This window comes from Pseudophryne corroboree, chromosome 12, assembly GCF_028390025.1.
Source record: "Pseudophryne corroboree isolate aPseCor3 chromosome 12, aPseCor3.hap2, whole genome shotgun sequence".
Lineage (NCBI taxonomy): Eukaryota > Metazoa > Chordata > Amphibia > Anura > Myobatrachidae > Pseudophryne > Pseudophryne corroboree.
Window position 1 is genome coordinate 167,687,940 of NC_086455.1, and position 72,089 is coordinate 167,760,028.

General features: G+C 46.7%; 1 pseudogene; it reads left to right on the top strand.

Moving 5' to 3' along the window:
- The first annotated feature begins 50,984 nt into the window (after window positions 1–50,984).
- Window positions 50,985–51,102, top strand: LOC134981802 (5S ribosomal RNA; annotated as a pseudogene).
- The last annotated feature ends 20,987 nt before the right edge of the window (window positions 51,103–72,089 follow it).

Here is a 72,089-nt window from a genome sequence, read left to right on the forward strand (position 1 = left end):
TACAGTCTTAGCCTCTACCACCTCTGATGGGAGGCTATTCCACTTATCCACTACCCTTTCTGTGAAGTAATTTTTCCTTAAATTTCCCCTGAACCTCCCCCCCTCCAGTCTCAGTCGTGTCCTATTGCTTCTCTTCCTTTGAAGAATGTTTCCCTCCTGAACTTTGTTAAGACCCTTGATATATTTGAAAGTTTCTATCATGTCCCCCCTTTCCCTTCTCTCCTCCAAACTATACTATACAAACTATATACACTTATTATACATATACTCAGATGGCACATATGGATTAATAGTACACATCAATTGATCCATTTGTCGATGGGCCGCATTTCCATCAAATGGGCATTTGTGAGCGGGCAACCATGCCAACACATGGAACTATTCTCACAGGACTGTTGTGGTGGACCATCCATCCGACGTCCATTTTCAATTGCGGCACGTGGGCGGAGAAGAGACGTCTGTTTCCACCGAAGGTTTTGCACCCAACCTGGGACTGGCGTAAGTCTCAGTACTAATGATAAAGGCTCGGCAATGGACGTAAGAACATTCCACATGTAGGCACACAGGATTTTTAATAACAAATTGGGACTCTCGCATTAGCCTAATGTAGAAAGCCAGAGGGTAAAATGGCCGTGTAAGGGTGCCCACTGTGAGGAGCACTACTACAGACAGTCATGTGACCAATGTACTATAGACCGACATGATCTCTGAGTGTGCCCCGTTACAGTCACTGTGAGGAGCACTACTACAGACAGTCATGTGACCAATGTACTATAGACCGACATGATCTCTGAGTGTGCCCGTTACAATCACTGTGAGGAGCACTACTACAGACAGTCATGTGACCAATGTACTATAGACCGACATGATCTCTGAGTGTGCCCCGTTACAGTCACTGTGAGGAGCACTACTACAGACAGTCATGTGACCAATGTACTATAGACCGACATGATCTCTGAGTGTGCCCCGTTACAGTCACTGTGAGGAGCACTACTACAGACAGTCATGTGACCAATGTACTATAGACCGACATGATCTCTGAGTGTGCCCGTTACAATCACTGTGAGGAGCACTGACACCCACGAGTAGAATGTAATGTAGGCAGACATAAATCCTGAGAACATCCCTCTTATAATCACTTGGAGGAGCACAGCCACACATTGAGAAAGCAACGTTCTACAGAGATATAAATACTTAGCATTTCTACCTTCTATAGTCACTGTGCGGGGCACTGCTGCAGTATGTAACAAGGAGGGAATCTCTCACACACACAGATAAGATCACCAAAATCTCATTTACGGTCACTGCGAGGTAAAGGGGATTGGAATACTCAGTGCAGTACAAGGGCGTAGCTACCATAGGTGCAGGGAGTGCATCTGCTATGGGGCCCAGAGCGGAGAGGAGCCACCTTCCGTCGCACAGTTACATGTGTTATATACAGGGTGTAGCTACCATAGGTGCAGGGAGTGCAGCTGCTATGGGGCCAGAGCTTAGAGGAGCCACCTTCCCTGTCACAGTTACATGTGTTATATACAAGGTGTAGCTACCATAGGTGCAGGGAGTACAGCTGCTATGGGGCCCAGAGCTGAGAGGGACCACCTTCCCTGTCACAGTTACATGTGTTATATACAAGGTGTAGCTACCATAGGTGCAGGGAGTGCATCTGCTATGGGGCCCAGAGCTGAGAGGAGCCACCTTCCCTGGCACAGTTACATGTGTTATATACAGGGTGTAGCTACCATAGGTGCAGGGAGTGCAGCTGCTATGGGGCCCAGAGCTGAGAGGGGCCACCTTTCCGTGTCACAGTTACATGTGTTATATACAGGGTGTAGCTACCATAGGTGCAGGGAGTGCAGCTGCTATGGGGCCCAGAGCTGAGAGGGGCCACCTTCCCTGGCACAGTTACATGTGTTATATACAGGGGCGTAGCTACCATAGGTGCAGGGAGTGCATCTGCTATGTGGCCCAGAGCTGAGAGGGGCCACCTTCCCTGGCACAGTTACATGTGTTATATACAGGGTGTAGCTACCATAGGTGCAGGGAGTGCAGCTGCTATGGGGCCCAGAGCTGAGAGGGGCCACCTTTCCGTGTCACAGTTACATGTGTTAAATACAGGGTGTAGCTACCATAGGTGCAGGGAGTGCAGCTGCTATGGGGCCCAGAGCTGAGAGGGGCCACCTTCCCTGGCACAGTTACATGTGTTATATATATAGTGATGTGCACCGGTAATTTTTCGGGTTTTGGTTTTGGATTTGGTTCCGCGGCCGTGTTTTGGATTCAGACGCGTTTTGGCAAAACCTCCCTGAATTTTTTTTGTCGGATTCGGGTGTGTTTTGGATTCGGGTGTTTTTTTACAAAAAACCCTCAAAAACAGCTTAAATCATAGAATTTGGGGGTCATTTTGATCCCATAGTATTATTAACCTCGAATAACCATAATTTCCACTCATTTTCAGTTTATTCTGAATACCTCACACATCACAATATTATTTTTAGTCCTAAAATTTGCACCGAGGTCGCTGGATGGTTAAGCTAAGTGACACAAGTGGCCGACACAAACACCTGGCCCATCTATGGGTGGCACTGCAGTGTCAGAAAGGATGGCACTTTAAAAAAATAGTCCCCAAACAGCACATGATGCAAAGAAAAAAAGAGGCGCACCAAGGTCGCTGTGTGACTAAGCTAAGCGACACAAGTGGCCGACACAAACACCTGGCCCATCTAGGAGTGGCACTGCAGTGTCAGACAGGATGGCACTTCAAAAAAATAGTCCCCAAACAGCACATGATGCAAAGAAAAAAAGAGGCGCAATGAGGTAGCTGTGTGACTAAGCTAAGCGACACAAGTGGCCGACACAAACACCTGGCCCATCTAGGAGTGGCACTGCAGTGTCAGACAGGATGGCACTTCAAAAAAATAGTCCCCAAACAGCACATGATGCAAAGAAAAAAAGAGGCGCACCAAGGTCGCTGTGTGACTAAGCTAAGCGACACAAGTGGCCGACACAAACACCTGGCCCATCTAGGAGTGGCACTGCAGTGTCAGACAGGATGGCTCTTCAAAAAAATAGTCCCCAAACAGCACATGATGCAAAGAAAAAAAGAGGCGCAATGAGGTAGCTGTGTGACTAAGCTAAGCGACACAAGTGGCCGACACAAACACCTGGCCCATCTAGGAGTGTCACTGCAGTGTCAGACAGGATGGCACTTCAAAAAAATAGTCCCCAAACAGCACATGATGCAAAGAAAAAAAAGAGGTGCACCAAGGTCGCTGTGTGACTAAGCTAAGCGACACAAGTGGCCGACACAAACACCTGGCCCATCTAGGAGTGGCACTGCAGTGTCAGGCAGGATGGCACTTCAAAAAAATTGTCCCCAAACAGCACATGATGCAAAGAAAAATGAAAGAAAAAAGAGGTGCAAGATGGAATTGTCCTTGGGCCCTCCCACCCACCCTTATGTTGTATAAACAGGACATGCACAATTTAACGTAACGAACCCATCATTTCAGCGACAGGGTCTGCCACACGACTGTGACTGAAATGACTGGTTGGTTTGGGCCCCCACTAAAAAAAAAGCAATCAATCTCTCCTTGCACAAACTGGCTCTACAGAGGCAAGATGTCCACCTCATCATCATCCTCCGATTCCTCACCCCTTTCACTGTGTACATCCCCCTCCTCACAGATTATTAATTCGTCCCCACTGGAATCCACCATCTCAGATCCCTGTGTACTTTCTGGAGGCAATTGCTGGTGAATGTCTCCACGGAGGAATTGATTATAATTCATTTTGATGAACATCATCTTCTCCACATTTTCTGGAAGTAACCTTGTACGCCGATTGCTGACAAGGTGAGCGGCTGCACTAAACACTCTTTCAGAGTACACACTGGAGGGAGGGCAACTTAGGTAGAATAAAGCCAGGTTGTGCAAGGACCTCCAAATTGCCTCTTTTTCCTGCCAGTATACGTAAGGACTGTCTGACGTGCCTACTTGGATGCGGTCACTCATATAATCCTCCACCATTCTTTCAATGGTGACAGAATCATATGTAGTGACAGTAGACGACATGTCAGTAATCGTTGCCAGGTCCTTCAGTCCGGACCAGATGTCAGCACTCGCTCCAGACTGCCCTGCATCACCGCCAGCGGGTGGGCTCGGAATTCTTAGCCTTTTCCTCGCACCCCCAGTTGCGGGAGAATGTGAAGGAGGAGCTGTGGACGGGTCACATTCCGCTTGACTTGACAATTTTCTCACCAGCAGGTCTTTCAACCTGAGGAAGCTGGATCATTTAAAACCAGTGAAACGCGTTGAGCTACTACCTTATCCTGATATTCATCAGTACCACTGGCTTTCCTGACACTCGGTATTACCACAACTGGGACAGTCTCTAGCAGCATCCACCATTCTGGACACATTCCTCCACGCTAAAGAGGACAACCTATCCAGCTAAATATAGGTGGACTCCATCTGCTCCAAGGATCACTGGTAACTACCTCACATCTGCAATTTTTTCGGTTTATGCACAAATAACCGATTAGTGATGGACATCTCCAGTGATCAAGGTCCCTATGAGTGTCAATAAACTGCCTAACGTGGACTTTCTAACAATAATTCAGGCACCTTGTGGCATTTTTTATGGAAAACTGATATACAATTTTATTCATATTTTTATTTTAATGGTTTTATTTTATTGTTTAATCATTCATTTACATGTGTAAAATAAATGTGATATTTTTTATATTTAAGCCCTTTGGTTATTGGATTGTGTTCATTATCTACATGATCAGCCAGCGCTGGTAATTTTTTCTTTCAACCTCTGCAGACTTGTGTCTGCCGGAAAGAGAGATACAACGTAGGTTTTAAATCTAGGATCGAGCACGGTGGCCAAAACGTAGTGCTCTGATTTCAACAGATTGACCACCCGTGAATCCTGGTTAAGCGAATTAAGGGCTCCATCCACAAATCCCACATGAGTAGCGGAATCGCTCTGTTTTAGCTCCTCCTTCAATGTCTCCAGCTTCTTCTGCAAAAGCCTGATGAGGGGAATGACCTGACTCAGGCTGGCAGTGTCTGAACTGACTTCACGTGTGGCAAGTTCAAAGGGTTGCAGAACCTTGCACAACGTTGAAATCATTCTCCACTGTGCATTCCCCCTCCTTTGCCTATATCGTGGGCAGATGTATAGGCTTGAATGGCCTTTTGCTGCTCCTCCATCCTCTGAAGCATATAGAGGGTTGAATTACACCTCGTTACCACCTCTTGCTTCAGATGATGGCAGGGCAGGTTCAGGACTGTTTGCTGGTGCTCCAGTCTTTGGCACGCGGTGGCTGAATGCCGAAAGTGGCCCGCAATTCTTCGGGCCACCGACAGCATCTCTTGAACGCCCCTGTCGTTTTTTAAATAATTCTGCACCACCAAATTCAATGTATGTGCAAAACAGGGGACGTGCTGGAATTTGCCCAGATGTAATGCACGCACAATATTGCTGGCGTTGTCCGATGTCACAAATCCCCAGGAGAGTCCAATTGGGGTAAGCCATTCTGCGATGATGTTCCTCAGTTTCCGTAAGAGGTTGTCAGCTGTGTGCTTCTTATGGAAAGCGGTGATACAAAGCGTAGCCTGCCTAGGAACGAGTTGGCGTTTGCGAGATGCTGCTACTGGTGCCGCCGCTGCTGTTCTTGCTGCGGGAGTCAATACATCTACCCAGTGGGCTGTCACAGTCATATAGTCCTGAGTCTGCCCTGCTCCACTTGTCCACATGTCCGTGGTTAAGTGGACATTGGGTACAACTGCATTTTTTAGGACACTGGTGACTCTTTTTCTGATGTCTGTGTACATTTTCGGTATTGCCTGCCTAGAGAAATGGAACCTAGATGGTATTTGGTACTGGGGACACAGTACCTCAAACAAGTCTCTAGTTGCCTGTGAATTAACGGTGGATACCGGAACCACGTTTCTCACCACCCAGGCTGACAAGACCTGAGTTATCCGCTTTGCAGCAGGATGACTGCTGTGGTATTTCATCTTCCTCGCAAAGGACTGTTGGACAGTCAATTGCTTACTGGAAGTAGTACAAGTGGTCTTCCGACTTCCCCTCTGGGATGACGATCGACTCCCAGCAGCAACAACAGCAGTGCCAGCAGCAGTAGGCGTTACACTCAAGGATGCATCGGAGGAATCCCAGGCAGGAGAGGACTCGTCAGACTTGCCAGTGACATGGCCTGCAGGACTATTGGCTTTCCTGTGTAAGGTGGAAATTGACACTGAGGGAGTTGGTTGTGTGATTTGCAGGAGCTTGGTTACAAGAGGAAGGGATTTAGTGGTCAGTGGACTGCTTACGCTGTCATCCAAAGTTTTTGAACTTGTCACTGACTTCTGATGAATGCGGACCAGGTGACGTATAAGGGAGGATGTTCCTAGGTGGTTAATGTCCTTACCCCTACTTATTACAGCTTGACAAAGGCAACACACGGCTTGACACCTGTTGTCCGCATTTGTGTTTAAATAATTCCACACCGAAGAGGTGATTTTTTTTGTATTTTGACCAGGCATGTCAATGGCCATATTCGTCCCACGGACAACAGGTGTTTCCCCGGGTGCCTGACTTAAACAAACCACCTCACCATCAGAATCCTCCTTGTCAATTTGCTCCCCAGAGCCAGCAACACCCATATCCTCATCCTGGTGTACTTCAACAGTGACATCTTCAATTTGACTATCAGGAACTGGACTGTGGGTGCTCCTTCCAGCACTTGCAGGGGGCGTGCAAATGGTGAAAGGCGCAAGCTCTTCCCGTCCAGTGTTGTGAAGGTCAGGCATCGCAACCGACACAATTGGACTCTCCTTGGGGATTTGTGATTTAGAAGAACGCACAGTTCTTTGCTGTGCTTTTGCCAGCTTAAGTCTTTTCATTTTTCTAGCGAGAGGAGTGCTTCCATCCTCATGTGAATCTGAACCACTAGCCATGAACATAGGCCAGGGCCTCAGCCGTTCCTTGCCACTCCGTGTCGTAAATGGCATGTTGGCAAGTTTACGCTTCTCATCAGACGCTTTCAATTTTGATTTTTGGGTCATTTTACTGAACTTTTGTTTTTTGGATTTTACATGCTCTCTACTATGACATTGGGCAACGGCCTTGGCAGACGACGTTGATGGCACTTCATCGTCTCGGCCATGACTAGTGGCAGCAGCTTCAGCACGAGGTGGAAGTGGATCTTGATCTTTCCCTATTTTAACCTCCACATGTTTGTTCTCCATTTTTTAATGTGTGGAATTATATGCCAGTATCAATAGCAATGGCCTACTACTATATATACTGCGCACAACTGAAATGCACCACAGGTATGGATGGATAGTATACTTGACGACACAGAGGTAGGTAGAGCAGTGGCCTTCCGTACCGTACTGCTATATATACTGGTGGTCACTGTCAGCAAACTGCAAAACTAAAATGCACTACATGTATAGAATCTAGATGGATAGTATACTTGACGACACAGAGGTAGGTAGAGCAGTGGCCTTCCGTACCGTACTGCTATATATATTGGTGGTCACTGTCAGCAAACTGCAAAACTAAAATGCACCACAGGTATAGAATCTAGATGGATAGTATACTTGACGACACAGAGGTAGGTAGAGCAGTGGCCTTCCGTACCGTACTGCTATATATACTGGTGGTCACTGTCAGCAAAGTGCAAAACTAAAATGCACCACAGGTATAGAATCTAGATGGATAGTATACTTGACGACACAGAGGTAGGTAGAGCAGTGGCCTTCCGTACCGTACTGCTATATATACTGGTGGTCACTGTCAGCAAACTGCAAAACTAAAATGCACCACAGGTATAGAATCTAGATGGATAGTATACTTGACGACACAGAGGTAGGTAGAGCAGTGGCCTTCCGTACCGTACTGCTATATATACAGGTGGTCACTGTCAGCAAACTGCAAAACTAAAATGCACCACAGGTATAGAATCTAGATGGATAGTATACTTGACGACACAGAGGTAGGTAGAGCAGTGGCCTTCCGTACTGTACTGCTATATATATACTGGTGGTCACTGTCAGCAAAACTCTGCACTGTACTCCTCCTATATAATACTGCTGGTCCCCAGTCCCCACAATAAAGCAGTGTGAGCACAGATATATGCAGCACACTGGGCACAGATATGGAGTGTTTTTCAGGCAGACAACGTATACTGGTGGTCACTGTCAGCAAAACTCTGCACTGTACTCCTCCTATATAATATACTAGTGGTCCCCAGTCCCCACAATAAAGCAGTGTGAGCACAGATATATGCAGCACACTGAGCACAGATATGAAGTGTTTTTCAGGCAGACAACGTATACTGGTGGTCACTGGTCAGCAAAACTCTGCACTGTACTCCTCCTATATAATACTGCTGGTCCCCAGTCCCCACAATAAAGCAGTGTGAGCACAGATATATGCAGCACACTGAGCACAGATATGGAGTGTTTTTCAGGCAGACAACGTATACTGGTGGTCACTGTCAGCAAAACTCTGCACTGTACTCCTCCTATATAATATACTGGTGGTCCCCAGTCCCCACAATAAAGCAGTGTGAGCACAGATAAATGCAGCACACTGAGCACAGATATGGAGTGTTTTTCAGGCAGTCAACGTATACTGGTGGTCACTGTCAGCAAAACTCTGCACTGTACTCCTCCTATATAATACAGCTGCTCCCCAGTCCCCACAATTAAGCAATAAGCACAAATATTTGCATCAACATTAATAAACGGAGAGGACGCCAGCCACGTCCTCTCCCTAACATTTCCAATGCACGAGTGAAAATGGCGGCGACGCGCGGCTGCTTATATAGAATCCGAATCTCGCGAGAATCCGACCGCGGGATGATGACGTTCGGGCGTGCTCGGGTTAACCGAGCCATACGGGAGAATCCGAGTATGCCTCGGACCCGTGTAAAATGGGTGAAGTTCGGGGGGGTTCGGTTTCCGAGGAACCGAACCTGCTCATCACTAGTTATATACAGGGGTGTAACTACCATAGGTGCAGGGAGTGCAGCTGCTATGGGGCCCAGAGCTGAGAGGGGCCAACTTTCCGTGTCACAGTTACATGTGTTATGTACATTTTTCGCCATTGGGTGGTACGTAGGGGTCCTTTCAAACTTTTTAATTGGGGCCTGCAATATATCTAGTTACGCCTCTGGACCTGCTCATTGTAGTGTGGTATAAAATTAACTGGAGGGCATTTTAATGTTATATAATATGAACCAGGGCACTGTAATGAGGCACAATATGAATGGGGAGCACTATATATCATAATGTGAATTGGGGGTACTGTGTGGCATAATGTGTACTGGCAGCTCTGAAATGTGACATAGGGTGTCATATAAGAAACTAGGGCACTGCTATGGGGCATAACATTAAATAAGTCCCTACTATGGGTCAGAAAATGAACTAGGACACTATTAAAGGGCATAAATGTAACAACTACTGCAGAGAAGTCTCTCTAGAAGCACTGGGATGGGGGCCCTTCAAAATGTTGCTATGGGGCCCACAAAGATCTGGCTACGCCCCTGGTGCAGTATGTTCACTCTTAGGGGTACATTTACTAACGTGGGAGTTTTTTTAGAACTGGTGATGACGCCCATAGCTACCAATCAGATTGTATCTATTATCTTCTAGAAGCAGCTGGATAAATGCTAAGAACAATCTGTTTGGTTGCTATGAACAACATCACGAGATCAAAAAAACTCCCACCTTAGTAAATTTACCCCTTACAGTTAATATATTTTAGTCAAAGTATCCCAAAGCACAGAATATAAATCCCAAGCATTCTAGATAAAAGAAGCCAATCTTGGATTTCTAGACCTTCACAAGTCCCTACAAGTCAAATTAAAACGAGGTCCAATGTTTTGTACAAAATATATTTATACTTCTACCTGTGCCTCTTTAAAACCTATATTTCCACATTTTATTCCTCCTGCTGCTCTGTAGCCATGCCTCCGATCTCTACTGTTCCACCCAGCTAGATGGGGATGTGGATAATTAGATCTATACTAAAAAGGTCTACAGTCAATATGTTGACCACTAATGGTCGATATACAATAGGTTGACAGGGTCAGAATGTTTTACATGGAATAGGTAGACAGTAGAAAAGCTTGACAGGGTCAAAAGGTCAACATGGAAATGGTCAACACAAAAAAGGTTGACATTTTTGAATTTTTTTTAAGTGTTCTGTAACTTTTCTGCCACAAAAAAAGCCCCATTAGTGTACCGTGTCCCCTTGCATGGCTCACTTCGCTTCCTAAGCTTCGGGCAAGGTGCCTCACTCCACTACCACTGCGCTAAGCACAGGTTACTATTCCCAATCGTAGTCTACGTGGATGGTCAAGTATAAAAAGTTTAAAAAACTTGAAAAACTTGTGTCGACCAGTGTCATATCGACCTTTCAAACCAGTCTACCTTTTACATGTTGACCTTTTGACCATGTCAACCTTTTGACTATGTTGACCTAAAGCATGTCGGCCATTAATGGTCAACCCATTGACTGTAGACCTTTTTTAGTGTAGATCTATAGATCAAATACTGCTAGACGGATGCACAAACCCTATGGATAGCTCCTACAACATATTAAATTTTGTGGTTTTTTTGTTTTTTTTTAAGAAAAAAATCAACAGAATTTGTGGGGGGAAAAACTTTCTATGTGAAGGAAACCAGCTAAAATGTAAAAATATGTTGAAAAGGAGAATGACAGTGGTTAGTTTTAATTGAAGACCGAGGAGGTCAAAAATAGGGCAAGCTTTTTTCCGCTCTGTATTTAATTGAATTGTAGTTGATACGCTGAAATATAAATATATCACGCCAAGAGAAGAATGGTGGTTTCAGCATGATTGTAACGTGACATCATTAGGTTGGCGCTGAAATGACCAGGTCATGCTTGTGGTCATTATAATGAATAATTAAGGCGATGGTAAAATCGATATTACCGATCTCCAGACATTTCCAGACCGGCAGCTGCAGATGTTCTTGTATAAATATTGTTCATTATAAATGTAATGGTAGAATTCTCATTTTTTTTAAATAGCACAATATTCCAATTCTTCACATCCAGACATAAAAGACATTTAGTCAAATGAATCTTTGCTGTTCAGAATAGCCACTTCAAAAGCAAATTCGCATGTAGTGCCAAAGGCCAAGGTCATAGAGGAAGCAGAGCTACGAGACCTTTTGGTTTCAAACTTAATTTTCTCGTGACCTGAGTCAGCTTTTGCATTTTTAGAAATTAGCTTCAGCCGCTCTGTAACCTGGTTCAGTTGCTTCTGATCAAACATTCTGCTATCAATTTGAGCAACCCAAGAATAAAGGCGAAGGCTGAAGCTGTAAGAACGACTATGCAAGGAGGAATAAAAGTGGAATAGGTGGTAAAGTATTAAAAATGCTGAATTTAAAGGGGTGCTCCAGTCAAATTAAAAATTCTCCAGCACCCCTCCCTCCATAATGAAAATAATTGTTTTTAATGATCTGGCTGTGGATTGCAGAGCTGATTGGGTTGTGACATACATATACACTCTGTATCAGGGAGGCAGTAAACTCAAATTAAACTTCGGTCTACAGGGTTCAAAGAGGACTTGAAGCTGAGAATATGCTACCACACACTTATGAATACATATTTAATTACCATGGGCATGGGCCATATGCAATTGAAGAATGGAGTGGATTGGAGATAATTGGACTGGACTCTTAAATGATAAGTTTTCATTGTGAAAGAAACTAAAATTCCTGTGACATCCGCTTGTTGTTTTGAAGTCCCCAGTGGGGTTTAAAGTTGTTTCATTTATGCTAATAAAATGCACAATATCAGCTAAAAAGGCACTTGCTGTGGCCGGGTCGCACTGGGCTTGACGCGCGGAGAGAGGCAATTATAAAAGAGCACATTTGTACTTGATGTGCGACATTGCAAAGTCAGGCAAAACATTGGCAACGCAAATGTCTCATCGGGGCCGAAACTCTTCCAATGATGCATGGCCCCCATGAAGGTGCCAGTTGCCTTAAGAAAAGAAAGGAAAAGGACTGTGCCATTATATCGAGAGTCATATCTGCATTGGTTGCGGGGAAAAAATACAATGCTTTACATGCATGGAACTGCCAATCTGTTAATGTATGCAGCTAAAACGTGCTCCTCATTAATATAATACACCATCCCTGAGCAAATATTAAAATCAGGACCGCTAGATAGGTGGAAATCAGTTATGTAAATATGTAACACCCTGCTCGCCCTCCACCCCCATCCCCCGGGGTTGGCAGTATGTCTAAGTGGTTGACAGGTATTACAGGTGTTGGGTGGCTGTGTGATGGACCGTTCCCCTGAAATGTTTCTCCACGTACCTTGTCTTGTATTACCATGCTCAGAGAGGTAGGACAGATTAATATGAAACAGGAGTGAGTCAGCAATTCCAACAGGTTGTCTCTTTATTGATCCACAGTGAACTCTGGATTGAAGATGTTGATTAGTTAATTGCCTTTAAATTTTGAAGAATCACAAAAGAATTGGGCATCAATGCAGAACAAAGAGAAGACAATTGGCTACAGTTCACAGTCACACCACAAAGGATCATTCAATATGCAAAAGACAATTGATTTGAATCACAGAAGAATGGCAGATTATCATTTAAATCACAGATGAACATTGGAATCACAGATTTTAGCATATGATAATTGGAATCACAGTCTATAATGTGGTCATGAGGAGAGTGATAAAAACACATTTAGCAAAAACAAATATTAACGTTCTAGCTTTCCCTCCCCAATGTACACTTATCTTCACCTGCAATAAACATTGGAGCTCTGATAGAAGTCTGCCACAATGTGTCAATATGGGAAATTGGCAGACAGATGTATAGGGAATCTAGGGTGGTGCTAGTGGCAAATGTTCTCAGTTCTATCCAAAGAGGGTGTAGCTAGTGAAGGGATGGTAGTGTCTCTTGCAGTGGCGTAACTACCACCCCTGCAGCCACTGCGGAGGCATGGAGGCGCAGGGCTGTGTGGGTACCGCCACTGATTGCTGCTGTGCTGTCCAGGAAGGAGGGTACCGTCTGGGAAGGAGGACACAGCGCACACCTCTCCTGTGTCCATCCTGACTCCTGTATCTCCGGCGGCGGGTCTGCCAAATGAAGTGCCAGTTCGTGAGCCAATCAGAGCTCGCAGACCGGCATCCAATCAGGAGCTGAAGCTGCTGGTCCGTGAGCTATGATTGGCTCATGAAACGGCGCTTAATTTGACAGACACGCCGCCGGAGACACAGGAAGGACACACGAGAGGCACACGCTGTGCCCTCCTTCCCGGACTGTACCCTCCTTCCCGGACAGCCCAGCAGCGGTGAGTGGGGGGAGGGTGTGCACCTGGCACTGGGGCATATGTGTAGCTGGAACTGGGGGGGCATATGGGGCACTGGGGGCATATGTGCATCTGACACTGGGGGGCATATTTGGCACATGGGGCATATGTGTATCTGGTACTACTGTGGGGGCATATGTGGCACTGGGGGCATATGTGTTTCTGGCACTATGGGGCATATTTTTATCTGGCACTGTGGGGGAATGTCTGGCACTGAGGGCATATGTGGCATTGAGGGCACACCCCTAGCAACAAGTATTACCCCTTGTTAACAAGCATGACACCCAGCTCATAAAATCCCTGGCAACAAGCATTACCCCCTAGCAATGAGCATGACACCTAGTGCATGAAACCCCTGTCAACTAATATTACCCCCTGGCACTGAGCTTGACACCCAGCACATGATACCCCTGGCAACAAACATGACACCCTGAGCATGAAAACCCCTTGCACCTTGCATGGAACCAAGAGCATGAAACCCGTGGCAACAAGCAGGTAATTTAAAAGTAATTAGAAGCCATTACAGGCATTGCGGTGTGTGGTATACTATATCACGGGCATTGTGGTATGTGGTATAATGTCTCAGGGGCATTGCAGTGTGTGGCATAATGTATAATGGGCACTGTGGTGTGTGGTATAAGGTATAACGAGCATTGCGGTGTGTGTCATGTGTCACAGGCATTACGGTGTGTGGTATACTATATCACAGGCATTGTATGTGCTATAATGTCTCAGGCATTGCAGTGTGTGGCATAATGTATAACGGGCATTGCAGTGTGTGTCATAATGTGTCGCAGGCATGACGGTGTGTGGTATACTATATCAAAGGCATTGTATGTGCTATAATGTCTCAGGCATTGCAGTGTGTAGCATAATGTATAACGGGCATTGTGATGCATGGCATAATGTGTCGGGGGCATTACAGTGTGTGGCATAATGTGTCGGGGGCATTACAGTGTGTGGCATATTGTGTAATGGGCATTATTGTGTGTGGCATAATGTCTAAGGGCCATTGCAGTGTGTGGCATAATGTGTAAGGGGCATTACCATAAGGAGGAAAAATGACAAATCATGTAAGGGGCATGAATCGGGATTATATTTTTTCCTGTGGTGGCCAACGTCTGGGCATGCAGGTTACAAAACTGGGGTATAAGGTAGTCTTTTCCTGCAATGCCACGCCCCTTTAAGCAAAGCCAAACCCATTTTGGGAAGGCCACGCCCCCCATTGCAATAAACCGATCTTGAATATCCCATCAGCATCAATGCAGGGTAAAGGGTTGTCTTTAAATACCCCTTGGCAGGGTTTGGCTTGTGGGATATGACGCTATGCTGTCCACACCCTTCTAACACTGTACAACTGGTGACAATTGATACCTAAGCTGGATATCAAACTTGCCTGGGGATTTGGTCAGTCAGTTTCAATGTTCTCACTCAGACCCTCACTCAGACCCTCAGAGCGGAGGATTTCACTAACTGGGCCATTTTTCGACTGATCCTCATTGTTACAAGATGGCTGCATCATCCATGTCTCTCGCTAGGCCTGGCGGTGCAGCAGCTGCATGGGATGAGACTGGGGAATAGCCACTGGCTGGGATGAGATTGAGGAAAAGCTGCTGTGTGGTATCATACCGAGGAATAGCCGCTGTGTGGGATGATACTGAGGAATAGCCGCTGTGTGGGATGAGACTGAGGAATAGCCGCTGCGTGGAATGAGAGCGGGAAATAGCCGCTGTGTGGGATGAGACTGGGGAATAGCCACTGCCTGGGATGAGATTGAGGAATAGCCGCTGTGTGGTATCATACTGAGGAATAGCCGCTGCATGGGATGATACAGAGGAATAGCCGCTGTGTTGGATGAGAGTGAGGAATAGTCGCTGCGTGGAATGAGAGCGGGGAATAGCCGCTGTGTGGGATGATACTGAGGAATAGCCGCTGCGTGGGATGAGAGTGGGGAATAGCCGCTGTGTGGGATGAGAGTGGGGAATAGCCGCTGTGTGGGATGAGAGTGAGGAATAGCCGCTGAGTGGGATGAGAGTGAGGAATAGCCTCTGTGTTGGATGAGAGTGAGGAATAGCCGCTGCGTGGAATGAGAGTGGGGATTAGCCGCTGTGTGGGATGATACAGAGGAATAGCCGCTGTGTTGGATGAGAGTGAGGAATAGCCGCTGCGTGGAATGAGAGCGGGGTATAGCCGCTGTGTGGGATGATACTGAGGAATAGCCGCTGCGTGGGATGAGAGTGGGGAATAGCCGCTGTGTGGGATGAGAGTGGGGAATAGCCGCTGTGTGGGATGAGAGTGGGGAATAGCCGCTGCGTGGGATGAGAGTGAGGAATAGCCGCTGCATGGGATGAGAGTGGGGAATAACCACTGTGTGGGATGAGAGTGAGGAATAGCCACTGCGTGGGATGATACTGAGGAATAGCCGCTATGTGGGATGAGAGTGGGGAATAGCCGCTGCGTGGGATGATACTGAGGAATAGCCGCTGCGTGGAATGAGAGTGGGGAATAGCCGCTGTGTGGGATGATACTGGGGAATAGCCACTACCCGGGATGAGATTGAGGAATAGCCGCTGTGTGGTATCATACTGAGGAATAGCCGCTGCATGGAATGATACAGAGGAATAGCCGCTGTGTTGGATGAGAGTGAGGAATAGCCGCTGCGTGGAATGAGAGCGGGAAATAGCCGCTGTGTGGGATGATACTGAGGAATAGCCGCTGCGTGGGATGAGAGTGGGGAATAGCCGCTGCGTGGGATGAGAGTGGGGAATAGCCGCTGTGTGGGATGAGAGTGGGGAATAGCCGCTGTGTGGGATGAGAGTGGGGAATAGCCGCTGCGTGGGATGAGAGTGAGGAATAGCTGCTGCATGGGATGAGAGTGGGGAATAGCCACTGTGTGGGATGAGAGTGAGGAATAGCCACTGCGTGGGATGATACTGAGGAATAGCCGCTGTGTGGGATGAGAGTGGGGAATAGCCGCTGCGTGGGATGATACTGAGGAATAGCCGCTGTGTGGGATGATACTGAGGAATAGCCGCTGTGTGGGATGAGAGTGGGGAATAGCCGCTGTGTGGGATGAGAGTGGGGAATAGTCGCTGCATGGGATGAGAGTGGAGAATAGCCGCTGTGTGGGATGAGAGTGAGGAATAGCCACTGCGTGGGATGAGAGTGAGGAATAGCCACTGCGTGGGATGAGAGTGGGGAATAGCCGCTGTGTGGGATGAGAGTGAGGAATAGCCACTGCGTGGGATGATACTGAGGAATAGCCGCTGCGTGGGATGAGAGTGGGGAATAGCTGCTGCAAGGGATGAGAGTGGGGAATAGCCGCTGTGTGGGATGAGAGTGAGGAATAGCCACTGCGTGGGATGATACTGAGGAATAGCCGCTGTGTGGGATGAGAGTGGGGAATAGCCGCTGCGTGGGATGATACTGAGGAATAGCCGCTGCATGGAATGAGAGTGGGGAATAGCCGCTGTGTGGGATGAGACTGGAGAATAGCCACTGCCTGGGATGAGATTGAGGAATAGCCGCTGTGTGGTATCATACTGAGGAATAGCCGCTGCATGGGATGATACAGAGGAATAGCCGCTGTGTTGGATGAGAGTGAGGAATAGCCGCTGCGTGGAATGAGAGCGGGGAATAGCCGCTGTGTGGGATGAGAGTGAGGAATAGCCGCTGTGTGGAATGAGAGTGGGGAATAGCCACTGTGTGGGATGATACTGAGGAATAGCCGCTGCGTGGGATGAGAGTGGGGAATAGCCGCTGTGTGGGATGAGAGTGGGGAATAGCCGCTGTGTGGGATGAGAGTGGGGAATAGCCGCTGCGTGGGATGAGAGTGAGGAATAGCTGCTGCATGGGATGAGAGTGGGGAATAGCCGCTGTGTGGGATGAGAGTGAGGAATAGCCACTGCGTGGGATGATACTGAGGAATCGCCGCTGTGTGGGATGAGAGTGGGGAATAGCCGCTGCGTGGGATGATACTGAGGAATAGCCGCTGTGTTGTATCATACTGAGGAATAGCCGCTGCATGGGATGAGAGTGAGGAATAGCCGCTGTGTGGGATGAGACTGGGGAATAGCCGCTGCATGGAATGAGAGTGGGGAATAGCCACTGTGTGGGATGATACTGAGGAATAGCCGCTGCGTGGGATGAGAGTGGGGAATAGCCGCTGTGTGGGATGAGAGTGGGGAATAGCCGCTGTGTGGGATGAGAGTGGGGAATAGCCGCTGCGTGGGATGAGAGTGAGGAATAGCTGCTGCATGGGATGAGAGTGGGGAATAGCCGCTGCGTGGGATGATACTGAGGAATAGCCGCTGTGTGGGATGATACTGAGGAATAGCTGCTGTGTGGGATGAGAGTGGGGAATAGCCGCTGTGTGGGATGAGAGTGAGGAATAACCACTGCGTGGGATGATACTGAGGAATAGCCGCTGTGTGGGATGAGAGTGGGGAATAGCCGCTGCGTGGGATGAAAGTGGGGAATAGCCGCTGTGTGGGATGATACTGAGGAATAGCCGCTGTGTGGGATGATACTGAGGAATAATCGCTGCATGGGATGACAGTGGGGAATAGCCGCTGTGTGGGATGAGAGTGGGGAATAGCCGCTGTGTGGGATGAGAGTGAGGAATAACCACTGCGTGGGATGATACTGAGGAATAGCCGCTGTGTGGGATGAGAGTGGGGAATAGCCGCTATGTGGGATGAGAGGGAGGAATAAACACTGCGTGGGATGATACTGAGGAATAGCCGCTGTGTGGGATGAGAGTGGGGAATAGCCGCTATGTGGGATGAGAGGGAGGAATAAACACTGCGTGGGATGATACTGAGGAATAGCCACTGTGTGGTATGATACTGAGGAATAGCCGCTGTGTGGGATGAGAGTGGGGAATAGCCGCTGTGTGGGATGAGAGTGGGGAATAGCCGCTGTGTGGGATGAGAGTGGGGAATAACCACTGCGTGGGATGAGACTGAGGAATAGCCACTGTGTGGGATGAGAGTGGGGAATAGCCACTGTGTGGGATGAGAGTGAGGAATAACCACTGCGTGGGATGATACTGAGGAATAGCCGCTGTGTGGGATGAGAGTGGGGAATAGCCGCTGTGTGGGATGATACTGAGGAATAGCCGCTGCGTGGGATGAGAGTGGGGAATAGCCGCTGTGTGGGATGATACTGAGGAATAGCCGCTGTGTGGGATGATACTGAGGAATAGCCGCTGTGTGGGATGAGACTGGTGTCTTACGTGAAAATCTGACTTTGTTTTAGCTCACTGGCAGGTATGTCTTGGACACTTTTTGCATTTAAAAGATATCATCAGACGCACAATATAGTTCCCCAGTAGAAAATCATTAGATATTCATATTAATTAGCTGTTTGTGCAATTTTGCAAGAAGCCAGTGTCCCATTTTCCCACATACACAAATACAGCAGGTACTTTTCTCCTGAGTGTTACTATAAATACCTGAGTGTGACACATTCAGGAACGTGCTGGGCTGCTTTGCTGCAATCACTGATGCGGCAGTGATAAGCTCTGTTTAATGATACCTAGAAAACAATGAACATGAATGGAATTGCACTGCAGCCGACTCATCCTATTCTCTCACAGGCAGCGCTCTAACCAACCCTACAAAACTGGAATCATTGTTTGTGTCAAAGGTTAGATCCAGACCTCCCACTAACCTGCAGCTGTCACAGTATAATGGGCAGGTCCAAACGTAGGGGATATAGCCCCTGGGGTCCAGCAGCCAGTATTGATTGACTGTAAGCCTCCATGGTTCAGTAGGTTCTGGTGGTCACCAAGGGAAGATCTATTGATTACACATTACCGTGAACGGATAGCCATCACTTTGGGCAATTACTGTCTGTTATTTTCAATTATTTCTTGGAAGACGGAATCATTACCGCATTGCAACAATAATATTATTATCTTGACTTACCAATTAAAGCATCATTAGGCTATTGTTTAGTTGATCAATAATCCACGGTTTTAAAACACGTTTCCCATGTATAATTATACGATGCTGGTGTAATGCGGTAAAATCCAGAGGGGTCACTTGTTATTCTGTCTAGATACTTGATTGGGGCAGAAGAAGGGGGTATTTGGGGTCTTGGCTGTAAGACAATATATATGTCTCTATGGCACATTGGGGGTCATTCCGACCCGATCGCTCGCTGCAGTTTGTCGCAGCGATCGGGTCGGAACTGCGCATGTGCCAGCGCCGCAGTGCGCCGGCGCATGGCAGTCGTCATTGCCTAGCGATCGCCTCTGAGACAGAGGCGATCGCTGGGCGGGAGGGGGCTGGACAGTGGCGTTAAGCCGCCGTTTAGGGGGAGTGGTCCGGCCAACGCAGGCATGGCCGGACTGTTGGGGGAGCGGGCCGCGGCGGCTGTGTGACGTTTCACGCAGCCGATGCGGCCAGCGGCAGCGACGAACAACTCCCGGCCAGCTGCAGGAGCTACTCTGGCCGGGAGTTACTCCAGAAATACAAAAGCATCGCCGCTGTGTGACGCTTTTGTACTTGTGCGGGAGGGGGCAGGGGGTTGGATTGACATGCGGGGCGGACTAGCCGTGAGCTGGGCGTCCCCCGGCATGTCAGGGAAGTTGATCGTAGCTGTGCTAAATTTAGGACTGCTACGATCAACTCGGAATGTCCCCCATACCCTCCTTTTTTACGTTCCTATGAAATGCAGTGATGGGCCTTTGCAAAGGACATGGGGCTAGCTAAGTTTACTATGCAGCGCTTTCCAAAGTCGTCGCGTCTTTGGCGATTTTGGCAGCTTGTTTTAAACAGGCAGCAATATTACATAAGAAATCTACTTCTATGTGGGTGATTCAGACCTGAATGCTGCTGTGCATTTTCTCACAGCGGGCGATCAGGTCATAACAGCGCATGCGTATGCACCGCAATGCGCACGTGCGTCAGATGACAATGGGCATCACCGGTCAGCGACGGGATGGTGAGAAAATTCTAATCGCACGGGTGTTCGCAAGGTGATTGACAGGAAGAGGCCGTTTGTGGGTGGTAACCGACCATTTACTGGGTGTGTCCGGAAAAATGCAGGCGTGTCCAAACGTTTTCAGGGCGGGTGTGTGACGTCAGCTCCGGCTCCGATTGGCCTGTTCTCATCGTACTGTAGGAGTAAGTCCTGGACTGCGCAGAGACTGCATACAGTGGATTTTTGCAGCTCGTCTACACATGCGATCGCACACTTGCACGGTGAATTTACACTCCCCCTGTAGGCGGTGACTATCTGATCGCAGGACAGCAAAATTAGCAACCCAGCAATCAGGTCTGAATTAGACCCTCTACCTCTATGTCTTTTTGTTATTACACAGTTTAGTTCTATTACTGTTGTTCCAATTGTAAAGTGCAAAGGAATATGCTGCGCTATATACTGTAAGAAACTGATAATAAGTAATAAATAACAACCAGGGTCCGGAGCTCCGAGATTAAAAAATAAAAATGTACAAGTTCGGCCGGAATCTCGGAGTTCCGGCTGTCTCGCATGGCATTCCATCCAGCCCTTTAAGTTTTTCCGTAGTGCACTTGCCAGTCCTTGCATATAATGCAGAACGAGAGCTGTGTGGTATTGCAGCAACAGTGCGCTGTGGGTGCGTATGAATGACACACTGTACCCTCCGCAGGGTCAGACAGCCGGGGCGACCGCCTCTCACACATCTGCAGATCTCCGGCCACCAGATTCCATTGATCACAATTTCCACTCTGAGTGCTTAAGCTCATGACAAGAGTTCAACGTCCTCCTGTCAGGTAGTCGATAGCGTGATGGATCCCCCTCAACAGAGGTTCTGTCTGCAGCACATTAACGACGCTTTCAGCCTGACAGTTATTACTGCTGCAATAAATTCTACCCCCAAACAAATAGGCTCCCTGTGCATGTGTAAATGCAGCGCTCCCTTTACACACCATGCCCTTGCTGCTTGTTTAAACTGCAATATTTATTTTTTTTGTTTGTTTTTTTATAGATAGGGGGAGGGGGAATTTTTTATTTTTTTGAGATGGACCTAAATAAACAAATCTAGGTGATGCTAGCAACTGAGTTTGTTACCCCCCCCCCCCCCCTTCCCACACACACACACACACACTTCATGGATAATGTTGACACAAGAATGTCAACAGACGCTACAAGGTCAACACCATGACTGTTCACCCCTGGAAAATATCAACATGGAAAGGATGTTGACATGTGAAATGTCAAAATTTGCATTAGGGTTAGCATCAGCGGGGTGTGGATTAGATGATTGACAATGGGTCGGCAGTCAGTATGTTGACAACAGTAAGTTCACATCACATGCAATAGAGCGGTAAGGTCAAACGGTTGTCAGGGTCAAATGGTTGACATGGAAAAGATTGAAAGTACAAAAGGTTGACAGGGTCAAAAGGGTCAACACAAAAATGGTGGACACACGTTTTGATTTGTTTGCCTTACTATTCCTAATCATAGACCACGTGGATGGTAAATTATAAGAGAGTATATGAAAATGTAAAACATAAAACGTGTTGACCATAAGTGTGTTGAACATTGTCATGTTGACCTTTTCTACCTGTCACCCTAATACATGTCGACCATATGGTGTTGACCTATTGGCTGTAGATCTATCATCTAGAACCCGCATCATTGGCGGCTCCGTACCCATCTGGCAGGGGGTTTGCATTGTGTCTGGATGATCTCCTCCCCGCCCTCCCTGTGATTGACAGCTGACGTCACGAAGGGCTTGAGTCCGGTGGCAGTGGGAGATAGGGCTTAAGTTTGGGGATGGGTTGCTGCTAGCAAACACTCTGGCTACTAGGGACTGCATCAGCTACAGCCCCCAGAAGCCAGATAAGGCTGATGTTATAGCAGGGAAGTGGATTCCTATGGGAAGTGCTATCTCTGCTATTGCAGTCCAGACTGGCAGTCCCAGAAGAGAAAATACCTCCCCCTGTCTGGCTGTGATTAGCAGGAAGTGCTTCAAACAGCAACTCAGATGCAACCCAGCATCACAGGAGAATGGCTATATGGTACATCATGGTATACAACACCCAGTGCACAGAGTAGTGGTAAGGGTGTCCACCATCCAGTCCGCACACCCTCCAGTCTGCACACCATCCAGTCTGCACCACTATCCAGTCTGCACCCCCTCCAGTCTGCCCACCCTCCAGTCTACACCCCTCCAGTCTACACCCCCTCCAGTCTGCCCACCCTCCAGTCTGCCCACCCTCCAGTCTGCACCACTCTCCAGTCTGCACACCATCCAGTCTGCACCCCCTCCAGTCTACACCACTCTCCAGTCTACACACCCTCTAGTCTGCACACCATCCAATCGGCACCACCTTCCAGTCTGCACCCCTCCAATCTACACCAACCTCCAGTCTGCACACCCTCCAGAGGAGCTGGCCCGAGAGAAAGAAGAGGAAGTAGAGCACAACAGTTCCCTGACAGACTCACTGGCCTCCTCACCTGACGCGTCCAGCCGACCGTCCGCAGATGCGGAATCACCCTCAACGTCCAGCAGCTCACCCGAGTCCTCCTCATGATCTGAAAAACAAGGCAAATCCGGCTCATGAGTCCCAGAGCCGGGAAACAGGGAAGAAACCGACACAACAGGCAGCGCCCTATTCCTCGGATTGGACCTAAAGGCAGCAGCCCTGCCCCCTATGGCCAGAACCACCTGCAGTCTGCGAAAATGGCAAACACTAAAGGGGCGAGAGCGACCGCCACAGAGGAAAAAGCTGCAGACAAGTAGGAGGGGTCAAATGCAGAAAGCGAATGACCAGTGGAGGTGCCCACCCGTTGATTCGAGGGCACCCGTGAACCCCTACGGCCATGACCCGACCACCCCGAGGGAAGGGGTACAGAGGGGAACGGCTGGTTACGGCAGCATTAGGAGTCACGGGCCTCCCCTCACTAAAATGGCCACCATCCCACGCTGCCCCATCCCTGTCAAGGGGTCCCCTGACAGACCTCCCAGGAGCATCATTGCTGGCACACCCGCCCTGCGTGCTCACTCGCGCCGAGGCTCCAAGCGGGGCCCGGACAGCGCCAGCCACCCGTTCAGATACCGCACGCGTCCGTCTGCCCCCGCTGCCTGCCTCGCCCTGCTCCCTGCTGCAGTGCCAGACGCAGCAGCAGAGGCCGGGGAACCCGCGGCCGTTCGCACATCAGACTGCTGTGCCGGCGAGGACGCTGCAGGCGGGGGCAGGGGAGGACAGGGGGGGGGATCGTCCAAGGCCACGGCTAGGCCATCCACGGAACCCGCGATATACCGGGCCGGGAGGCGCGCAGAACGCCGGGGGCACGACCGAGCCATGAATCAACAGCAGCAGGGGCGCACTGAATATATATAAATAATATATACAACCCTAGCCTCAATTCTAGGCAAAATATCACAAACAGGGGCACAATGGCCCTCATTCTGAGTTGATCGCTAGCTGCTTTCGTTCGCAGCGCAGCGATTAGGTAAAAAGCCGGCACTTCTGCGCATGCGTATGGGGCGCAGTGCGCACGCGCGACGTACTTTCACAAAAGCCGATGCAGTTTCACACAAGGTCTAGCGACGCTTTTCAGTCGCACTGCTGGCCGCAGAGTGGTTGACAGGAAGTGGGTGTTTCTGGGTGGTAACTGACCGTTTTCGGGGACTGTGTGTAAAAACGCAGGCGTGTCGGATAAAAACGCAGGAGTGGCTGGGGAAACGTAGGCCGAACGCTGGGCGTGTTTGTGACGTCAAAACAGTCTGAAGCGATCGCTAGCTAGGAGTAGGTCTCGAGCTACTCAGAAACTGCACAATCTTTTTTGGTAGCAGCGCTGCGATCCTTTCGTTCGCACTTCTGCTAAGCTAAGATACACTCCCAGTAGGCGGCGGCTTAGCGTTTGCACTGCTGCTAAAAGCAGCTAGCGAGCGAACAGCTCGGAATGAGCGCCAATGCCAGAACACTTACCCTGTCTCCAAGAACAGGAAACAGAGGAAGCTCCTCCTCTTCTCCCCCCATATCAAGCCGCTAGCTTCTACCAACTCACATCCCCATTGGATGGCTAGTCACCTGTCTCCCAGAAGGACATCCCCAGCCTATGGCTGTTTTACCCCTCACCTCTCCTATTTCAGTCATTTGGTTCTTCTTCTTTCAGTAATAACAGCGACTACAAAGAGCCAGACAGCCACACGGATAGAATGTTTGGTAGCAGCCCCGTGTGAGGTTCCACGGCCCAACCCCAGCAAACTAGACATCAGCGCTGAGTTGGTTTAACACTTCACTTCTGAAGGGCCTGTAATGCATTACTCCCTCTCATCCTCCAGGTCATCGGGTCTCTTCAATGTTACAGTTCCTTTTTCCCTCCGCTTCTTTACAGGCTTTAAAGGAGAAGACATGAATTGAAGTTATTCATTGAGATTTAAAAAAAAAAAAATACAAAAGCTTTTAAAAGTACTCAGATATAACTATACAAGTATCTTATAATGGATCACTGTCTCGCAGATACATTAATGGTCTCTGGAAAAAAAAAAAGGGTCAGGAATAGAACACAGGAGGTCAGGCTGAAGAACGGGTAGAGAAAAGGAAGAATGCCAGTCTTAATGACGGAGAATAGAAGTGAGCCTGATACAGCTTCCAGGACTGACTGAGAGCAACGTGCAACAGCAGGTTGGTAATTGAAGGATTTCTACGGATTGTGGTGGAGGCCAGGTAACGGGTGCGGTGGTGGTAAATCTGCTAGCACGGGGCAGAACGACCTCAAGATATAATGCATCGGATTCCCAGTAGCATCTGCAAATATGCACTGGTTCCGTTCTCACAAATCTAATCCGTGTGTAGCGAGTACGCTGTACATGTCACTCACGGTCATATAGTATGTTCAAGGATAACAGACGATCTGGTCACTTTTGGAATGGAATTTAATACTTAGAACCATTATAAGGATAACAGACGATCTGGTCACTTTTGGAATGGAATTTAATACTTAGAACCATTATGGGGTCTATTTACTAAGCCTTGGAATCAGCTCCTAACTTCCATGTTACAGGCTATGCGGCTGAATTGTCAACGGGTTTTATCATACGCAACAAGTTTTAAAACTTGTTGTGTAAGATAAATGGTGATTCAGCCAATCAGCTCCTGTCATGTGAAAAAATTACAGTGGGGAGCTGATTAGCTGGAGCACCATTGCTCATATGCAACAAGGTTTAAACCTTGTTGCGTATGATAAAACTCGTTAATTAATCAGCCCCGTAGCCTGTAACATGGCAGTCAGGAGCTGAATGGCTGGAACATTTTCTCTTTCCACTTTATCACTCTCCAAGACTCGGTAAACAGACCAATATGTTTTTCAAGGGGTTCATATACCTCCCAAAATGACTTACACTTTCCTCCGCGTCATTCCTTGTTGTTTCTTGTGTGTCCACCCTCAGGCAACCTCTCATCTTGGAATTCAGGGGATATGTACTAAACAGTGATAAAAGTAGAGAAGTGAGCCAGTGGAGAAGTTGCCCATGGCAACCAATCAGCATTGACGTAACATTTCTAATTTGCATGCTACACAATTGTACGGAGCAGCTGATTGGTTGCCATGGGAAATTTCTCCACTTGCTCACTTCTCCAATTTTATCACTGCTTAGTACATGTTCCCCTCAGAGTCACACCTTCATCGCACCAGCAACCATTCTAAACTTTCCACAACATTACTGATACCGCCCACCTGAATTGCTACAGCCCCTTTGTGCGCACACTCTGAGTGACACATGCACCGTACAAACTTTCAGAAATGTTTGAGGATGCGCATTTGCATAAAATTGTTCAGCTAGGTGAACATTGACTTTGCGTGCAGATTGCCTGGTGCCCTGAAGCAGACCCTGTATGTAGGCCACTTCTTCCAGTCCGTTACAGCGATGAGGATCTTGAGAAAATGCAATCCTGTCAGGAGTTCCATACTGTAAAATGCACCCCTTGGGATAGCTGTGGCTCCGGTAGCAGATGATTGGTTTGGAGCAGCGATGAGAGTGGGAATGTTTCAATACGGAAAGACATCAGTTTGCAAATTCTGCTAACAAGGGGGGTTATTCAGGTTTGTTAGCAAACCAAAAAAGCACACAACTGGGCAAAACCCTGCTGGTAGGGCAGATGTAACATGTGCAGAGAGATGTAGATTTGGGTGGGTTATATTGTTTCTGTGCAGGGTAAATACTGGCTTCTTTATTTTTACACTGCAATTTAGATTTCAGTTTGAACACACCCCACCCAAATCTAACTCTCTCTGCACAGAGCCGGCCCTAACCAATATGATGCCCTAGGCAAGATTTTGGCTGGTGCCCCCTAGCACAACCACTGGTTCCGCCTCTGACCTTGCACCTCTTTCCCAGCACCATCACCCCTCACCTATAGCAGTCCTTATTTTGGTGTTTGTACCCCCTATACTTTAAATAGGAACAGTTTGCACATTTGGCGCACAGCCCAAAAAGGAGTGTGTTTTTGCTGGCAAGGGGCATGGCCACACAATAGTAACCCCAATTCCAATTACGCCACACAGTGTTGCAACTTTATTCACATTTTATCATGCGATAGTGTCCATAATTCATATTACATCCCACAGCAGTATCACTTTACTTTATAAACGTTACTCCTCACAGTAGAGCCCCTTATTCACATTACATCACACTAAATTGCTCCTTATTCACATTACACCACACTCTATTGCTTTTTATTCACATTAGACGACACAGTAGTGCCCTTTCTATATGCAACGCCACATAGTAGAGCACCTTATACACATAATGCCACACATTAGTAATGCATTTATACACATAATTCCACACAGTAATGCCCCTTACACATGAGACACTTTATTAAAGTCCTTATAAACATAATGTGCCTTACACATTATGACAACCTTTATTAATACCCTTTTACACATAATGTCCCTTACACATACTGTATGCCGCCCATTATTAATGCCCTTATACACATAATGACACACATAGTACCCCCTACACATTTGCTGTACATTACTAGTGCCCCTATACACATAATGACACACATACAGTAGTACCCTGTTACACATATGCCACACATTATTAATGCCCTTATACACATAATGACACACATAGTGCCCCTTACACATATGTTGCACATTATTGATGCATTTTTACATGACACACATAATGCTCCTTACACATATTCTGAACACTACTGCACAACCAACCCACTCACATGCACACAGCACTCACACTTCCACTAACACTGTGACCTCTGCCTCTGCTTGGATGTGTCCTCATAAATCTTGCCTCAATGCTAACGTCGGGCACACTTTTTTAAATGAAAATGCATCTTATTTGCATTGCTATGTGGCTAGGATGCACAAGCAGCTTCTGCTGATTAAAACGATATGCAGAATGCCTATATACTGTGTGAGACTGTGGCTGTATCTGCATATGAAATGCTACACACAGAATATAGGCATGCCGCATATCATTTTAATCAGCAGAAGCTGCTGATGTCCCTAGGCATATCAAATGCCCTAGGCAATTGCCTAGTTTGCCTATGCCTATGGCCGGCTCTGTCTCTGCACATGTTACATCTACCCCCCCCCCCCCCTGCAGTGCACATGGCTTTGCCCATCGGCGTGCTTTTTTGGTTTGCTAACAAACCTGATTAGGGACCATAAGTTAGCTGTACATACAGTACTACCCTTTCAAGTGTCTAAAAGTGTAAAAGTGAATCCAGAATTCATTTTGTGCATTAGTTAGAACTTCAGTGCAAAGTGATTTTTGTTGCATTACTGAAATGCAAAGAAAACTGTCGACCTTTAGTTTTAAGTATTATTAATGGATAGATGTAGTTGCCTTATAACCAAAAATGACATTTTCACAGTTACCTTTCAATGTCTGAGACCACAAATCCATAGGAGTGTTTGCCCTTCTGGGTAGAGGTTCCAAGCCTTGCACCCAGATTTATCAAACCTTGGAAAATTATAAATTGCACAGAGCTAAAGGGGGTCATTCCGAGTTGATCGCACGCTGCAGGTTTTTGCTCCGCTGCGATCAGGTCTCTACTGCGCATGTGTATGCACCGCAATGGGCTCGCACATTGTACGGGTACAATGCGGATCGTTGCTGAGCTATGGATTTAACAAAGAATCCATATACGCACAGCCGATCGCAAGGAGATTGACAGAAAGAGGGCGTTTATGGGTGGCAACTGACCGTTTTCTGGGAGTGGTAGGGAAAACGCAGGCATGCCCGGGCGTTTGGAGGGCGGGTGTATGACGTCAATTCCAGCACCAAAAACACTGAAGTGATCGCAGCGGCTGAGTAAGTTCAGACCTACTCTGAAACTGCACAAAATGTTTTTGCAGAGCTCGGCTGCACATGTGATCGCACACTTGCAAAGCGAAAATACGCTCCCCCGTGGGTGGCGACTATGCGTTTGCACAGCTGCTAAAAACAGCTAGCGAGCGATCAACTCGGAATGAGGGCCCTAGGCCCAGCCAATCAGCTCCTACCTGTCATTTTTCAAACACAGCCTGTAACTTGGCAGTTAGGAGCTGATTAACTGGTACTTTATCACTGTGCAATGAATCACTCTCCAAGGTTTGATAAATCTGGGCCTTACAGAGAGATAAAGTGGAGAAATGGAATACAGCAACCAATCTAGCTCCTAGTCATGTATCTAGTACAGTCTATGAAATGACAGTTAGAAGCTGATTTATTTAGCCATTTAGGTTACTACTACTATGTATTATTGTTCTGCATCATCACAAATCTTGATCACCCTTAAAATAACCGGGAGGTCTTATTGTAAATCTAAGATCCTTTTAAAATGTAACTTACTCCCCAAAGGTTTCAGGACTCCCGATAACGTCAGGAAAACAAATCACAAGGCATTAATAATGCAGGCGGTTTTCGGTGGCAACGTTTTGCAGGCATTGTAAAACAATAGTGTGTTAAGAAGGTGTAAATGGAACAACAGCTTGGTAGACCGAGGAAGCAAATAATGCATCGCCGAGCTGTTCCTTCTGCTTTTATTGCTGCGTTTTATTGGTGTTCAGTGTCACTAACTGAACATCAGAAAAGTTAGCGCCCAAAAAGTTGGCATATAGTAAAGTTAATATGTAACTTTTTTCCTTTTGAGACCTCCGCTGCCACCTACTGTAGGAATTAGTTACCGTGCCCCTCCCCCCGGGGGGCTTCTCCACGCAAATGCATTCTCTCATTGTGGATTGTGATTGGCCCTCACTCTCACATGTGTGTGGCGCTGCCCTGGCTTTATGGCAGTGGTGGTAATAGGATGTGCCAGCAACAGCAGCTGCTAGCACATTGTAACGCGCAACGGAATATGCCAGCGCTATTGAAATAAACGGTAATAGTAACAGACGAAGGAACCCGTAAGTAAAATTGTCCATTAGGTGGCAGCAGTATTGTAGAAAAGTCCCCAAATATTTTTTAAACATGGGGTCAAAAGGATATTTTTTTGCTTCAGGTTTTATAAAGGCTCCAATAATATATCCCTATGGCCCAGAACAGGTCAGTGCTCTGTTTAACACCGTGGCCAGGATACATCCCGCCTTTTATTGGGTACATACCTGCATTAATAACTAGAGATGAGCGCCTGAAATTTTTCGGGTTTTGTGTTTTGGTTTTGGGTTCGGTTCCGCGGCCGTGTTTTGGGTTCGACCGCGTTTTGGCAAAACCTCACCGAATTTTTTTTGTCGGATTCGGGTGTGTTTTGGATTCGGGTGTTTTTTTAAAAAAACACTAAAAAACAGCTTAAATCATAGAATTTGGGGGTCATTTTGATCCCATATTATTATTAACCTCAAAAACCATAATTTCCACTCATTTTCAGTCTATTCTGAATACCTCACACCTCACAATATTATTTTTAGTCCTAAAATTTGCACCAAGGTCGCTGGATGACTAAGCTAAGCGACACTAGTGGCCGACACAAACACCTGGCCCATCTAGGAGTGGCACTGCAGTGTCACGCAGGATGTCCCTTCCAAAAAACCCTCCCCAATCAGCACATGACGCAAAGAAAAAAAGAGGCGCAATGAGGTAGCTGACTGTGTGAGTAAGATAAGCGACCCTAGTGGCCGACACAAACACCGGGCCCATTTAGGAGTGGCACTGCAGTGTCACGCAGGATGTCCCTTCCAAAAAACCCTCCCCAATCAGCACATGACGCAAAGAAAAAAAGAGGCGCAATGAGGTAGCTGACTGTGTGAGTAAGATTAGCGACCCTAGTGGCCGACACAAACACCGGGCCCATTTAGGAGTGGCACTGCAGTGTCACGCAGGATGTCCCTTCCAAAAAACCCTCCCCAATCAGCACATGACGCAAAGAAAAAAAGAGGCGCAATGAGGTAGCTGACTGTGTGAGTAAGATAAGCGACCCTAGTGGCCGACACAAACACCGGGCCCATTTAGGAGTGGCACTGCAGTGTCACGCAGGATGTCCCTTCCAAAAAACCCTCCCCAATCAGCACATGACGCAAAGAAAAAAAGAGGCGCAATGAGGTAGCTGACTGTGTGAGTAAGATTAGCGACCCTAGTGGCCGACACAAACACCGGGCCCATTTAGGAGTGGCACTGCAGTGTCACGCAGGATGTCCCTTCCAAAAAAACCCTCCCCAATCAGCACATGACGCAAAGAAAAAAAGAGGCGCAATGAGGTAGCTGACTGTGTGAGTAAGATTAGCGACCCTAGTGGCCGACACAAACACCGGGCCCATTTAGGAGTGGCACTGCAGTGTCACGCAGGATGTCCCTTCCAAAAAAACCTCCCCAATCAGCACATGACGCAAAGAAAAAAAGAGGCGCAATGAGGTAGCTGACTGTGTGAGTAAGATTAGCGACCCTAGTGGCCGACACAAACACCGGGCCCATTTAGGAGTGGCACTGCAGTGTCACGCAGGATGTCCCTTCCAAAAAACCCTCCCCAATCAGCACATGACGCAAAGAAAAAAAGAGGCGCAATGAGGTAGCTGACTGTGTGAGTAAGATTAGCGACCCTAGTGGCCGACACAAACACCGGGCCCATTTAGGAGTGGCACTGCAGTGTCACGCAGGATGTCCCTTCCAAAAAACCCTCCCCAAACAGCACATGACGCAAAGAAAAATAAAAGAAAAAAGAGGTGCAAGATGGAATTGTCCTTGGGCCCTCCCACCCACCCTTATGTTGTATAAACAAAACAGGACATGCACACTTTAACCAACCCATCATTTCAGTGACAGGGTCTGCCACACGACTGTGACTGATATGACGGGTTGGTTTGGACCCCCCCCCAAAAAAGAAGCAATTAATCTCTCCTTGCACAAACTGGCTCTACAGAGGCAAGATGTCCACCTCATCATCACCCTCCGATATATCACCGTGTACATCCCCCTCCTCACAGATTATCAATTCGTCCCCACTGGAATCCACCATCTCAGCTCCCTGTGTACTTTGTGGAGGCAATTGCTGCTGGTCAATGTCTCCTCGGAGGAATTGATTATAATTCATTTTAATGAACATCATCTTCTCCACATTTTCTGGATGTAACCTCGTACGCCGATAGCTGACAAGGTGAGCGGCGGCACTAAACACTCTTTCGGAGTACACACTTGTGGGAGGGCAACTTAGGTAGAATAAAGCCAGTTTGTGCAATGGCCTCCAAATTGCCTCTTTTTCCTGCCAGTATAAGTATGGACTGTGTGACGTGCCTACTTGGATGCGGTCACTCATATAATCCTCCACCATTCTTTCAATGGTGAGAGAATCATATGCAGTGACAGTAGACGACATGTCCGTAATCGTTGTCAGGTCCTTCAGTCCGGACCAGATGTCAGCATCAGCAGTCGCTCCAGACTGCCCTGCATCACCGCCAGCGGGTGGGCTCGGAATTCTGAGCCTTTTCCTCGCACCCCCAGTTGCGGGAGAATGTGAAGGAGGAGATGTTGACAGGTCGCGTTCCGCTTGACTTGACAATTTTCTCACCAGCAGGTCTTTCAACCCCAGCAGACTTGTGTCTGCCGGAAAGAGAGATCCAAGGTAGGCTTTAAATCTAGGATCGAGCACGGTGGCCAAAATGTAGTGCTCTGATTTCAACAGATTGACCACCCGTGAATCCTTGTTAAGCGAATTAAGGGCTCCATCCACAAGTCCCACATGCCTAGCGGAATCGCTCCGTGTTAGCTCCTCCTTCAATGTCTCCAGCTTCTTCTGCAAAAGCCTGATGAGGGGAATGACCTGACTCAGGCTGGCAGTGTCTGAACTGACTTCACGTGTGGCAAGTTCAAAGGGCATCAGAACCTTGCACAACGTTGAAATCATTCTCCACTGCGCTTGAGACAGGTGCATTCCACCTCCTATATCGTGCTCAATTGTATAGGCTTGAATGGCCTTTTGCTGCTCCTCCAACCTCTGAAGCATATAGAGGGTTGAATTCCACCTCGTTACCACTTCTTGCTTCAGATGATGGCAGGGCAGGTTCAGTAGTTTTTGGTGGTGCTCCAGTCTTCTGTACGTGGTGCCTGTACGCCGAAAGTGTCCCGCAATTTTTCTGGCCACCGACAGCATCTCTTGCACGCCCCTGTCGTTTTTTAAATAATTCTGCACCACCAAATTCAAGGTATGTGCAAAACATGGGACGTGCTGGAATTTGCCCATATTTAATGCACACACAATATTGCTGGCGTTGTCCGATGCCACAAATCCACAGGAGAGTCCAATTGGGGTAAGCCATTCCGCGATGATCTTCCTCAGTTGCCGTAAGAGGTTTTCAGCTGTGTGCGTATTCTGGAAACCGGTGATACAAAGCGTAGCCTGCCTAGGAAAGAGTTGGCGTTTGCGAGATGCTGCTACTGGTGCCGCCGCTGCTGTTCTTGCGGCGGGAGTCCATACATCTACCCAGTGGGCTGTCACAGTCATATAGTCCTGACCCTGCCCTGCTCCACTTGTCCACATGTCCGTGGTTAAGTGGACATTGGGTACAACTGCATTTTTAGGACACTGGTGAGTCTTTTTCTGACGTCCGTGTACATTCTCGGTATCGCCTGCCTAGAGAAGTGGAACCTAGATGGTATTTGGTAACGGGGGCACACTGCCTCAATAAATTGTCTAGTTCCCTGTGAACTAACGGCGGATACCGGACGCACGTCTAACACCAACATAGTTGTCAAGGCCTCAGTTATCCGCTTTGCAGCAGGATGACTGCTGTGATATTTCATCTTCCTCGCAAAGGACTGTTGAACAGTCAATTGCTTACTGGAAGTAGTACAAGTGGGCTTACGACTTCCCCTCTGGGATGGCCATCGACTCCCAGCAGCAACAACAGCAGCGCCAGCAGCAGTAGGCGTTACACGCAAGGATGCATCGGAGGAATCCCAGGCAGGAGAGGAATCGTCAGAATTGCCAGTGACATGGCCTGCAGGACTATTGGCATTCCTGGGGAAGGAGGAAATTGACACTGAGGGAGTTGGTGGGGTGGTTTGCGTGAGCTTGGTTACAAGAGGAAGGGATTTACTGGTCAGTGGACTGCTTCCGCTGTCACCCAAAGTTTTTGAACTTGTCACTGTCTTATTATGAATGCGCTGCAGGTGACGTATAAGGGAGGATGTTCCGAGGTGGTTAACGTCCTTACCCCTACTTATTACAGCTTGACAAAGGGAACACACGGCTTGACACCTGTTGTCCGCATTTCTGTTGAAATACCTCCACACCGAAGAGCTGATTTTTTTGGTATTTTCACCTGGCATGTCAACGGCCATATTCCTCCCACCGACAACAGGTGTCTCCCCGGGTGCCTGACTTAAACAAACCACCTCACCATCAGAATCCTCCTGGTCAATTTCCTCCCCAGCGCCAGCAACACCCATATCCTCCTCATCCTGGTGTACTTCAACACTGACATCTTCAATCTGACTATCAGGAACTGGACTGCGGGTGCTCCTTCCAGCACTTGCAGGGGGCGTGCAAATGGTGGAAGGCGCATGCTCTTCACGTCCAGTGTTGGGAAGGTCAGGCATCGCAACCGACACAATTGGACTCTCCTTGTGGATTTGGGATTTCGAAGAATGCACAGTTCTTTGCTGTGCTTTTGCCAGCTTGAGTCTTTTCATTTTTCTAGCGAGAGGCTGAGTGCTTCCATCCTCATGTGAAGCTGAACCACTAGCCATGAACATAGGCCAGGGCCTCAGCCGTTCCTTGCCACTCCGTGTGGTAAATGGCATATTGGCAAGTTTACGCTTCTCCTCCGACAATTTTATTTTAGGTTTTGGAGTCCTTTTTTTACTGATATTTGGTGTTTTGGATTTGACATGCTCTGTACTATGACATTGGGCATCGGCCTTGGCAGACGACGTTGCTGGCATTTCATCGTCTCGGCCATGACTAGTGGCAGCAGCTTCAGCACGAGGTGGAAGTGGATCTTGATCTTTCCCTAATTTTGGAACCTCAACATTTTTGTTCTCCATATTTTAATAGGCACAACTAAAAGGCACCTCAGGTAAACAATGGAGATGGATGGATACTAGTATACAATTATGGACGGACTGCCGAGTGCCGACACAGAGGTAGCCACAGCCGTGAACTACCGTACTGTACTGTGTCTGCTGCTAATATAGACTGGTTGATAAAGAGATGTCGTAGTATGTATGTATGAAGAAGAAAGAAAAAAAAACCACGGTTAGGTGGTATACAATTATGGACGGACTGCCGAGTGCCGACACAGAGGTAGCCACAGCCGTGAACTACCGTACTGTACTGTGTCTGCTGCTAATATAGACTGGTTGATAAAGAGATGTCGTAGTATGTATGTATGAAGAAGAAAGAAAAAAAAAACACGGGTAGGTGGTATACAATTATGGACGGACTGCCGAGTGCCGACACAGAGGTAGCCACAGCCGTGAACTACCGTACTGTACTGTGTCTGCTGCTAATATAGACTGGTTGATAAAGAGATGTCGTAGTATGTATGTATAAAGAAGAAAGAAAAAAAAACCACGGTTAGGTGGCATACAATTATGGACGGACTGCCGAGTGCCGACACAGAGGTAGCCACAGCCGTGAACTACCGTACTGTACTGTGTCTGCTGCTAATATAGACTGGTTGATAAAGAGATGTAGTAGTATGTATGTATGAAGAAGAAAGAAAAAAAAACCACGGTTAGGTGGTATACAATTATGGACGGACTGCCGAGTGCCGACACAGAGGTAGCCACAGCCGTGAACTACCGTACTGTACTGTGTCTGCTGCTAATATAGACTGGTTGATAAAGAGATGTCGTAGTATGTATGTATGAAGAAGAAAGAAAAAAAAAACACGGGTAGGTGGTATACAATTATGGACGGACTGCCGAGTGCCGACACAGAGGTAGCCACAGCCGTGAACTACCGTACTGTACTGTGTCTGCTGCTAATATAGACTGGTTGATAAAGAGATGTCGTAGTATGTATGTATAAAGAAGAAAGAAAAAAAAACCACGGTTAGGTGGCATACAATTATGGACGGACTGCCGAGTGCCGACACAGAGGTAGCCACAGCCGTGAACTACCGTACTGTACTGTGTCTGCTGCTAATATAGACTGGTTGATAAAGAGATGTCGTAGTATGTATGTATAAAGAAGAAAGAAAAAAAAACCACGGTTAGGTGGTATACAATTATGGACGGACTGCCGAGTGCCGACACAGAGGTAGCCACAGCCGTGAACTACCGTACTGTACTGTGTCTGCTGCTAATATAGACTGGTTGATAAAGAGATGTCGTAGTATGTATGTATGAAGAAGAAAGAAAAAAAAAACCACGGTTAGGTGGTATACAATTATGGACGGACTGCCGAGTGCCGACACAGAGGTAGCCACAGCCGTGAACTACCGTACTGTACTGTGTCTGCTGCTAATATAGACTGGTTGATAAAGAGATGTCGTAATATGTATGTATAAAGAAGAAAGAAAAAAAACCACGGTTAGGTGGTATACAATTATGGACGGACTGCCGAGTGCCGACACAGAGGTAGCCACAGCCGTGAACTACCGTACTGTACTGTGTCTGCTGCTAATATAGACTGGTTGATAAAGAGATGTAGTAGTATGTATGTATAAAGAAGAAAGAAAAAAAAACCACGGGTAGGTGGTATACAATTATGGATGGACTGCCGAGTGCCGACACAGAGGTAGCTACAGCCGTGAACTACCGTACTGTGTCTGCTGCGACTGGATGATAAATAATGATATAAAAAATATATATATATCACTACTGCAGCCGGACAGGTATATATATTATATAATGACGGACCTGCTGGACACTGTCTGTCAGCAGAATGAGTTTTTTATAGAATAAAAAAAAAAACACCACACAAGTGAAGTCACACGACGAGTGTTTAACTTTTTCAGGCAATCACAATATAGTATACTACTAACTATACTGGTGGTCAGTGTGGTCAGGTCACTGGTCAGTCACACTGGCAGTGGCACTCCTGCAGCAAAAGTGTGCACTGTTTAATTTTAATATAATATGTACTCCTGGCTCCTGCTATAACCTATAACTGGCACTGCAGTGCTCCCCAGTCTCCCCCACAATTATAAGCTGTGTGAGCTGAGCACAGTCAGATATATAATATATACATAGATGATGCAGCACACTGGGCTGAGCAGTGCACACAGATATGGTATGTGACTGTCTTGTACTCCTGGCTCCTGCTATAACCTATAACTGGCACTGCAGTGCTCCCCAGTCTCCCCCACAATTATAAGCTGTGTGAGCTGAGCACAGTCAGATATATAATATATACATAGATGATGCAGGCATGCAGCACACTGGGCTGAGCAGTGCACACAGATATGGTATGTGACTGAGTCACTGTGTGTACCGTTTTTTTCAGGCAGAGAACGGATATATTAAATAAAACAACTGCACTGCTGGTGGTCACTGTGGTCAGTCACTAAACTCTGCACTCTCTTCTACAGTATCAGCCTCAGGTCAATCTCTCTCTCTCTCCTAATCTAAATGGAGAGGACGCCAGCCACGTCCTCTCCCTATCAATCTCAATGCACGTGTGAAAATGGCGGCGACGCGCGGCTCCTTATATAGAATCCGAGTCTCGCGAGAATCCGACAGCGTCATGATGACGTTCGGGCGCGCTCGGGTTAACCGAGCAAGGCGGGAAGATCCAAGTCGCTCGGACCCGTGAAAAAAAACATGAAGTTCGTGCTGGTTCGGATTCAGAGAAACCGAACCCGCTCATCTCTATTAATAACGCGGTATGTACCCAATATGCTCCCAATATGCTCCCAATATGTACCCAATATGTACCCAATATGTACCCAATATGCTCCCAATTTGTACCCAATATGCTCCCAATATGCTAGAAATGCTCAATGGACAGCTCTCCCGATAAAATCGGTCCCGTGCGATAGAAGAACTTCTGGGCTTAGGACCAGGAAGTCCTTCTGTGATATAGTGGCCGCCTGAAGTGCTGGGAGGGATCCGACGGGATCCCTCTCAGGGGGAAACGCGAAGAGAAGCCCATAGGCTTCTATTGGGTAACGCCATCTTCTGAAAACATTTTTGCCCGCATTTCCTTTTAGTACATCCAACTCTAAACGTCTTCCAATCAGTGGCTTGCACCTACTCACTCTGTCACCCTCATCGTACATCTTCTTGGCACACGCTTGCGAAAGGGGGCATAGTTTTGTGCTCATTATGCCACGCCCACTAGTGTATGACATTTGGGGTTGTGGCTGCATGTCACGCCCCCATATTTCGGCACGCTGGGGGCTTGACCCGCGCTCCGAGAGCTGCCCCAATATCACTTGATACCATTTGAGGGGGTGACACCAAAATAGCAAAGCTAAAATAAAAAAATTAAAAAAATGTTTGCAGGTTTTTAATTAAATCCATAATCAGGTTACCTACAGATGGACATTTGTATGTAAAGGGATCCGGATTATAGGTTGACACTGTCTAGGTCGACAGTTAATAGCTCGACCCCATACAGTATGGTCGACAGGCATTGGGGCGATTTGACAAAAGGTTGACACGGACAAAAGTTCAACAGGTTTAAATGGTCAACATGACAATAGTCGACACATAAGTGGTTGACGCATGTTTTTTGAGGGTTTTTTTCATGTTTTTGAACTTTTTCCATCCTTGACTATGTTACAAATCATAACCTTTAGTAAGCTTGTGTTGAGTCGAGTGAGACACCACGCCCGAAGCGCAACGAGCGATCGAATGCATTTCTACAAACGGTGGTCCCAGACGGAAAAACTATCCACACTAACCCCAAAAGTGAAAAAAAGAAAGTGTATCGAACATTGTCACGTCGACCATTCGAATCCGTCGACCCTTTCCAGTGTCGACCTTATAGGGTTGATCTAATGACTGTCGGCCTACCCATTGTAGGTCTTGTATACCACACCATATGTATAATTTACAGGCATTGTGGCGTGCGGAAATGGCGCCGTCCTCAGACATTTATCAAACAGACATTTATCTTTTTTTTTTAAATACAAAACAAATTAAAGCGTAATTTATCTCTCCCAATATCACCTCCCTTTTCACTAAATACACATTGTAGCTCTATCAATACTCTAATCCCAGCTGCAATGGGGGATTGTTTTTGTTTAAAGTACCAGTAAGGTTTTAAAAATTCTGTATTGTATTTATATATTGTATATAGTAACCTGCTGCTGCGGCTGGAGAGAAAGCACGTTGCTATTTTAATGCATTTCTAAGCCAGCACAGCCCTGGCTTTTCCTCTTGCTGGGATGTCATGTAGACATATATCCTTCAGGATGAAGCGAGTGGCCCATGAATGGCATTTGCCACAATTGAAATAAACATTTGCTTGTCGTGCTCATCCATGCAGCTAAGTGCTCCGCAGTTGACACTGACCTCTCATAGTGCAGGACACTCTCACAAAAGTCGGATGATTTTATTTCTAGCCCGCGGGGAAGCGTTCTGCCTGCAAACCAAATAAACCGAGGATTAGAAGCCAGGTATTGTTAGGGCTGCCAGATCAGGCATAAAAAATCCAGACCCATATATAAAGCACACGTCCTGCACGGCAATCACATGCGTGTTATATGTTTGCATAATACAAACTGCGCACATGCGTGTTAACTGATTGCAATGAAGTATTTTGCAGCAGCTGCAAACCTACTGTATGTATATTTTCCAGGTTCAGAATATATTGTATATTTATTTATTTATTAACAGTTTCTTATATAGCGCAGCAAATTTCGTACAACTGGACACAATGATATAACAAAACTGGGTGATAACAAACAGTCATAGAGGTAGGAGGGCCCTGCTTGCAAGCTTACAATCTATGGGGAAATAGACATTGATACACAAGGATAGGTGCTATCTATTGCATAGTTGTCCACCAGAATGTAAAGGTTCTTGGTGATGAACCAGGGTCAGTAGGACGGGAGCGTGAAGAAAGAAAATGTGAGTATATGTGTGGACTGTACTGTGGGGATATAATTGGATAGGAAAGCTATGAAGGTTATGTGAGCGGTTCTGGAATTTGATAAGCTTGTCTGAATAGGTGAATTTTTAGGGAACGCTTGAAGGTTTGGAGACTAGAGGAGAGTCTTATTTTACGTGGTAGGGCAGTCCGAAGAAAGTCCTGTAATCGTGCATGGGAGCGAGTAATAAGTGTGGATGAGAGACGCAGATCTTGTGAAGATCGGAGAGGTCGGGTTGGGAGATATTATGAGATGAGTGAAGAGATGTATATGGGTGTAGTTTGGTTAATAGCCTTGTGTGTAAGTAACAGTATTTTATATTGAATACGGTAGAATACAGGTAACCAATGAAGGGACAGACAAAGTGGGTCTGCAAACGATGAACGTCTAGCGAGGAAGATTAGCCTCGCAGCTGCATTCAGAATGGATTGTAGTGGTGAGAGTCTCTTCTTAGTAAGACCAGTAAGAAGACTATTGGAATAATCAATGCAGGAGATGAAGAGTGCATGGATTAGAGTTTTAGCAGTGTCTTGTGTTAGGTATGGTCGTATTTTGGATATATTTCTTAGACGCATGTAACATGAGTTTGAGACAGATTGAATGTGGGGAACAAAGGACAGTTCAGAGACAAGAATGACACCTAGGCAGTGAGCTTGCGGGGTAGGGTTGATTGTAGAGTTCTCAACAGTGATAGAAATATCAGGTTGGTAACTGCTATTAGCTGGTGGAAATATAATTAAGTCTCCCCTTTTTCGGAAATATAATTAAGTCTGTTTTGGAAATATTAAGGGGTCTATCATGAAGCAGTGAAACGAGTGGAGAAGTGAACCTGTGAAGAAGTTGCCCATGGCAACCAATCAGCTGCTCAGTACAATTGTATAGTAAGTAAATTATAACTGTTACTTCAAAGATGACTGGTTGCCATGGGCAACTTCTCCACTGCCTTACTTCCCCACACTTTTTCACTGCTTCATGAATAGACCCCAAAGTTTGAGGTGGCGAGATGACATCCAAGATGAAATGGCAGAGAGGCATTCAGTGACCCGGCCCAATACAGATAGAGACAAATCATGGGAGGATAGGTAGATTTGAGTATAATCTGCGTACAGATGATACTGAAATCCAAAAGAGCTGATTCATTTCCCAAGAGATGAGGTATAGATAGAGAAAAGCAGAGGACTTAAGACTGAGCCTTGCGGTACTCCAACTGATAGAGGTAGCGAAGAGGAAGTGGATTCAGAGAAACAAATACTGGAAGAGCGATTAGATAAGTAGAATAGGAACCAAGAAAGGGCTGTGTCCTGAAGACCTAGGGATTGCAGTGTTTGTATGAGAAGAGAGTGGTCAACAGTCTCAAAAGCAGCAGAGAGATCTAGAAGAATAAGTAGTGAGCAATGGCCTTTAGACTTCGCAGTGACCAGATCATTCACTACTTTAGTCAGTGCTGTCTCTGTGGAGTGTTGGGAGCGAAAGCCTGATTGATGTGGCTCCAATAAGTTGTATGAGTTATGAAAGTGTGTGAGGCGAGTGTAGACAAGTTTCTCAAGTAGTTATGGTCAGAATTTCGTTTTTTTTCAGAATGGGAGTAATCACTGCATGCTTGAACAGTGAAGGAAAGATACCAGTAGAGAGAGAGAGAGATTACAGATTTTAGTTAAGGTTGGGATGAGCACAGGAGACAGAGCTTTACTTATTTGTGAGGGTATAGGATCAAGAGGAGAGGTAGTAGAGTAGCAGGATGAGAAGAGTGTTGACACTTCATCTTCAGTTGTGGGATCAAATGAAGAGAAAGTGCCAGAGGGTTCAGGTAAGGAATTGAGCAGGTCACTGGTTGAGGAAGAGCATACAATTTCATCTTGGATCTTATCAATCTTGTCCTTGAAGTAGGAAGCAAGATCTTGCGCCTTGATAGTGGCTGGCGGGTTGGAAGAAGGAGAGTTGAGAAGTGATTTAAATGTATTAAAAAGTCGTTTGGGGTTAGAGGCTTAAGCAAAGATGAGAGTTTGGAAATATGTTTGTTTGGCAGTGTCCAGAGCATTCCGATAAGAGTGGTAGACAGTTTTATATGTGAGGAAGTCACTTGGAATACGAGATTTACGCCACTGGCATTCAACTTTACGTGACAGTTTTTGTAGGTGTCTGGTTACTTTAGAGTGCCACAGTTGACATCTGGGCCTACGTGGAGTGTGATGGGTAGTTGGAGCCACTTCGTCAAGAGATATCTCTAGAGTCTGGTTCAGGTGTGATACAGCCATCTCAGCAGAAGTGAATGCAGAAATAGGTGAAAGTAGTTGTTGGAGTGAGGTGGAAAGTTCTTGAAGATTAATTGCATTCATATTTCTGCAGGTTTGAGGAGGATTGGAGGATGTCAGCAGCACTGAGTTTGAAGTATTAGAGGAGAGCATGCAGGTGATAAGGTTGTGATCTGAGAGTGGGAAAGGAGTGTTAGTGAGTTCAGAAACGGAGCATAGTCTGGTGAATACTAGAACAAGGCAGTGGCCCTCCTGATGAGTAGAGGAGGAGTCAGCCCATTGTGAGAGGCCGGGAGAGGAGGTTAGAGAGAGTAGATTGGAGGCATGAGCAGCAGATTTTGGACTATCAATAGCAATATTGAAATCTCCCATGATGATGGTGGAGATGTCAGAGGATAAGAAGTGAGGGAGCCAGGCAGAAAAGTCATCTAGAAATTGTTTGGGTTGCCCAGGTATATTTATTATTTATTATTACCAGTTATATATATAGCGCACACATATTCCGCAGCGCTTTACTTAGAATATTTGCTCATTCACATCAGTCCCTGCCCCAGTGGAGCTTACACTCTATATTCCCTACCACATGTACACACACACACATTCATGCCTAGGGTAATTTTGTTGGGAGCCAATTAACCTACCAGTATATATTTGGATTGTGGGAGGAAACCGGAGTACCCGGAGGAAACCCACACAAGTACGAGGAGAATATACAAATTCTGCACAGTTAGGGGCATGGTGGGAATTGAACCCATGACCTCAGTGCTGTGAGGCAGTAATGCTAACCATTACACCCTCCGTACTGCCCTGAGGTATATAGATTTGTATAAACGTCAGAACCAGATGTTTCAGCGTTATAGCTCTGTAATACATGGCATACAGTATACTGAGGTCAGATCTGTTGCTGGAAGTTGCGTTGCGTTCTTGATCCTTTGCCACAGGACAATGATGTGTATTCCTTGCTCTTTATTTTGGATGGGACCATAATATCATTATGACAAAGGGTTTAGTGTGACATGTGTGGAACCTTAAAGGATAAGTACTAACAGCTTCTAACTATCATTTATGTGGTGCATTCTATAAAAGGATTGGGTACTATGGGCAGTGGCACCGAGAGGGGGGGAAGGGTAGTAGTTACCCAGGCCTGATGGAAGGGCCCAGTGGGGGCCCAGCCCCCCCACCCACTTACCAAGCAGCAGCTGCAGCTCTTCTCCTTAGCCCAGCACACACTGCCATGTACTGGGTTGTTGTATTGCCAGGGAGCCACCTAAAATACAATGTTTTTTGTATTCTTTCTATGTGTGCATGGCCACGCCTCCTGTGATTAGGCCACACCCCATGAAAAGTACCAAGGCCCAGCCAGGCTTTCTACCTGCCCTCACTGTAGCCAACACATCATAGACTCCATCTGTCCTTTTACGAAGGTTTGGTACATTTTCCCCTGGGGGCGGTACTGGGAAATAGGCACAATTTATAAATCTCTCCAATGTTAGGTAAAAATTGCAATAAGGAATTCCTGTTTAAGAGATATTTATAATAATGATAACTATAGTTTTTGTAAATGTTGTGACGCTGAAAGAGGCCCGGCGACGGGAGGGCGTCAAAGGGAACACCCGTCCCGGGCCCCGTCGTTGTGAGGGGCCTCAAGGTCCAGGCAGCAGGCAACGGCGGCTGCATTTCACCATCAGTGTAAATAATTATATATTGCTCCCGGTACGGCAGAGATATCAGTATACTGGGCCCCAATATTTCTGTTGCCGGCCCTGCGCTGAAATTCACTTTTTGTTGTTTTGTCTTGTTTTGTCTTGTTACTTATGTACCAGTTATACTGTATATTATCCAGCTGATCAGAATGACAGTGCAATATGGATATCGTGTAATAGTTTTGTGCATCTATCCATTATTTTACCATTTGTTGTGCTGTAGATCTTTGATCTCAGGACCTCATTCAGTTTCAGGTGCAGTTCTGCGATTGTATCAGAAGAACAACAACTGCTGAGAATCGTACAGCAAGAGCCGCCCGGCATGTTAAAAGTCCGTCCAGCACAGACGTAGCCTTCCGCCGATGCGTTCACAATTCTGCAAATACAGCCGTAAAATTGCGAATGCATTGCGAATATCGATCACCATTGAGAGTTGCTGTTGACCCAGTGCTACTCAGAATAAATAAATGTAGTCGCACCGAGCGCCATGTTTTAAGTCGCAGCAATCGCAGCTGATGTCAGATGCACGCCCCCCGAAATCAGCCATGATACGCCTGCGTTTTCTCCACCACTTCCCGCAAAAGCCATGTGTACGCCCACAAACGGACACAACCTGTCAATCATCCCAGCAAGCTGCGATCACAGAAGAGTTGAAAATTGCTGTTTGCGCACGTGCAATGCGTTTGCAGCTCCTGTGCAGACCCCGATAATCAGCCGATAAGTGATTTTGCAATTGAAGCTGAATAATACAGTATGTGGTTGGGGGACTTGAATCCCCTAACAGAGGGCCTTATTAGGAGATCCAAGTCCCCCAACCACATATTATTCTATCATCTTTCTTCTGATTTGAACTTTTCTGTAAGTGCATAATTGTTTATGAAATATGACCCTGGATAAGAAGTTGTTGCACTATGGGGGTACGATCAGTTACTCAGACAAGTGGGGGAATGCTCCGCATGTCAGGACCCCTCCCCCTCGCAAGGGTGCAAAAGCATCGCACGGCGGTGATGCTTTTGCACCCGCTGAGTACCTCCCTGCCTGCGCAGCCTAGCTGTGCTGGCAGACGGCTACCCGCGTCCTGGGTCACAGCGGCTGCGTGTGATGTCACGCAGCAGCCGTGGCTAACCCCGCAACGGTCCGGATATGACTGCGTTGTCCGGACCGTGCCTCTCCAACAGCATTCTAACGCCGTTGGCACGCCCCCTCCCACCCCGCGTTTACCTCTGCCTGTCAATCAGGCAGAGGCGACTGCAGCCCTGAGATACTGTTAGCATCTCACTGGGCCTCCCGGGGTGGGCTTCAGACTTTGCAAGGCCGCAACTAGGGGGTGGGGCTAAGGGGGCATGCGCCTCGGCCGCAGGATTTGAGGGGGTGCAGAGGAGTTAAAGACAGGGCCGTCTTTTCTTATGGGCTCAATGGGCTCTTGCCCAAGGGCCCCGGGAGTATAAGTGCCCTAGACTGATAGCTGAGGGTCCCCTCTTTCCAGGGGTACCAGATTTTTGAAAATCGGCCTTGGGGAACCGGAGATATCCAACGTGAAAGCAGTGGTCCCCATCTGAGCCTGTTAATTGCTCTTCCCAGTCAGATATCTCAGGTTCTGTCTGACACAGAGTTTTTCTGAGGGTATAATCCAAAAGCTGGAACTTTCCCCTTTTTCTGGACACTAGCTGCTTGTCTCTACTATGCCCAGAACCAGAGATATCAGCCTTCCAGAAGCTAGTCCCTGCTCCAGCTCCACGCGCCTGGTATACAGTTTTATATATTCATTGGAGGATTGCTCTGGCTCCTGACCTCTGATCCCCAAGTCCCTAGAACCTTCTGAAAGGTGGGACTCTCTAGTTTTTTATCCCATTCAAAGCTGAGAAATATATTTTCAGGAACGTGAGATATCTGCAGTCAAGGAAGATGCCCTCCCACGAGAAAATGATAAATATTAAGCCCACTCCACTATCCACCCCTCCCCTGCGTATTAAACATCCCCTACCACCCTGGAAGTCATGTACCAGGGCGCCTTCATTCAGCCCAATGCCCTCTTCTACAGTTTAGTGTTCTCCCTCCCACCCCATCTGTGCAGTAAAGGAGCAATTAGAAGAAATTACTGCTCCAGGTCCTACATGCTGAGTGGAAGATAGAACACCCCCTACCGCCCGCGGGACATCAAAGCTGCCACTGATAGCACACCCCACCCCTGCCGCTGGAGGATGGGTAGGGGGCCCAATGCATTGCTGTGCCCAGGGGCCTACACTGCCGTTAAGAAGGCCCTGGTTAAAAAGGAGCATTTTTTTTGTTTTGTTTTTTACTGGCAGTGTTGTGCTGCTCCAGTGAGACAACAGATGGCTCCCAGGGCAGTGTCGCTGACCCACCTGTCTGCCCGCAGCTGGCTCCGACGCTGTGCGGGTGATCTCCAGTAACTGGGATCTCTCATACGCTGGCTACTGTTTTAAAATCTCTTCTTTGCAATGCAGTGCTGCGACTAGCATGCTGGGGGGGGGTTTGAAGATCCTAGTTTCGAAACCTTAGGGGGTGTTGAAAATCCTAATGTCGGAATCCTAGTTTTGGCCCTGGACTGCGATTGCTGCCGCATGGTTTCACTTTCTCCATTGCATGCTTACCATGAAAGGATATACCTTGTGAAAACATATTAGGACGGTTTAAATGAAGACATGTTGTGCTGTAAAAGCCTTTATCCAACAGCTGTGTACAGATTTGTAATATCAGGACAAGCTCTGACGATATCTCTGTGTTTGCATTTTACAGTAGGTTTAAATGACTTCCCAGCCACTGTTGTGTTAATTGATTAGTTACTGCAATATAACTGCTGTACATGTTCCAGATTTCTATATACGACTAAAGCTACCAGAAGCCGCTGCTTATACAGTAGCGTTACGTTCTGCAGTTGAGGTATAAATACAGCATCTTCTGCATAATAATCCCAGCACCTTTCTGCTCACAGTGGCAAACAGCACCTGGAAGCTGCGGGAATGAAGGAGAGGGTAAGGTAAGTGTACTGTATACTGGAAGGAGAGGGTAAGGTAAGTGTACTGTATACTGGAAGGAGAGGGTAAGGTAAGTGTACTGTATACTGGAAGGAGAGGGTAAGGTAAGTGTACTGTATACTGGAAGGAGAGGGTAAGGTAAGTGTACTGTGTACTGTATACTGGAAGGAGAGGGTGAGGTAAGTATACTGTATACTGGAAGGAGAGGGTAAGGTAAGTGTACTGTATACTGGAAGGAGAGGGTAAGGTAAGTGTACTGTGTACTGTATACTGGAAGGAGAGGGTGAGGTAAGTATACTGTATACTGGAAGGAGAGGGTAAGGTAAGTGTACTGTATACTGGAAGGAGAGGGTAAGGTAAGTGTACTGTATACTGGAAGGAGAGGGTAAGGTAAGTGTACTGTATACTGGAAGGAGAGGGTAAGGTAAGTGCACTGTATACTGGAAGGAGAGGGTAAGGTAAGTGTACTGTGTACTGTATACTGGAAGGAGAGGGTGAGGTAAGTATACTGTATACTGGAAGGAGAGGGTAAGGTAAGTGTACTGTATACTGGAAGGAGAGGGTAAGGTAAGTGTACTGTATACTGGAAGGAGAGGGTAAGGTAAGTGTACTGTATACTGGAAGGAGAGGGTAAGGTAAGTGTACTGTATACTGGAAGGAGAGGGTGAGGTAAGTGTACTGTATACTGGAAGGAGAGGGTGAGGTAAGTGTACTGTATACTGAAAGGAGAGGGTAAGGTAAGTGTACTGTATACTGGAAGGAGAGGGTAAGGTCTGTGTACTGTATACTGGAAGGAGAGGGTGAGGTAAGTATACTGTATACTGGAAGGAGAGGGTGAGGTAAGTGTACTGTATACTGGAAGGAGAGGGTAAGGTCTGTGTACTGTATACTGGAAGGAGAGGGTGAGGTAAGTATACTGTATACTGGAAGGAGAGGGTAAGGTAAGTGTACTGTATACTGGAAGGAGAGGGTAAGGTAAGTGTACTGTGTACTGTATACTGGAAGGAGAGGGTGAGGTAAGTATACTGTATACTGGAAGGAGAGGGTAAGGTAAGTGTACTGTATACTGGAAGGAGAGGGTAAGGTAAGTGTACTGTATACTGGAAGGAGAGGGTAAGGTAAGTGTACTGTATACTGGAAGGAGAGGGTAAGGTAAGTGCACTGTATACTGGAAGGAGAGGGTAAGGTAAGTGTACTGTGTACTGTATACTGGAAGGAGAGGGTGAGGTAAGTATACTGTATACTGGAAGGAGAGGGTAAGGTAAGTGTACTGTATACTGGAAGGAGAGGGTAAGGTAAGTGTACTGTATACTGGAAGGAGAGGGTAAGGTAAGTGTACTGTATACTGGAAGGAGAGGGTAAGGTAAGTGTACTGTATACTGGAAGGAGAGGGTGAGGTAAGTGTACTGTATACTGGAAGGAGAGGGTGAGGTAAGTGTACTGTATACTGAAAGGAGAGGGTAAGGTAAGTGTACTGTATACTGGAAGGAGAGGGTAAGGTCTGTGTACTGTATACTGGAAGGAGAGGGTGAGGTAAGTATACTGTATACTGGAAGGAGAGGGTGAGGTAAGTGTACTGTATACTGGAAGGAGAGGGTAAGGTCTGTGTACTGTATACTGGAAGGAGAGGGTGAGGTAAGTATACTGTATACTGGAAGGAGAGGGCGAGGTAAGTGTACTGTATACTGGAAGAAGAGGGTAAGGTAAGTGTACTGTATACTGGAAGGAGAGGGTAAGGTCTGTGTACTGTATACTGTTTTTTAATGTAGAAAATGTTAATTTCCAAATTTAAAATTCTTGTTCTTCTAGTGGTTATAACGTCTCACAGGATTTACTGCACTAGTTTTAATACAATATACACCTCTCAGGGGCTGACATTGGACGTAACAGGTAACAGTACTTCTTTGCGTGCGACTGTGCGTGTAAACAATGCATTTTCATGCTGCACAGAAATCATTACACTTCCTTCCATACACAGCATCAGTTGCACTTTCCACTTACAGCTCATTATGCTTAGAAAGGCTTGACTGCGGAAGGGAGGGTATGTGCAACTGTAGGCCACACACAGGGTATGTTCATGCCAACGTGACTCAGCCTGCCCAAAACAGAGAAGCGGGTGTGTTCATGCCAATGTGACTCAGCCAGCCCAAAACAGAGAAGCATATGGTGGCCTTGCAGAGCTACAGTATATATACCAGTGGGGGCAAAAAAGTATTTGGACAGCCACCGATTGTGCAAGTTGACCCACTTAAAAAGATGAGAGAGGTCTGTAATTTCCATCATAGGTACACTTCAACTGTGAGAGACAGAATCTGAAAAAAAAAAAAAAAACAGGAAATCACATGGGAGGTCATTCCGAGTTGTTCGCTCGCAAGGCGATTTTAGCAGAGTTGCTCACGCTAAGCCGCCGCCTACTGGGAGTGAATCTTAGCATCTTAAAATTGCGAACGAAGTATTCGCAATATTGCGATTACACACCTCGTAGCAGTTTCTGAGTAGCTTCAGACTTACTCGGCATCTGCGATCAGTTCAGTGCTTGTCGTTCCTGGTTTGACGTCACAAACACTCCCAGCATTCGCCCAGACACTCCTCCGTTTCTCCGGCCACTCCTGCGTTTTTTCCGGAAACGGTAGCGTTTTTTCCCACACGCCCATAAAACGGCCTGTTTCCGCCCAGTAACACCCATTTCCTGTCAATCACATTACGATCGCCAGACCGATGAAAAAGCCGTGAGTAAAATTACTAAGTGCATAGCAAATTTACTTGGCGCAGTCGCAGTGCGGACATTGCGCATGCGCATTAAGCGGAAAATCACTGCGATGCGAAGATTTTTACCGAGCGAACAACTCGGAATGAGGGCCATTGTACGATATTTAAACAATTTACTTGTATATTCTTGTGGAAAATAAATATTTGGACACCTACCAAGCAGCAAGATTTCGGGCTCTCACAGACCTGTTACTTCTTCTTTAAGAAGCTCTTCTATCCTCCACTCGTTACCTGTATTAGTGGCACCTGTTTGAGGGTGTGGACAGGTGTCTTTTATACAGATAACCAGGTCAAACAGTCAGACTGCTACCTCTCCACCATGGCCAAGACCAGAGAGCTGTCTAAGGACACCGGGGGCAAAATTGTAGAGCTGCACAAGGCTGGGATGAGCTACCAATAATAGGCAAGCAGCTTGGTGAGAAGAGATCAACTGTTGGCGCAATCATTAAATAATGTAAGAAATACAAGATCACTGACAATCTCCCTCGACCTGGGGCTCCATGCAAGATCTCACCTCGTGGGGTATCAATGACCTTGAGAACGGTGAGGAATCAGCCAAGAACTACACGGGGGGAACTGGTCAATGACCTCAAGAGAGCTGGGACCACAGTCACAAAGGTTACCATTAGTAACACACTACGTCGTCATGGATTAAAATCCTGCAACTCCCGAAAGGTCAAACATTTCGTTTATACAGAGTAACTATACCTTGTACCAATTTACTCTGCGGTGGCTTCAGCCCACAACTGTGTGCATTAATATCAATTTTAGGATTTGAGACTTGTAAACAGCAGCCCTTTTTTTTATATATTTTATTTTTAGGCACCGGATTGAGCCAGCAATAAACAGTGTAACCTTTTTATATACTACAACTCAGTGGTGATTTGAATTGGGCTGCTGCCTGACTCGGTGGGCACTAAAGTAATGGCCTACCGCTTATTTCACAGATGTTTTTGCTGACAATTTCTGTTTGCAGAATCTTGGCATGTGGTATATACCCCCTTTTTTCAGCAACTTGTGATAAAACATATGCATAAATTTGTCCCCTTTGGGACTTCATGCCCCTGCGACCATATGTCTAGAGTTCGTTCTAACCCTCTCATAAAGAATATTTGGGAATAGCATACCATCTGCCTATTGATAGCTCACTACCTACAGGTGTACTTATCCAGTTGAAGATCCTGCATTACCTATACCATCTCTGATCAGTAGGCTATATGTGAGTGTTGTTCTCTCCTTTACCGCCAACAGTGTCCATCAATATACAATCCTCATTTCTTTTGAGGGACTCTCATTGGTTATCCAGTGTTACCTACGGCAGTTTCTCAACTGGTAGGCCTATCACACTGCCTAACACCAACAGCAGATCCCGCTCCTATTCTTCTCCTCTCCATCTCTTCACAAACTCTCATCAATGGTTTCAGAGAGGAGACCTTTTGGATTCCTGTAACCTACTATCATACCATACTGCATGTGCCAAACCTCGTCTGATCTTGGAAGCTATACAGTGTAGGGCCGTGTCAGTACCAGGTGGGAGACCACCTGGGAATACACGGTTTAGTAGGCGGGAGATATAGGGACACTCTGGTCTAACATTGACAGCAGATTCAACCTGTTACTATATCTCCTTCTCATAATCATCTTGGTGGTTTATACGAACATTCCATACCACATATTGTTGGACAGCCAGGGATGTTACCTCACTGAACCCTACAAACGGTACACCTATGTTAGTGCGTAACCACTAGTTGCGCAAAATACCCTAATTTGCTACTACATCTTTCCCTTAATTATCTTGATGGGTTACATGAACATTCTTTATTATACATTGTTGGATAACTAGGTTGTTGTTATCCTACTTATTTCTATAAACAGTACATCTGTGTTAGTGCGGTACCATTGGTTGCGCATAATATTTCTATTTAGGACTTTACACCTGGAACAAATTTCCGTCGTCGCTGCCGCCTGCCTTTTATACTGATCAGTAAATTTGCTTATTAATCACGTTTTTTTGTTTTTTTGCTTATATTGAGGGATTATTTTCTAATTTTACCAATAAAAGTTATATTTTATCTTTTATCATATACACCGACATATGTCTGTTTTCTAAGAGTGCACCAACCAAGGGTCTTCTTTTTTTCCCTTTGTTTTGCATTTCCTCCTGCTGAAGCCATGACATGTCCAGGCCCGTCTAAAGTTTGCCAGTGACCATCTGGATGATCCAGAGGAGGATTGGGAGAATGTAATGTGGTCAGATGAGAACAAAATCGAACTTTTTGGTATAAACTCCACTCGCCGTGTTTGGAGGGAGAAGAATGATGAATGGCATCCCAAGAACACCATACCCACTGTGAAGCATGGGGGTGGAAACATCATGCTTTGGGGCTGCTATTCTGCAAAGGGGACAGGACGACTAATCTGTATTAAGGAGATGTATCGTGAGATTTTCGGCAAAAACCTCCTTCCCTCAGTAAGAACATTGAAGATGGAATGTGGCTGGGTCTTCCAGCATGACAATGACCACAAACACACCACCCTGGCAACTAAGGAGTGGCTCCATAAGAAGCATTTCAAGGTCCCGGAGTGGCCTAGCCAGTCTCCAGACCTCAACCCAATAGAAAATCTGTGGAGTTGAAAGTAGAGATGAGCGGGTTCGGTTCCTCGGAATCCGAACCCGCCCGAACTTCATGTTTTTTTTCACGGGTCCGAGCGACTCGGATCTTCCCGCCTTGCTCGGTTAACCCGAGCGCGCCCGAACGTCATCATGACGCTGTCGGATTCTCGCGAGGCTCGGATTCTATCGCGAGACTCGGATTCTATATAAGGAGCCGCGCGTCGCCGCCATTTTCACTCGTGCATTGAGATTGATAGGGAGAGGACGTGTCTGGCGTCCTCTCCATTAGAATAGAGATAGATTAGATAGAGAGAGAGAGATTGTGCAGAGTCGCAGACAGAGTTAGTTTACCACAGTCAGTGACCAGTGCAGTTGCTAGTTAACTTTTATTTAATATAATATATCCGTTCACTTCTCTCTGCTATATCCGTTCTCTGCCTGTAAAAAAAAAACGATACACAGCACAGTCAGTCACACAGTGTGACTCAGTCTGTGTGCACTCAGCTCAGCCCAGTGTGCTGCACAGTCATCAATGTATAAATTAAAAGCTTATAATTAATTGTGGGGGAGACTGGGGAGCACTGCAGGTTGTTAGCAGGAGCCAGGAGTACAATTATATTAATTAACAGTGCACACTTTTGCTGCAGGAGTGGTGACCAGTGCCTGACCACCAGTATAGTATTGTTGTATACTACTAATATCTCTTTAAATATCAACCAGTCTATATTAGCAGCAGACACAGTACAGTGCGGTAGTTCACGGCTGTGGCTACCTCTGTGTCGGCACACGGCAGGCAGTCCGTCCGACCAGAATTGTATTATTTATTATTATATACCTACCACCTAACCGTGGTTTTTTTTTCATTCTTTATACCGTCATAGTGTCATCCTAATTGTTACGAGTATACTACTATCTCTTTATCAACCAGTGTACAGTGCGGTAGTTCACGGCTGTGGCTACCTCTGTGTCGGCACACGGCAGGCAGTCCGTCCGACCAGAATTGTATTATTTATTATTATATACCTACCACCTAACCGTGGTTTTTTTTTTCATTCTTTATACCGTCATAGTGTCATCCTAATTGTTACGAGTATACTACTATCTCTTTATCAACCAGTGTACAGTGCGGTAGTTCACGGCTGTGGCTACCTCTGTGTCGGCACACGGCAGGCAGTCCGTCCGACCAGAATTGTATTATTTATTATTATATACCTACCACCTAACCGTGGTTTTTTTTTTCATTCTTTATACCGTCATAGTGTCATCCTAATTGTTACGAGTATACTACTATCTCTTTATCAACCAGTGTACAGTGCGGTAGTTCACGGCTGTGGCTACCTCTGTGTCGGCACACGGCAGGCAGTCCGTCCGACCAGAATTGTATTATTTATTATTATATACCTACCACCTAACCGTGGTTTTTTTTTCATTCTTTATACCGTCATAGTGTCATCCTAATTGTTACGAGTATACTACTATCTCTTTATCAACCAGTGTACAGTGCGGTAGTTCACGGCTGTGGCTACCTCTGTGTCGGCACACGGCAGGCAGTCCGTCCGACCAGAATTGTATTATTTATTATTATATACCTACCACCTAACCGTGGTTTTTTTTTCATTCTTTATACCGTCATAGTGTCATCCTAATTGTTACGAGTATACTACTATCTCTTTATCAACCAGTGTACAGTGCGGTAGTTCACGGCTGTGGCTACCTCTGTGTCGGCACACGGCAGGCAGTCCGTCCGACCAGAATTGTATTATTTATTATTATATACCTACCACCTAACCGTGGTTTTTTTTTTTCATTCTTTATACCGTCATAGTGTCATCCTAATTGTTACGAGTATACTACTATCTCTTTATCAACCAGTGTACAGTGCGGTAGTTCACGGCTGTGGCTACCTCTGTGTCGGCACACGGCAGGCAGTCCGTCCGACCAGAATTGTATTATTTATTATTATATACCTACCACCTAACCGTGTTTTTTTTTTTCATTCTTTATACCGTCATAGTGTCATCCTAATTGTTACGAGTATACTACTATCTCTTTATCAACCAGTGTACAGTGCGGTAGTTCACGGCTGTGGCTACCTCTGTGTCGGCACACGGCAGGCAGTCCGTCCGACCAGAATTGTATTATTTATTATTATATACCTACCACCTAACCGTGGTTTTTTTTTTCATTCTTTATACCGTCATAGTGTCATCCTAATTGTTACGAGTATACTACTATCTCTTTATCAACCAGTGTACAGTGCGGTAGTTCACGGCTGTGGCTACCTCTGTGTCGGCACACGGCAGGCAGTCCGTCCGACCAGAATTGTATTATTTATTATTATATACCTACCACCTAACCGTGGTTTTTTTTTTCATTCTTTATACCGTCATAGTGTCATCCTAATTGTTACGAGTATACTACTATCTCTTTATCAACCAGTGTACAGTGCGGTAGTTCACGGCTGTGGCTACCTCTGTGTCGGCAGTCGGCAGGCAGTCCGTCCATCCATAATTGTATTATTATTATAATATATACCACCTAACCGTGGTTTTTTTTTCATTCTTTATACCGTCGTCATAGTGTCATACTAGTTGTTACGAGTATACTACTATCTCTTTATCAACCAGTGTACAGTGCGGTAGTTCACGGCTGTGGCTACCTCTGTGTCGGCAGTCGGCAGGCAGTCCGTCCATCCATAATTGTATTATTATTATAATATATACCACCTAACCGTGGTTTTTTTTTCATTCTTTATACCGTCGTCATAGTGTCATACTAGTTGTTACGAGTATACTACTATCTCTTTATCAACCAGTGTACAGTGCGGTAGTTCACGGCTGTGGCTACCTCTGTGTCGGCAGTCGGCAGGCAGTCCGTCCATCCATAATTGTATTATTATTATAATATATACCACCTAACCGTGGTTTTTTTTCCATTCTTTATACCGTCGTCATAGTGTCATACTAGTTGTTACGAGTATACTACTATCTCTTTATCAACCAGTGTACAGTGCGGTAGTTCACGGCTGTGGCTACCTCTGTGTCGGCAGTCGGCAGGCAGTCCGTCCATCCATAATTGTATTATTATTATAATATATACCACCTAACCGTGGTTTTTTTATACCACCTAACCGTGGCAGTCCGTCCATAATTGTATACTAGTATCCAATCCATCCATCTCCATTGTTTACCTGAGGTGCCTTTTAGTTCTGCCTATAAAATATGGAGAACAAAAAAGTTGAGGTTCCAAAATTAGGGAAAGATCAAGATCCACTTCCACCTCGTGCTGAAGCTGCTGCCACTAGTCATGGCCGAGACGATGAAATGCCAGCAACGTCGTCTGCCAAGGCCGATGCCCAATGTCATAGTACAGAGCATGTCAAATCCAAAACACCAAATATCAGAAAAAAAAGGACTCCAAAACCTAAAATAAAATTGTCGGAGGAGAAGCGTAAACTTGCCAATATGCCATTTACCACACGGAGTGGCAAGGAACGGCTGAGGCCCTGGCCTATGTTCATGGCTAGTGGTTCAGCTTCACATGAGGATGGAAGCACTCAGCCTCTCGCTAGAAAACTGAAAAGACTCAAGCTGGCAAAAGCACCGCAAAGAACTGTGCGTTCTTTGAAATCCCAAATCCACAAGGAGAGTCCAATTGTGTCGTTTGCGATGCCTGACCTTCCCAACACTGGACGTGAAGAGCATGCGCCTTCCACTATTTGCATGCCCCCTGCAAGTGCTGGAAGGAGCACCCGCAGTCCAGTTCCTGATAGTCAGATTGAAGATGTCAGTGTTGAAGTACACCAGGATGAGGAGGATATGGGTGTTGCTGGCGCTGGGGAGGAAATTGACCAGGAGGATTCTGATGGTGAGGTGGTTTGTTTAAGTCAGGCACCCGGGGAGACACCTGTTGTCCGTGGGAGGAATATGGCCGTTGACATGCCAGGTGAAAATACCAAAAAAATCAGCTCTTCGGTGTGGAGGTATTTCACCAGAAATGCGGACAACAGGTGTCAAGCCGTGTGTTCCCTTTGTCAAGCTGTAATAAGTAGGGGTAAGGACGTTAACCACCTCGGAACATCCTCCCTTATACGTCACCTGCAGCGCATTCATAATAAGTCAGTGACAAGTTCAAAAACTTTGGGTGACAGCGGAAGCAGTCCACTGACCAGTAAATCCCTTCCTCTTGTAACCAAGCTCACGCAAACCACCCCACCAACTCCCTCAGTGTCAATTTCCTCCTTCCCCAGGAATGCCAATAGTCCTGCAGGCCATGTCACTGGCAAGTCTGACGAGTCCTTTCCTGCCTGGGATTCCTCCGATGCATCCTTGCGTGTAACGCCTACTGCTGCTGGCGCTGCTGTTGTTGCCGCTGGGAGTCGATGGTCATCCCAGAGGGGAAGTCGTAAGCCCACTTGTACTACTTCCAGTAAGCAATTGACTGTTCAACAGTCCTTTGCGAGGAAGATGAAATATCACAGCAGTCATCCTACTGCAAAGCGGATAACTGAGTCCTTGACAACTATGTTGGTGTTAGACGTGCGTCCGGTATCCGCCGTTAGTTCACAGGGAACTAGACAATTTATTGAGGCAGTGTGCCCCCGTTACCAAATACCATCTAGGTTCCACTTCTCTAGGCAGGCGATACCGAGAATGTACACGGACGTCAGAAAAAGACTCACCAGTGTCCTAAAAAATGCAGTTGTACCCAATGTCCACTTAACCACGGACATGTGGACAAGTGGAGCAGGGCAGGGTCAGGACTATATGACTGTGACAGCCCACTGGGTAGATGTATGGACTCCCGCCGCAAGAACAGCAGCGGCGGCACCAGTAGCAGCATCTCGCAAACGCCAACTCTTTCCTAGGCAGGCTACGCTTTGTATCACCGCTTTCCAGAATACGCACACAGCTGAAAACCTCTTACGGCAACTGAGGAAGATCATCGCGGAATGGCTTACCCCAATTGGACTCTCCTGTGGATTTGTGGCATCGGACAACGCCAGCAATATTGTGTGTGCATTAAATATGGGCAAATTCCAGCACGTCCCATGTTTTGCACATACCTTGAATTTGGTGGTGCAGAATTTTTTAAAAAACGACAGGGGCGTGCAAGAGATGCTGTCGGTGGCCAGAAAAATTGCGGGACACTTTCGGCGTACAGGCACCACGTACAGAAGACTGGAGCACCACCAAAAACTACTGAACCTGCCCTGCCATCATCTGAAGCAAGAAGTGGTAACGAGGTGGAATTCAACCCTCTATATGCTTCAGAGGTTGGAGGAGCAGCAAAAGGCCATTCAAGCCTATACAATTGAGCACGATATAGGAGATGGAATGCACCTGTCTCAAGTGCAGTGGAGAATGATTTCAACGTTGTGCAAGGTTCTGATGCCCTTTGAACTTGCCACACGTGAAGTCAGTTCAGACACTGCCAGCCTGAGTCAGGTCATTCCCCTCATCAGGCTTTTGCAGAAGAAGCTGGAGGCATTGAAGAAGGAGCTAACACGGAGCGATTCCGCTAGGCATGTGGGACTTGTGGATGCAGCCCTTAATTCGCTTAACAAGGATTCACGGGTGGTCAATCTGTTGAAATCAGAGCACTACATTTTGGCCACCGTGCTCGATCCTAGATTTAAAGCCTACCTTGGATCTCTCTTTCCGGCAGACACAGGTCTGCTGGGGTTGAAAGACCTGCTGGTGACAAAATTGTCAAGTCAAGCGGAACGCGACCTGTCAACATCTCCTCCTTCACATTCTCCCGCAACTGGGGGTGCGAGGAAAAGGCTCAGAATTCCGAGCCCACCCGCTGGCGGTGATGCAGGGCAGTCTGGAGCGACTGCTGATGCTGACATCTGGTCCGGACTGAAGGACCTGACAACGATTACGGACATGTCGTCTACTGTCACTGCATATGATTCTCTCAACATTGATAGAATGGTGGAGGATTATATGAGTGACCGCATCCAAGTAGGCACGTCACACAGTCCGTACTTATACTGGCAGGAAAAAGAGGCAATTTGGAGGCCCTTGCACAAACTGGCTTTATTCTACCTAAGTTGCCCTCCCACAAGTGTGTACTCCGAAAGAGTGTTTAGTGCCGCCGCTCACCTTGTCAGCAATCGGCGTACGAGGTTACATCCAGAAAATGTGGAGAAGATGATGTTCATTAAAATGAATTATAATCAATTCCTCCGCGGAGACATTGACCAGCAGCAATTGCCTCCACAAAGTACACAGGGAGCTGAGATGGTGGATTCCAGTGGGGACGAATTGATAATCTGTGAGGAGGGGGATGTACACGGTGATATATCGGAGGGTGAAGATGAGGTGGACATCTTGCCTCTGTAGAGCCAGTTTGTGCAAGGAGAGATTAATTGCTTCTTTTTTGGGGGGGGTCCAAACCAACCCGTCATATCAGTCACAGTCGTGTGGCAGACCCTGTCACTGAAATGATGGGTTGGTTAAAGTGTGCATGTCCTGTTTTGTTTATACAACATAAGGGTGGGTGGGAGGGCCCAAGGATAATTCCATCTTGCACCTCTTTTTTCTTTTCTTTTTCTTTGCATCATGTGCTGATTGGGGAGGGTTTTTTGGAAGGGACATCCTGCGTGACACTGCAGTGCCACTCCTAGATGGGCCCGGTGTTTGTGTCGGCCACTAGGGTCGCTAATCTTACTCACACAGTCAGCTACCTCATTGCGCCTCTTTTTTTCTTTGCGTCATGTGCTGTTTGGGGAGGGTTTTTTGGAAGGGACATCCTGCGTGACACTGCAGTGCCACTCCTAGATGGGCCCGGTGTTTGTGTCGGCCACTAGGGTCGCTAATCTTACTCACACAGTCAGCTACCTCATTGCGCCTCTTTTTTTCTTTGCGTCATGTGCTGTTTGGGGAGGGTTTTTTGGAAGGGACATCCTGCGTGACACTGCAGTGCCACTCCTAGATGTGCCCGGTGTTTGTGTCGGCCACTAGGGTCGCTAATCTTACTCACACAGTCAGCTACCTCATTGCGCCTCTTTTTTTCTTTGCGTCATGTGCTGTTTGGGGAGGGTTTTTTGGAAGGGACATCCTGCGTGACACTGCAGTGCCACTCCTAGATGGGCCCGGTGTTTGTGTCGGCCACTAGGGTCGCTTATCTTACTCACACAGCGACCTCGGTGCAAATTTTAGGACTAAAAATAATATTGTGAGGTGTGATGTGTTCAGAATAGGCTGAAAATGAGTGTAAATTATGTTTTTTGAGGTTAATAATACTTTGGGATCAAAATTACCCCCAAATTCTATGATTTAAGCTGTTTTTTAGGGTTTTTTGAAAAAAACACCCGAATCCAAAACACACCCGAATCCGACAAAAAAAATTCGGTGAGGTTTTGCCAAAACGCGGTCGAACCCAAAACACGGCCGCGGAACCGAACCCAAAACCAAAACACAAAACCCGAAAAATTTCCGGCGCTCATCTCTAGTTGAAAGTCCGTGTTGCCCGGCGACAGCCCCAAAACATGACAGATCTAGAGAAGATCTGCATGGAAGAGTGGGCCAAAATACCTGCAACAGTGTGTGCAAACCTGGTCAAGAACTACAGGAAACGTTTGACCTCTGTAATTGCCAACCGAGGTTATATTACAAAGTATTGAGTTCAACTTTTTGATTGTCCAAATATTTATTTTCCACAAGAATATACAAATAAATTGTTTAAAAATCGTACAATGTGATTTCCTAGTTTTTTTTTTTCCAGATTCTGCCTTTCACAGTTGAAGTGTACCTATGATGGAAATTACAGACCTCTCTCATCTTTTTAAGTGGGTCAACTTGCACAATGGTAGTGTGTCCAAATACTTTTTTGCCCTACTGTATATATATATATATATATATATTGCAAATCATCCTGCTCTGCAAGCTGCACAAAAAGCTGGAGGTTAAAAAAACAAAACAAAAAAAACAGATCTATTGTTTGTACTGTTTGGTGCGCTTTACCCTAGTGCGCTTTGTTCACATGCATATATAAGCCCTGTGACTACGCAGTGATCTGCAAATTGAAAAATGGATAACGAGCAGCTTAGAGAAGCGCAACCAAATGCTAGCTCTGCAGCTGCCACTAGGCAATGTTTCTTACATGTGCTATAAACTGCCGTGTGTTTGTGCCGCTGCTCTGTCGCTTAGCAACCAGCCAGCTTGCTGCAGCCTTCGGCCTAAAGCGGATTGAAAACAATATTGTGAGTTGTGAGGTGGTCAAAATTGAGTGGAAATGAGTAGAAATTAATGTTATTGAGGTTAATAATAATAATAATAATAATAATAATAATAGTGATTTTAGCTTTTATGTAAATTATTTGGGGGGGGAAAGCAAAACTAGTCATGGCTAAAATCCAAAACCAAATCCAAAACCGGACGAAGCAAAACCAAAACCAGCACAATAGTCCAGCGCAAATCTCTAATAGCAACCAAGCAGAATCTGCTTATCATATATCCAGAACCATCTAGAAGATAATTGCTAAAATCTGATTGGCTGCTATGGGCAAAATATCCACTTCTATGAACCAACACTTTAGTATATACAGGGTCTGACTGGCCCACAGGGGTACAAGGGAAACCACAGGTGGGCCCCCCTGACTGGGCGGCCTACCTCCTCCTCTAGGGATCAGGGTTCCAGATTGTGCACTTGAATTATACATTACACATACGTTACCTTATAATGCACAGGACTTTGGTGTATTGGCTATAGGGGGTAATTCCAAGTTGATCGCAGCAGGAATTCTGTTAGCAATTGGGCAAAACCATGGTGGTCATTCCGAGTTGTTTGCTCCGTAATTTTTTTCGCATCGCAGCGATTTTCCGCTAATTGCGCATGCGCAATGTTCGCACTGCGACTGCGCCAAGTAAATTTGCTAAGAAGTTTGGTATTTTACTCACGGCATTACGAGGATTTTTCATCGTTCTGGTGATCGTAATGTGATTGACAGGAAGTGGGTGTTTCTGGGCGGAAACTGGCCGTTTTATGGGTGTGTGTGAAAAAACGCTGCTGTTTCTGGAAAAAACGCGGGAGTGGCTGGAGAAACGGAGGAGTGTCTGGGCGAACGCTGGGTGTGTTTGTGACGTCAAACCAGGAACGACAAGCACTGAACTGATCGCAGTGGCAGAGTAAGTCTGGAGCTACTCAGAAACTGCAAAGAAATTTCTATTCGCAATTTTGAGAATCTTTCGTTCGCAATTTTGCTAAGCTAAGATTCACTCCCAGAGGGCTGCGGCTTAGCGTGTGCAATGCTGCTAAATGCAGCTTGCGAGCGAACAACTCGGAATGAGGGCCCATGTGCACTGCAGGGGAGGCAGATATAACATGTGCAGAGAGAGTTAGATTTGGGTGGGTGTGTTCAATCTGCAATCTAATTTGCAGTGTAAAAATAAAGCAGCCAGTAGTTACCCTGCACAGAAATAAAATAACCCACCCAAATCTAACTCTTTCTGCACATATTATATCTGCCTCCCCTGCAGTGCACATGGTTTTGCCCAACTGCCAAAACATTTCCTGCTGCGATCAACTTGGAATTACCCCCATAGTGCATTCCTATTATTCTGCTACATTATCATACATGCACTAGCAGTATTTACTATATATTTTTACCAAGTGGCCCAGACCATGCATTAACGGTTAGCCAAGTCTCTGAGCATGGGCCCCTACCAACACATTTCCCCACTGGGCCCTTCATACCCCAGTCTGACACTGAGTATATAATATATACCTCTAAGTCTAGGGTGCAAGAATTGCAAGGGCCACAGAACTGCAGGGGCCACAGCCTGTAAGAAGAACAGGAAATCATACAGTGCTTAGTAAAGGTCCCTGGGGGATGGGGTGCAGAAGTACTAAGCTAAGGATACTGCTGTACAGTATTTTGCTACATGCCCCTTACTTAGTTTATACACAATGGGGGTAATTCAGATCTGATCGCTGCTGTGCATTTTCGCACAGCGGGCGATCAGGTCTGAACTGCTTATGCGCATGATCCGCAGTGCGCATGTGCATGCCAGAGATACAATCGGCATCTCAGCCCAGCGATCGCCTCTGCCTGACTGACAGGCAGAGGCGTTCGCTGGGCATGCCGGCGGCGGTCGGCTGCTGTTTTGGGGAAACGGTCCGGGAAATGCAGGCATGCCCGAACCGTGTGGGGGTTGGCCGCGGCAGCTGCATGATGTCACACGCAGCCGCTGCGACCCGGGACGCGGCGAAAAGCCACCTACCAGCGCAGGTAGGGAATTACTCGCCAGGTGCGCTAGCATCGCCGCCGTGCGTTGCTATCGCACCCGTGCGCCAGGGGGAGGGCCAGACATGCGGGGCGGACTAGCCCTGTGCTGGGCGTCCACCTGCATGTCAGGGTGGCCTACTGTAGCCGCGCAAAATTTTGCACTGCTACGATCAGGTCTGAATTAGGCCCAATGTCAGCAGAAAAGGACATAAAATTAAACAGATTAAAATGTAAGTCACTAATGTAAGGTGGAAGTGAGGTAAAATATATTCCTCTGCATGAATTAGGAGGCTAAAGTAAAATTGAATAAAGAAATGCAACAATTCCTGGACTCAGATAATATGAACCTGTATTTTTTAATGAAGTAACTAAAAAAAAAAGCAACCATAATATAGTATAATACACAACACATAACAGCAGCTTGCCTAGCCTCAAACAAACATGACCCCTGTGTTCAGCCTTAGACAAAGTCGGATGCTGTAATTATCACCAGATATGAATATTTGACTCTTTGACTTCTCTTTTATCCGGCGTTTTACACCAATTATAAATCTGCTGTTGTTGGGGTGAGCTGGACTTCCCTAGACTAGCCATGTCTTTTCAATTAGACCAAGCCATCAACGACACAGAGCAGGAAGTGAGATCTGACTGAACCTCAAACCAATCCAGACACAGGAAACCAGGGCGAGCAATCAGCCAGGGCTGCAGACTCAGCAGCAACGTGAAAAGCCTTAGTAAGCACTTGTTTAAATAGGAGGTCAGGTTGCACCTCCCCACACCTGTCCTCAGCGACTGGCTTTTTCTCTTCTGTTCTCTTAACTCCATTCTGTCAACTACAAAGTCTTTCTAATGATCAACCTTCACCGCTTATTTGTGAGGCTACGGTGAGAAACGACAAACATGCACAGCCGATGTATACAGAGACATTTTTTTGCATTGGCTTAAGGGAAATTTGTCATGAACGCATCATTTTTTAGATGTTGAGAAAGATCAAATATATGGAAAGTTTATTTTAAGAGGCTGCATCAAAAGTAAAAACTGTGGAAATAGATTGGAAACTGCCTCTTCTATATAATAGGCATGAAAGGAAAATGGTTCATGCAGAACAGCTAAGCATTTGGTATCAAGATGGCACTGTAACTCTGAATTGCACCTTGGTGGCCAGAGAAGAATACAAAGGCTACCAATGTGCAATGTTTAAAAGTGTAAGAGTCACGCCAAACTCATGCCTTGTACACGATTGCCCCTTTAAAATTCGTTCCAGTTCAGCCGGCATCCAGCACGGTCGCACAACTTGGACTTAATTACATCCCGCCATTGGTATCAAGACGCCTCTGTAATTGTGATTTGCACCTTGGTGTCCAAAGAAGAGTAAATAGGCTACCAATGTGCACCGTATAAAATGTTACGCCAAACTATTACTACCTTAGAAAGCCCAACCATGTCATTAAAAAATATTTCTATTATTCACCTAAAGTACTGCTCTCCTTTGCCCACTTATGGCTTATATTATTCATGAGAGTGGTGGGACTACTACCTTTATCGCATGCTCAACGAAGCCTCTTCTGCAATTTTAGTCTGCTCATGACATGGTTCCAGAGAGCAGAGGGATACTAGAAAAATGTTAGAGTTGAAATTAATACAGCGGTGGTAATAAAGAAATACCGGCAAGACTTTGAAGTGACTTTATGTTCTTGCTGATATGAGATGTATGGAGGTGAAGGTGCAGTCTGGCACTTACCTCTCTCCCCAGCCGTGCACATTCAGGCCTTTGTTAGGGTCTCCTGCCCTGTGCTGCCACGTCGTCATGGCAACCGGGAGACAAGTGCTAGTGGAGTAACCTGAGCGCAGCTGATACTCCGGTTCGGGTCTTTTGCTGTGCAGTGGTTATAGGCTCTGTGCACGGCAGGGGATCCGGTGCTGGTTTTTGTGCTCACAGTCTGTGAGGTCTGAGTGGGGCGTGGACAGCACCTGCTTTATAAGGCCTCTTTTCAGGGTAAGCAGATGCTGCTGAATCTCTGTTGGTTAGTCAGTTCATGAAAGTTAGCCAGTACTGTGTAGCTTTGTATTTGTTTGTTGCTTACTGCAAATAGGCCTGGGGATTTGGTATTACACTCTGCCAATCCAGACCTAGCAGTAAGACTGGAGTCAGTCGTTTAGCTTGCTGGGGTTCTGTTATTACTCTGTGAACTTAGCAAGTTTGCGGCTGTATTCTAACACTTGCCTGTCTAATCCTGTCTCACTGTGCTAGGTGTCAGGGGTCAGTTTAGTGGCAGTAAGCTTAAACCTGTGCACTGCAAGTGAGAATCAGGATTGTGGAGGCTCTCCTTGTGTCTATCATTCCATCTCTGACCAAGGAGTTTACTGCCACACCCGTTGGTAACCCTTTAGGGTTTTGCTGTTGCCCTTAGCAACAGCATTTCGGGTTCTCTACGTATTAAAACACAACATCTTGCTTTTTACATCTGAGCAGTTCTAATACAAGGGAGATACCCAGTTCCTTAGCCTCTGGGCTTCTCTGTTCACTGTGTGTGTATTTTGTTACCCTATCACCTTCTGTGTACGTTATGTCATATTCCCCAGTTTGTCTGTGAGTCCATTTGTTTTGCATAACAGTTCAAACACCAGTACATTCCTGCAGACACTGGAGTGCATAACAGTTCTGACACTAGTACTTTCCTGCAGGCACTGGTGTGCATAACATATTCAGCAGCCTAATACTCCTGTTGAAATTTTGTGGGAATATGGAGCATACCCCTCAAAATACGTTGCAACAGGTGGTCGATCAGGTGCAGGTCCTGACTCGGCAATTTAATGATTTGTCCATTAAAATGCACACCTCCCAGGCTGCTGGCGGAGCTCCCGCAGCAGCAGCACCTGCAGGGGTTAAGGAGCCGAAAGTAAATCTCCCGGATCGTTTTTCTGGAGATCGCTCGCAGTTCTTTTGTTTCAAGGAGAGCTGCAAGCTATACTTCCGGCTTAGGCCTCAGTCTTCTGGGTCGGAGATTCAGCGGGTGGGCATAGTGATTTCCTTGCTACAAGGAGACCCACAGGTCTGGGCATATGGGTTGCAGCCTGACTGTCCGTCGCTTAAAAGTGTTGATGCTTTTTTTACGGCACTGGGCATGTTGTATGATGACCCTGACAAGACGGCCTCAGCCGAGGCTCAGATTTCGATCCTTAAGCAAGGGCGAAGGCCAGTTGAGGTTTACTGTACGGAGTTTCGGAGGTTGGCCCATGATACCCAGTGGAATGACCCAGCCCTGAGACACCAGTACCGAAGAGGTCTTTCTAACCAGATAAAGGACCAACTGGTACAATATCCCTTGCCTGATAGCTTGGATCAGCTCATGCAGTTATCCATCCGGGTGGATAGACGGCTGAGAGAGCGTAGGCTTGAAAGGGAGACTGAGATTTCCTTCCTTCCCAAGGGAACCTCAGACTCTGAGGAATTTTCTGAGGAGCCTATGCAGATTGGGGCTACCCGCCTCTCCTCGCGTGAGAAGACGCGGAGGAGACAGCAGGGGTTGTGTTTGTACTGTGGGAATAAAGGTCATGTGGTAGTATCATGCCCAGAAAAGCCGGAAAACTTCAGGGCCTGAGGGTGATGGGAAATATCCTGTCAGGCCAGAAGTCAGAATTTCCCAAGAAGACTTTTATCATTCCGGTGACCTTGAAGATCCTCGGTCAAACTGTCAAGACTGAGGCCTTTGTGGACAGTGGGGCCGACGGGGTTTTTATGGACCGCCAATTCGCCCTAAAACACTCTGTTCCCTTAGTACCCTTGGCATCGGAAATTGAGATTTGTGGGTTAAACGGGGAACCATTATCCCAAGGTAAAATTACCTCTTGCACTAGCCAGATTTCTTTGTTTATTGGAGCCACACACTCTGAAAAATTGTCCTTTTATGTGACTGTCTGTACTTTTGCCCCATTGGTGTTGGGGTTACCCTGGTTAAGGGCCCACAATCCTCAATTTGACTGGGTCTCTGGGGAGATTCTTAGTTGGGGTACTGATTGTTTCAGGAGTTGCTTGAGCCTTCCAGTCAGGCTCTCGCAGCTAAGTTTGCCAGGATTGCCAGGGTGTTATGCAGATTTTGCGGACGTGTTCTCCAAAAAAGTTGCAGAGGTACTACCTCCCCATCGCCCCTATGACTGTGCCATTGATTTGTTGCCAAATGCTAAGCTTCCCAAGAGCAGGTTGTACTCCCTGTCACGTCCTGAGACTCAGGCTATGGCAGAGTACATTCAGGAGAACTTGGCTAAGGGATTTATCAGACCTTCACAGTCTCCAGTTGGGTCGGGGTTCTTCTTCGTGGGTAAAAAGGACGGTTCGTTGCGACCCTGCATTGACTTCAGGGAATTGAACCGTATCACGATTAAAAACTCATACCCACTGCCTCTCATTTCGGTCTTGTTTGACCAGCTTCGTACTGCCACCATTTTTTCTAAGATTGACCTACGCGTTGCGTACAATCTAATCCGAATAAGAGAGGGGGATGAATGGAAGACTGCCTTTAATACCCACTCAGGGCATTATGAATATTTGGTGATGCCTTTTGGGCTCTGTAATGCCCCGGCAGTCTTCCAGGATTTCATGAATGATGTGCTCAGGGAATATTTGGATAGATTCTTAGTTGTATACTTAGATGACATCCTAATCTTCTCCCATTCCCTGGAGGAACATCGGAAGCATGTACGCTTAGTCCTCCAGAAACTCAGAGACCACCGGCTTGGGGCGAAGCTGGAGAAGTGCGAATTTGAAGTTCAGCAAATCGCATTTCTAGGATATATTATCTCCCCAGAAGGTTTCCAAATGGAGGGTTCCAAGGTACAGGCAGTCCTGGATTGGGTGCAGCCCACTAGTTTGAAGGCGCTTCAGCGTTTCCTGGGCTTTGCGAATTTTTATAGACGATTTATCGCTGGATTTTCGTCTATAGTGGCGCCCTTGGTGGCACTCACTAAGAAAGGGGCGGATGTTGCTCACTGGTCTTGTGAGGCTAAAGCGGCTTTTGCCCGTCTCAAAAGGGCATTTGTTTCGGCCAAGGTGCTGCGACACCCAGATCCAGAGCGTCCTTTTGTGGTGGAGGTGGATGCCTCTGAGATGGGTATTGGGGCAGTGCTTTCTCAGATGGGAGTGTCTGATAATCGCCTTCATCCCTGTGCTTACTTTTCCCGTAAATTTTCGCCTGCCGAGATGAATTATGACGTGGGTAACCGGGAATTGTTGGCTATTAAGGATGCACTCGAGGAGTGGAGACACTGGCTTGAGGGGGCTAAGTTTGTGGTCTCAATTCTCACTGACCATAAGAATCTGGCATATTTAGAGTCAGCGAAGCGTCTCAATGCCAGGCAGGCACGATGGGCTTTGTTTTTTGCTCGCTTTAATTTTTTGATAACATATCGCCCTGGGTCAAAAAACATCAAGGCTGATGCGCTCTCGCGGAGTTTTGCTCCAATCCAGGAGACCACCGAGGAGCCGTTGCCCATTGTTTCCCCATCATGTATTAAAGTGGGCATTACCCAGGACCTCTTATCATTAGTCCTTAGAGCACAGGAGCAGGCTCCTCCAGACCTTCCGGTAGGTCTTTTGTTTGTGCCTCCTAGGTTAAGACAGCGAGTGTTCCTGGAATTCCATGCCAAGAAGTCGGCAGGTCACCCGGGTATTGCCAGAACTCGGGAGTTGCTATCTAGGGCGGTGTGGTGGCCCTCGGTGGCTAAGGATGTGGATCAGTGGGTTCGGGCATGTGACATCTGTGCCCGAAATAAGACTCCTAGAGGGGTTCCTGTTGGCCCATTACATCCACTCTCTATCCCATCTAAGCCATGGACCCACATTTCAATGGATTTTGTGGTGGACTTGCCCAAATCCTCGGGGATGACAGCCATCTGGGTTGTCGTTGACAGGTTTTCGAAGATGGCGCACTTCGTTCCACTGGTTGGGCTGCCATCAGCCAGATGCCTGTCTGAATTATTTATGCTGCATGTTGTGCGTCTCCACGGGTTGCCACTTGATGTGGTCTCTGACCGCGGATCCCAGTTTGTGGCCAAATTCTGGAGGGCATTTTGTTCCGATCTCCAGATTTCTGTCAGCTTGTCGTCAGGCTACCATCCGCAGTCTAATGGGCAGACTGAAAGGGTGAACCAGTCCTTGGAGCAGTTCCTCAGGTGTTATGTCTCCAAGTGTCAGACTGACTGGGTTGCTCATCTGTCCATGGCGGAGTTTGCCTATAACAACGCGGCTCACTCTGCTACAGGGATCTCTCCCTTCCTTTGTGTGTATGGGCATCATCCTAAGGCCAATTCTTTTGACCCCCTGGACTCCACGCCTGGTGGTTCCTCTGTGGTTTCGGTCCTTAGAGGTATTTGGCGGAAAGTGAAGAAAGCCCTTGTGTCTGTGTCATTAGTGACCAAAAGGGTTTTTGATAAGCGGAAAAGACCCTGCAGCTTCAAATTAGGAAACTTCGTCTGGTTGTCTACCAAGAATTTGAAGTTGAGACAGCCATCTCATAAGTTAGGGCCCCGGTTCATCGGCCCTTATAAGATCACCAGGGTTATCAATCCGGTGGCATTTCAGTTAGATCTGCCCCGTTCTTTGGGTATCAATAAAACATTTCATTGTTCCCTTTTAAAACGGGCGATTAGTAATCCTTCTTCCAGTGGAAGACCTTCCCCTCTTCTTATACGTGGCCAGAGGGAGTTTGTTGTTGAAAGGATTCTTGACTCCAAGGTGGTTCGGGGTCGGCTGTCATTTTTGGTGCACTGGAAGGGGTATGGCCCGGAGGAGCGGTCGTGGGTGCGCAGTTGTGATCTTCATGCCCCCAGACTGATACGCTCTTTCTTCTCGCAGTTCCCCGATAAACCCGGTGGTAGGGGTTCTTTGACCCCTCGTCAGAGGGGGGGTACTGTTAGGGTCTCCTGCCCTGTGCTGCCACGTCGTCATGGCAACCGGGAGACAAGTGCTAGTGGAGTAACCTGAGCGCAGCTGATACTCCGGTTCGGGTCTTTTGCTGTGCAGTGGTTATAGGCTCTGTGCACGGCAGGGGATCCGGTGCTGGTTTTTGTGCTCACAGTCTGTGAGGTCTGAGTGGGGCGTGGACAGCACCTGCTTTATAAGGCCTCTTTTCAGGGTAAGCAGATGCTGCTGAATCTCTGTTGGTTAGTCAGTTCATGAAAGTTAGCCAGTACTGTGTAGCTTTGTATTTGTTTGTTGCTTACTGCAAATAGGCCTGGGGATTTGGTATTACACTCTGCCAATCCAGACCTAGCAGTAAGACTGGAGTCAGTCGTTTAGCTTGCTGGGGTTCTGTTATTACTCTGTGAACTTAGCAAGTTTGCGGCTGTATTCTAACACTTGCCTGTCTAATCCTGTCTCACTGTGCTAGGTGTCAGGGGTCAGTTTAGTGGCAGTAAGCTTAAACCTGTGCACTGCAAGTGAGAATCAGGATTGTGGAGGCTCTCCTTGTGTCTATCATTCCATCTCTGACCAAGGAGTTTACTGCCACACCCGTTGGTAACCCTTTAGGGTTTTGCTGTTGCCCTTAGCAACAGCATTTCGGGTTCTCTACGTATTAAAACACAACATCTTGCTTTTTACATCTGAGCAGTTCTAATACAAGGGAGATACCCAGTTCCTTAGCCTCTGGGCTTCTCTGTTCACTGTGTGTGTATTTTGTTACCCTATCACCTTCTGTGTACGTTATGTCATATTCCCCAGTTTGTCTGTGAGTCCATTTGTTTTGCATAACAGTTCAAACACCAGTACATTCCTGCAGACACTGGAGTGCATAACAGTTCTGACACTAGTACTTTCCTGCAGGCACTGGTGTGCATAACAGCCTTTGAGATGTTCAGATGCAGATGGTCCTGGAATGCAATCTGGATGACTTCTCTCTCTGCAAAGAGATGGATGTTAGGACCTGGCAATTACATGTTGGTAAAACAAATGGCAGACAGCAAAGGAAAGTGCACCTGAATAGGTAGGGTTATCACTAGCACAATGGCCTCAACCATTCATGCCTGTTCCACCTACCTGGTCATAGGCAAATGCAGGGGGGTTTCTGGTTGCCTGGAAACCCCCCTTCTCTTGGCAAGTTTCTCAAATTATGACAATAATAGCAATAGTATACAGTATAATACGATTACTAGAGCTGCTGCCACATCATGCAGGTTATGGAACAGAGCAGAGCTGCTGCACATGCCCATTAGTAGCATCTTCTTCTACCAAGTTTGTCTATGTGAGGACCTGAGTCCTCAGTCAGTGCTCTGAACTAGAGAGTAGCTACCAGGAAGAAGAGACAGGAGCTTACCATGAAGTGGGAGAATGTGTGCTTAGAAAGTGCAGTACTGGTTCTACTATAGTTGTGTACTTATTTATAGTTTGTTTAAACTTTTATAGTTTGTTTAATCTTTTCCTGACCACTTCTTTATATATAATTTAAATGTTTGATGCAGCCCATACTATAGACCATCTAAAGTTTTAAATATTAATAATGTATTCCATACAGTATCCAATGTATAAAAAGACGAATGTGTACATTAATGTCCAGGGTCGTTACTAGGTTCTTCTACCGCTCCCCCAGTCTCCCGCACTTACTCCAATATTCTGCAGATTTGGAGATTGTGGACTACATTTTAGAAACCCCTCTCTAGAAATCCTGCATTTGCCACTGCTGGTAACCCAACCGGCTACTGGGGAAGCCCACAGTCTGTTCTAGCTCTCACATACATTGGAAAGATTTGCCTATAAGGAGAAGACACTGACAGTTTGTCTTAGTACCCATGCGCGTCAGGCACTACTGGTGCTTCTGTACATGGCTCTCCTCCAACCCGGTCACTGCATCTCATGTGTGAATCCAAGATTTTGCCCGCACAGCTCCCCTTCACTGGAACGTGCTCCCCCGCTCCATCAGACTCTTCCCAACCTTGCAAAGCTTTAAACGGGCATTGAAAACCCAAATGTTCATCAAAGCGTACCTTTCCGATGCATAATCTAGTCTTGAGGCCGCTCTCCCAACCCCCTGCCTCATGCCTTGGCCATCTCTGCCTCGCTTCCTTCCTTCCATCACGCCGCCAGCTTCCGCTTGCTCGCACCTCATGTCACCTGTCCGTCTCCCCCCTCTCCTTAGTCTGTAAACTTCTTGGAGCAGGGCCCTCTTCCCTCCTGTCCTCCCAGCCCTCTTCTCTCACACTTCAATTACAGCTGTCTCCTACTCAGTGACTGTCTATACCTGCATCTCTTCTCTCACGTTACTGTCTATCTCTTCCAGCGGCTGCCTGTCCCTTATAGTACTCTGATTACTCCTTTGGTTCCTTACAGCTCAGCTGCATTGTGTACTGAGAATTGTGCCGCTAATTGTTACCTGGGCTCTGTTTTAGTTTTTCTATTTCTCTGTTGTTAAGTTCTGTATACCCTGTATTGTTCTAATGTGTGTCGTAATACTATATGGCAACGCGTATAGATTTTTTGAGAAAAAATTGGGGAGGGGATGTGGCTACACCTCCCTGTTTTGGCCATGCTCCTATTCCCCAGTACCCGTGCCCGTCGCTGCTCTCAGTGGCCCTGTTCTGCAGATACACATTACATTGTGTGCTGGGGCCCAGGGATCTTCAACTATACATTTGTTTGTATACCATGTAGTGCCAATGACTAAAAGCATTTTAATAAAGAGACAAAATGGGTATTCACTGTACCTGGGTCCAC